This window comes from Pseudochaenichthys georgianus, chromosome 21 (assembly GCF_902827115.2).
Source record: "Pseudochaenichthys georgianus chromosome 21, fPseGeo1.2, whole genome shotgun sequence".
Classification (NCBI taxonomy): domain Eukaryota; kingdom Metazoa; phylum Chordata; class Actinopteri; order Perciformes; family Channichthyidae; genus Pseudochaenichthys; species Pseudochaenichthys georgianus.
In genome coordinates, this window is record NC_047523.1 from 2481364 (window position 1) to 2553452 (window position 72089).

At 42.7% G+C, this 72089-nt stretch overlaps 2 protein-coding genes across 2 annotated transcripts; one reads left to right on the plus strand and one right to left on the minus strand.

Moving 5' to 3' along the window:
• Positions 1-236: 236 nt before the first annotated feature.
• slc40a1 (solute carrier family 40 member 1) lies at positions 237-11733 on the plus strand. The gene is made up of 8 exons (XM_034109376.2): positions 237-541; positions 636-703; positions 1038-1197; positions 1543-1658; positions 5412-5538; positions 5828-6073; positions 7774-8400; positions 9165-11733. The coding sequence occupies exons 1-8, from the start codon at positions 508-510 to the stop codon at positions 9479-9481; spliced, it is 1695 nt and encodes a 564-aa protein (XP_033965267.1). The 5' UTR covers positions 237-507; the 3' UTR covers positions 9482-11733.
• Positions 11734-19897: 8164 nt separating this feature from the next.
• Positions 19898-56820, minus strand: wdr75 (WD repeat domain 75). The gene is made up of 21 exons (XM_034110046.2): positions 56669-56820; positions 56287-56416; positions 55702-55767; positions 53279-53378; positions 50669-50793; positions 50277-50347; positions 49657-49773; positions 49395-49483; positions 48964-49122; positions 47995-48054; positions 42484-42599; positions 41907-42082; positions 41574-41731; positions 40803-40983; positions 30575-30669; positions 30353-30448; positions 28210-28379; positions 24947-25006; positions 21380-21517; positions 21178-21269; positions 19898-20846 (listed from the first exon to the last, which is right to left on the minus strand). Exons 1-21 carry the CDS (start codon positions 56752-56754, stop codon positions 20657-20659), a joined length of 2475 nt encoding a protein of 824 aa, XP_033965937.1. The 5' UTR covers positions 56755-56820; the 3' UTR covers positions 19898-20656.
• Between the last annotated feature and the right edge of the window lie 15269 nt (positions 56821-72089).

Consider the following 72089-nt stretch of genomic DNA (forward strand, 5'->3'; position numbering starts at 1 on the left):
TGTTAGCTGATTATTTTTGTAGAATTCTGTTGAACAATGCTTCAATTGCAATTAAACAATTGCGTGAGTGTGAAGGTATTCAAATAAATTGGTCAGTAAGTCAGAGAAGTGCAACTATATTTAACTTTTTGTTTTAAAACATTTTTCTTTAATGATTATGGGAAGTGCCCTTTTTCTCACTTGAGCTCCCGCCCCCCAACATGTCGCGTGAGTATAAGCGGGAGGTAAACAGAGAGAGCACCACTCACCTAACCGTCGGCGGAGCGGGGCTCTTCAGATGTTAATCGTGTGCTCGAGCGATCAACCGGCCGTTTAGCCTATACAACTATTTATTTCCGACTTCAGCTACAGTGATAGCTAAGTTTGGAAAGGAGGAAAAGGGAGAAACGCCGTGTCTTTTTGTCGCTGACAGTGAGACCCAGCTGTAGCCGCGGTCCACCACTAATCACAAAGAGAAGACAGCGTCCATATTCACTCGGTCATTTCTGCCATTCATACAGCTTTACCATGGATAACTCTGGACCCAAGAAGACATGCTGTGGTAGGTTATGTTTCATTGCACTCTTTATGACAACATATTCCCTCACACCTTACATGCCTGGAGAGGATGGATAACGTCTTTATTCTATCCTCAGAGTCTGTCCGGGACTTCTTCACTTCAGCCAAATTCCTTATTTACATGGGACATGCCCTGTCTACATGGGTAAGAGAGACACACAATATGACAATTCACATCACATTATTGTCTATTTAAAAGACACTCCATCATATGTTTATTCTCATGATGACAGGTATATGTAGCGTTTCTGTGTCCAACCCAATGTAATCCAACATGAATGTGTAATTGTTGTATTGTGCCATTATACCTGTCATTACAAAATGACATGTTTTCCCTGTTTCGCTCACAACACAATACAAATCGCTGCACAAGAAGGTGAAGAGGCTGTTGAAAACAGAGAGGATTATTATCAGCCCGAACCTGCATCTCTTATTAAAAATCAGCATCGACTTAAAATAACCAGGATCTAACTTTCCAGGGGGACCGAATGTGGAACTTTGCCGTGGCGGTGTTCCTGGTGGAGCTGTACGGGAACAGCCTGCTGCTCACGGCCGTGTACGGGCTGGTGGTGGCCGGCTCCGTGCTGCTGCTGGGGGCCATCATTGGGGACTGGGTTGACAAAAATCCCAGACTTAAAGGTAAGACGGCACAAATCAAAGGGAAGATTTAGGGGGTGTTGTAACATAAGGGTGCAGGAGAAAATGCCAAAAGTCTTTTCAGGTCTTATCCTGATACAGCACTTTCAAAGGGACTGGCATTACAGTGTTGTATACAGTGTGAACATGAGCTATTACCCCCCTTACCCATGTTCACAGTTAAATGCACCTCTTGTCCCATGTTTATTCAGAGAAATGTGCCACTATTAGATTAGATAAGGGAGTGTGAAATGCAGCCAAGCATCTTGCTGAAGCGCAACATCAGACAGACATCTGTTGTCTTCGATCAGGTTTCTGTCCCTAATGTCCGTCGTGGTGTTTCCACAGTGGCCCAGACTTCGCTGCTCGTCCAGAACAGTTGTGTTATCGTGTGTGGGATCCTCCTCATGGTTGTTTTCCAGTTCAAAGAACAGCTTGTGGAGCTTTACAATGGATGGATTCTGGTAAGGTCCCGCCTGTGCTGTTTCTAACACTCACACTGTTTCAGTCACATCTGATCGGGCTTTCAACCGAAAGCTTTTTGAACCTTTTTACCTCAAGTACAACACTCTGACCCTGGGATTGAACGTTGCTTTCTTTTACTGATATGGCTCCATGTGATTTTATGAGCACCTGAAGAGCTTTGACTGATGAGCAAATGATTGTAGGTAACTTCCAGAAGACCTTTAACTGTTCCACTCAAAAAGTCGTCCTTTTAATGACTGTTGTTATTGCTGTATCAAAGAACTTAGATCAGGGTGTACAGGATACTCTTGCAGTTCCACAATTTCGTTGGCAATACAAATCTGATGAATGTACGTAAAAAAGGGAAATTCAAGCACAAAAAAACAAATTAATTTCTACGTCTTAAATATTGCTTGTATTGAATTCATTTAATTCACAAACAGTTTAAAAGTGAAATTGTTGACATAATGGAGATGTGTGAAATGGGGCACGCAAAAAACGATCTGAAGCTTTAGTATAGGGTCCCAGACACTGAATAGTAACTAAATACAATAGATATTATTAACACATATTACTAACACTTCTAGAATTAGAAAGAGTTCATATATTAGACAAAAAAACATATTCATCTAAAACACGAACCAAATCATTCATTAAACTAATCTAACCGTAGTGGTCCCAGAACATCCATGTCATCAGTTTAAACACTAAACAAACTTTGTAGTCATTATTTTATACTGTAACTGTATAATTGACAGTATTGCAAATAAATAAACTGAATGTAAAAGCAATGTTGGAAATGTAAAAACATCATTTTATTCAATCATTGCTGAACCTGAACTTTTTTTTAACCAAAAACAGAGCTTTGTAAAGAATCCTAAATAATGAGGTAATGTTACAGACATGTGATGCCTGGGAGGTCATCTTCTGAAGTGTGTGTGTGTGTGTGTGTGTGTGTGTGTGTGTGTGTGTGTGTGTGTGTGTGTGTGTGTGTGTGTGTGTGTGTGTGTGTGTGTGTGTGTGTGTGTGTGTGTGTGTGTGTGTGTGTGTGTGTGTGTGTGTGTGTGTGTGTGTGTGTGTGTGTGTGTGTGTGGATAAGGACGGTCTTGTTTACACTTGTTGAACTATGTGTCCTGAGATCTGCCTCCACACAAAGACCTGACTGCAGAGCTGTCGCGGTGTCCGGTCGAAACAAACGCCTTTCTGTTGCCCAGAATGTCTTCGGTGCGGCCCTCTTTCTGTAGGACTTCCCGGAGAAAGAAGGGATTTCAGCCATGTGAGAGCGTTCAGAGGGATGTGTGTGTGTGGAGGAGTGTGAAACAGGAGATTGAGTGTGCAGTTGAAGGCTGTGTGTAGTCAGCAGGTTCTTCAAGACCCGTCACATGACGGAGGGAGAAATGTGGCCCGGCCTGTTGAAACATTTCTGCTGTTTCTGACCCGAGCAGCTTGCTCACAATGTTGTCACAGTTTCTTTAATACTGCAGCGGTGGAGGTCAAATATTCAATTAGCTGTTGTGCTCCTTTTTTATCAGCAGCTATTGTTCACAGTGGGTTATATAGATAGTTATTGATTCCTCTTTACATTACAGATGACATGTGATAGTAGTAGCGCTCAAGAAGTACAGCATTAAAGAGTGTACTTAGAGACCGAGCGCTCAAGAAGTACAGCATTACAGAGTCTACTTAGAGACCGAGCGCTCAAGAAGTACAGCATTACAGAGTGTACTTAGAGACCGAGCGCTCAAGAAGTACAGCATTAAAGAGTGTACTTAGAGATCGAGCGCTCAAGAAGTACAGCATTAAAGAGTGTACTTAGAGACCGAGCGCTCAAGAAGTACAGCATTACAGAGTCTACTTAGAGACCGAGCGCTCAAGAAGTACAGCATCAAAGAGTCTACTTAGAGACCGAGCGCTCAAGAAGTACAGCATTAAAGAGTGTACTTAGAGACCAAGCGCTCAAGAAGTACAGCATTACAGAGTGTACTTAGAGACCGAGCGCTCAAGAAGTACAGCATTAAAGAGTCTACTTAGAGACCGAGCGCTCAAGAAGTACAGCATTAAAGAGTGTACTTAGAGACCGAGCGCTCAAGAAGTACAGCATTACAGAGTGTACTTAGAGACCGAGCGCTCAAGAAGTACAGCATTACAGAGTCTACTTAGAGACCGAGCGCTCAAGAAGTACAGCATTACAGAGTCTACTTAGAGACCGAGCGCTCAAGAAGTACAGCATTACAGAGTCTACTTAGAGACCAAGCGCTCAAGAAGTACAGCATTACAGAGTCTACTTAGAGACCGAGCGCTCAATAAGTACAGCATTACAGAGTGTACTTAGAGACCGAGCGCTCAAGAAGTACAGCATTAAAGAGTCTACTTAGAGACCAAGCGCTCAAGAAGTACAGCATTACCGAGTCTACTTAGAGACCAAGCGCTCAAGAAGTACAGCATTACAGAGTGTACTTAGAGACAGAGCGCTCAAGAAGTACAGCATTAAAGAGTGTACTTAGAGACCGAGCGCTCAAGAAGTACAGCATTAAAGAGTGTACTTAGAGACCGAGCGCTCAAGAAGTACAGCATTACAGAGTCTACTTAGAGACCAAGCGCTCAAGAAGTACAGCATTACAGAGTCTACTTAGAGACCAAGCGCTCAAGAAGTACAGCATTACAGAGTGTACTTAGAGACCGAGCGCTCAAGAAGTACAGCATTACAGAGTCTACTTAGAGACCGAGCGCTCAAGAAGTACAGCATTACAGAGTCTACTTAGAGACCAAGCGCTCAAGAAGTACAGCATTAAAGAGTGTACTTAGAGACCGAGCGCTCAAGAAGTACAGCATTACAGAGTCTACTTAGAGACCAAGCGCTCAAGAAGTACAGCATTACAGAGTCTACTTAGAGACCGAGCGCTCAAGAAGTACAGCATTACAGAGTCTACTTAGAGACCAAGCGCTCAAGAAGTACAGCATTACAGAGTGTACTTAGAGACCGAGCGCTCAAGAAGTACAGCATTACAGAGTGTACTTAGAGACCGAGCGCTCAAGAAGTACAGCATTAAAGAGTCTACTTAGAGACCGAGCGCTCAAGAAGTACAGCATTACAGAGTCTACTTAGAGACCAAGCGCTCAAGAAGTACAGCATTACAGAGTGTACTTAGAGACCGAGCGCTCAAGAAGTACAGCATTAAAGAGTGTACTTAGAGATCGAGCGCTCAAGAAGTACAGCATTACAGAGTCTACTTAGAGACCAAGCGCTCAAGAAGTACAGCATTACAGAGTGTACTTAGAGACCGAGCGCTCAAGAAGTACAGCATTACAGAGTCTACTTAGAGACCGAGCGCTCAAGAAGTACAGCATTACAGAGTGTACTTAGAGACCGAGCGCTCAAGAAGTACAGCATTACAGAGTCTACTTAGAGACCAAGCGCTCAAGAAGTACAGCATTAAAGAGTGTACTTAGAGACCAAGCGCTCAAGAAGTACAGCATTACAGAGTGTACTTAGAGACCGAGCGCTCAAGAAGTACAGCATTACAGAGTCTACTTAGAGAGCAGGAGAGTGTGTGTGGAATTGAGTCAAAAGGAGAACTAGTGTTTCCATGGTAATGAAAGAATCCAGTGCAGCTCTCATGTGTTTTTAATAGTTTGTGGTATTAGCAATACAGACCATGCTGTATATATTAATGATATGTGTTTGTTTCATACTGACCAGATATTAATCAAATGTAATAGAAAACATAAAAATATCCTCTTTTTCTTTTTAGACCACGTGCTACATTCTGGTGATCAGCGTCGCCAACATTGCAAACCTAGCCAGCACGGCCACGGCCATCACCATCCAGAGGGACTGGGTGGTGGTGGTTGCGGGGCAGGACAGCAGCACGCTGGCAGGTCAGTGTTTCTGCCGGCTTATCACCCAACCTCATGTGACCGGTTATCAGATGACTTCAGTGAGCAGACTTTGACCCCAGATATCGGCTCACTGTCTGTTTTACCCTTTATGTCCCTGCAGTTTCTCCTGATTGTTATAAACTATTCCAAAGATTTGAATAACCTCCATGAACCTGATGACCTGTATCCTCTTGCTGTGCTATGACCATCAATCAAACCTGCTGTTATATGAATGTCCAACTTGATGTGTGTTAAATCAGCTGTATGGAAACTCTCTTGTACTAAACAGACATGAATGCCACCGTACGGATTATCGACCAGCTGACCAACATCCTGGCCCCCATGCTGGTGGGTCAGATAATGGCCTTCGGCTCTCCTTTCATTGGCTGCGGCTTCATCGCAGGCTGGAACCTGTGCTCCATGTGTGTGGAGTACGCGCTGCTGTGGACGGTCTACCAGAAGACGCCGGCATTGTCCATGAAGGGCGGACAGAAAGAGCAGCAGCAGGAGCTCAAACCGCTCAGCCCCCCCAAAGGTAGCTGCAGGAACCTTGTGTGGTATTTGAACCATTGTAAAACCACTTAGGCTAAGGTAGCCCTTGCATTTTATTTAAAGGGGACCTGTCATGCAAAATGCACTCTTGTACGTCTTTTATATATGAACATGTGTCCCCGGTGTGTCAGGGAACTCACCAAGTGTCAGAAACACAACCCTCTCTCTTTTCCTCCGTAACCAAATCTCTAAAAAAGGGGCTGCAACGGATCTGAGACAGACTGATCCAGATTTGAACACTTTACTGACATCAGTAAAGTGGTGCTCCGCTTAGTGGTCAATTCTCCACCTATCAGGGGAATGAGAGGTTGGGCCACGGCCGGCCATTGCTGCTCGAAAGCGCTGGAGACGCTGTAGTACATATGCCAGGCCTGTAAGTGGCGCTGTAGTCTGCCACAAAAGCAGCGAAGAAGACTTCCCTTGCATGGTTGCCATGGTTGCCCTTCTGTTTATTCTCCGCTGTGGCTCTTTTTCTCCCCCCGAGGCAAGCCTTTGCGCCTCCTGCTTTAAAACAAATGAATAATGACTCTATATAATCACATGTAAGGGATAATGTGCAGCGACGGGTCATTATGGGGAAAAGAGCACCGACAGCTGATCAGGAGCCCGACGCGAGGCGGAGGGATCTGGATCGGCATGAAGGCACATTATACAATGTGCACATTATCCCGCTTATTACACGGCCACATTCTCGACACAGTAACGACATGACTCTCAATATTAATTTAAATGCTTTTATGGATTTAGAAAATTATTTTATTGATTTAAAAAATAGTTGTATTGATTTAAATTGACATGCATCCGCTAAGAAAAATAGTCCGTTGTTACTGTTTGAACTGACGTAACAACGGCAGGAACTGCTTCTATAGTGTTTTTGAGGAGCTTTTTGATTACAGATTTGAAAACATCATTGCTTGCTTTAACAGTAGCACAATTCATTATGTCAGACCTTGGAGAGTATCTATATCCCTGCCCTAATGCCAAAGTAACTGCACACTGAATACGTGTCGCCGGTTGATGTCTATGTCTGGACCGCTGCGTAAAACGGAGGGTTTCTGCCCTGTTACTTCTCTTCTTACTTCTATAAGAATAAAACACGGAGGACGGAGATCTCTTTTTCTCCCCCTCTTCTCCCCGCTGCAGCCTAGCAGCTGATCTCAGAGCACCTCCCCTCTCCTGCAGGGAGGCGTGGTCAGCTGCAGGGGGGCGTGGTCAGCAGCAGGGGGCGTGGTCAGCTGCAGCTCACAGAATCAGCCCCCTGCAAAAACAGCGCTGGAAAGAGCAAATAGAGCGAAATGAGGCATGGCTAAAATGCAGGATCTGTTTGGTATTTAGAAAAAAAAACTATATTTACTTACAATATATATATATATATAGACCTACAATATATGTTTCAAATATAGCATGATATATTATGTCCCCTTTAAGGATGTCTTAGATTTTTTTTTTATAAAAACAAACATCTTAAAGCCCTTAGGATGTTTTCAGGGAAAACCCTTTGATTTCCTAGTGTTTGCCCTTAAGTAAGCTACTTAAGTATTCCCTTATGCGTAGCTGGAAGTCTTTACCTCTGAGGTAGTTTGTGCAGCCTTGCACTGGTATTTATTTTCCGTACCAAGTATCTCAAGAGAGTGTTGTCCTGTGTGGTGATTCAGCTGCAGCTCTCCTGTGTCCTCTCCTCAGAACTGGAGAATGGCCAGAGTCCGGAGGAGTCCTCCCAGCCGCTGATGATTGAAGCCTCCATGGTGAAGCCCGGGGCCCCAAAGCAGCGCAGCTGCTGCTACCAGGTGAGCGAGCCGCTGCGCACCCTGAGGGCCGGCTGGGTGTCCTACTACAACCAGAACATCTTCCTCGCCGGCATGTCCCTGTCCTTCCTCTACATGACGGTGCTCGGCTTCGACTGCATCACCACGGGCTACGCCTACACGCAGGGCCTCAACGGCTCCGTGCTCAGCCTGCTGATGGGGGCCTCGGCTGTAGCGGGCATCTGCGGCACCGTCGCCTTCACCTGGGTCCGCAAGAAGTGCGGCCTTATCCGCACAGGCTTCATCTCCGGCACGGCCCAGCTGTCCTGCCTCATACTGTGTGTGGTCTCCGTCTTTGCTCCCGGGAGCCCCCTCGACCTCAGCGTTTCGCCTTTCGAGGACATATACTCCCACCTGATGGGGGAGACGGTGCTGCCTGAGGCCGAGCACTCCCTCACCAGCCTCCTCACTGCAGTCAACGCCACCACTGCTGCCCCCGCTGAAGAGCTGCAGTCCTACATATCTGTCAGCCTTCTGTTTGCTGGAGTCATCGCTGCTAGAATTGGTGAGTATAACAGCTCCCCTTTTATTTGTCATTGAAATTCAATTATATATTTTCAAATACACAAATAAAGACATAGAAAATGCACAAACAAACAATAGAAGAATGGTGGGGAGGGGTGAAAGTGCTCATTCATTGAATGAACGTGTTGTAGTGTAAGAACACGTGCACGCACATGGTCTTGCATCAGTAGAGTTACTCCACATCATAAATATACTTTAATTGTAGTTTATTTATTTGTGTCCTTGCACCTGAAGGATTCTCCGTATCAGACTGGTAGTACTCAAACAGTGAACATTATAGGTCCAATTGTGTTCTTTATTACAAAACCATAGATGATTTGATTTGTGTTTCTCATAAACTGATCTCTCATATCCCGATATGACAGGAAGGAGGCAGCTTTACAGATGTTCCCTTGCAGTGATTATGATCCCCAGTGATCATCGCTACCTGTGTAGTACATGGTGCATATTATTGCTTTTATTGTTTTATTCGAAAGGAAATTGTGTGTAGGTATTTCAGTGTCCATGAAAACTTTGTAGTGTTCACTTCCTGTTTCCTAAATGATGACTTCTTAACGGTGAGTCATGCTGGTCCGCAGGTTGGACTTCTTCACACAAAGCTACAGATGTGTCAGAGCAATATGGGCGACCTTTGCTTCCAATGGTTGTGTGGTAATTGCTGCAGCAGCAGCTTCTGCGCTGCTAAAGTGCTGACAGGGGGCTGTAAAGAGCTTAGCCCTGCTGACTGTCGCTCTGTCCCCACAGGCCTGTGGTCTTTTGACCTGACCGTGACCCAGCTCATCCAGGAGAATGTGATGGAGTCGGAGCGCGGCGTGATCAACGGCGTCCAGAACTCCATGAACTACCTCTTAGACCTGCTGCACTTCATCATGGTGATTCTGGCCCCCAACCCAGAGGCTTTCGGCCTGCTCGTCATCATCTCTGTGTCCTTCGTGGCCATGGGTCACGTCATGTACTTTGGATTTGCCTTCAAGAGCCTGGGCAGCCGCCTCTTCCTCTGCTGCTCCCCGGAGCAGAAGGTGGAGGAGGTGGAGAGCGCCTCCCTTCCCACCACCGTCTAACCCCACTGAAGACACTCTGTCCTGGGTACATATCTCTCAAACCTAACCGTACCTCTGCTGCATCGTACCAAACTAACATCTTAGCTTGGAGCTAGCACAATGCTAACCATAGAAAGGTAACTTAACATGCTATGCATACTGTAGCCATTAATCATTAGTAGAAGGAGGTGAGTAGAAAGCTAACAGTCATAGAAAAGTATTCTTTAGTAAACCTTTGGATTATGTGGGGTCCCTGCTCGTGGATACACACGTGTACTGTCAAACAGGGATCCATCACTTCGAGGCTCGCGACCCAAAAGTGGGTGCTGTTAACAAATCAGAGGACTGTAAAGCAGTGTCCTTGCCAGCTTGCATCGCCCTGCACAGGTGCTAACTGCTGGAACGCAGAAGGAAGGAGTGTTGCAGGGAAGAGCTTTCACTCATGCCATCATACACTTTGCCTCTCAGATTAAAGGGGGCCATATCGGCATGAGACCCCTGAGGGGAGAAGGCCCCCCCCTCGTTGTCTGACACTTTGCTTCTCAGTGACTTCATTGGTGCTGTAGCTGTGTCTTCGATAGCCTAGCTTCCATGTTCTTGGATGACGAGCAGGCTGTGGATCTTGTCTCTTTAATACTTCTGTGTACTTCTGCAGTCAGCTGTATTTATTCAGGACATGCAGATGGTGTTTTTTTATAATTATCGTGTCATCAGTATTTTGTTGTGCCATAAGTAATAATAATAATCCTATGCATCCTTGTCAACAGCTCTCTCAGTTACCAAAGTCAAAATGTGGCATAGAAGGAAGTGAGGGAAAGCAGATCTGTCTGCAGCATTCCAACACATGCTTTACTTCAGGGGAGAGGAGAGGTGTGGCCTCTTGAACGCTTCCATACACCCTGGATATGTCTGACCTGCTCTGAGATTGTAATTACATTTCAGATAGTTTACATTAATAGTGTCACCTTTTTAATTGTTATTTTCTCTCGAGTAATCTTTCAATCGTGATTGTTGTTACACAGGCACTTTAAGTGATTGACATCTGTCGTTACCCCGAGAGCGTGATCAGGCATTTGATCAATATTTTTGCACAAGGCTGAAGTCCTGACCCATTAACCCCCGCACGATCTGTTTGAATCACCTATGTCTCCCTGTCAGTGTGCTCAGACACCCCCACACAGTCAGCCAACGCTCAGCCGCCGTATCGCTGCCAGCTTCATGCTTGAGTTCGGACAGTTAACATCGTTGGCCTAACTCGAACATTCACTTCAGTAGTTCTTCTGAAGGTGTGTGGCGCTGTGCATACCTCTTCTCTGGTGAGGGGATTTTGTAAAAGAACAACTGAAAATCTGAAATCTCAGACATGTGGAAAGTAGCTTTCAAGAGAGACTACTGTTGTAGCGTTTACTAACCGGCTGGCCTCAGTAGATACCTATGACCAATACAGGATAGTGATAATACAGTCATACTGACAGCAATATCGAGCTGAGCTTTCCAACACTAGCCGAGCACTGGACTGCTTTTGAATTCAACGTTTCTTTAATAGGTGAATTGACCTGAGCTGACACTAGTTCCTCTCCACCTCTGATTCCCGCTGCCTTATTGTAAATGAGCCTTGACAGCTGTTAAACGCACACGAGTGGCGTCTTCCAGACCGGCCGCACCCTACCAGTGAAAAGTCTAGGCAGGATTTGGGTAATGATGTGGAGAAATATTGGTGTTGGAACCAGAGGCAGCGAGCAGGAGAACAGAAGGCCTCTTCAGCTGCAGATGCTGAGTCAGCGCGTCTGCAGGTGCATGGAACCAGCTCTATCAACACAGCTTGCTGCGGCTGATTCAGGAATATCTCGCATTGACATTGTTCTCAAGTTTTTATGTAAATAACTATATTGGTCAGTCAATATAAATATACATTAGAAAATGCTAAATATATATATATATATATATATATATTGTGTTTACTGTTGTCTGGAAATGCTGACCTTTTTTTACATGTTTTTATACACCTCTGCAAGATTTTTTTTTTAAAGATTTATAAAATGTGTGCATAAAGCATTTACTTTCTTTCATTTGAATGCATCTGTAAAATACTGCTTTAATGTGATTATATACATATATTTCTCTTTTTTATATATACAGTATTTCAGTGTTATTGTAGTTGAATAGAATAGCATGAAATCAGTAAGAATCATTTTTATGTAATGATCGCACTCCAAGGTCGTTGGTACTGCTTGTAATGCATCAGATCTCCTAAATAAAGAAAACCTTCACAACTGTGTGTGGGTGTGTGTGTATGTGAGAGTGAGGTCACATACCACAGCAGTTAACTGCTAATTCTTCCCCAGAATGCCTTTCTTCCAGGGGCCCGACTAAGCTGAGCTGGATGATCTGGACTTCCTGAACGACAAACAGTGCTTTTAAGAGTCAGAAGACTCAGCATGTTGTGTTCATTTCTGTGTGTATATCTGAACCGTGAGCATTTTGGGAGTTTCTACCACTGAAAGGTTTATGGAACACCAAAGCACTGCTAATCAGTCCAGAAGCTCATCAATATAATAGTCTGTTTGAGTCTTAAATGTCCCAGCATCAGATATTTGATACCCAAACATCTCAGCTTTCAACAGCCTTTAAAGAACAAAAAAAGCGAGAGCACAAAGCAAATGAGGAATGATGTCTGTAGGAGCTTCAAGAAAATACAACTTTGTACTAACAATTCATATCGTGATCTGTCCAGCAGCACCTTACTGCTTTACATGCATATATCCAGTGGCGGTTCTAGACCAATTTGACTGGGGGGGGCAGTTATTTTCTGAGGGGGGCACAATAAATGCAGGACGAAAAAGAGAACTAGACAGTATGAAGTAATTGCGCATAAGAAGACAATGTTATACAGTTATTGGTATTTGTTTCAGTACACTTATTTATTTCAGATATATCTTATAGTTATTACTGTTAGCTTCAGCTTAAGTTATAGTGCAATGTTTGCACTAACACCATATTTATATAAAAATAAAGGCAATGAACAGTTACATCTCTACTTTACATAAGGGTGTCTGCACAATCTCACATTACAGCAACAAAATCCTGCGTTTTTTGGCAAACCGAGTGCCAGAAAATATACATTAAAAAAAAAAAAATGTCATTGTTAGGGGGGCAACAGGGGGGGTCAGAGGTCAGTGTTAGGGGGGCACTTGGCCCCCCCCTTGTGCATATCCTGTTTTGTTTTAAATAATTTAGACTCTAAATGTACTTTGACTGACTAGATTTAAGAGCATAATCTGCAGTAGGTATGAAATGCACTGTGTTGTAGACTTAGCATGTTTTGTTTTAAAGACTGCAGGGTTAGTCAGTTTCAACCTTCAACACCTTACAGAAGCCATTTTGGCCCCCGTTGGTTTTTGAAGAACCGCATGTTTGAGAGGGAAAAGAAAGCTGACTAGTCCATTGGCTACAGACAGGAACTCGACAAGTGCGCACAGTGGAAATATCTTCCATGTGCCACATCTCTAGTAAACTCTGATCTTTGATCATTCACAGGAAGGAAGATTCTCATGTGCATGTTTGGTCAGAACTTTATGTCAAGGCCTCGTGTTCACTTGTTTCTTTGAATCCGGAACTCCCATGAAAAGCTTTTAACTGTAATGTCAAAGGTGATATCAGAAATAATGTTTAACTGACACAATTGCTGATAGGGAGTCAGGTGTTAGAAGCTCAGGCATTGCTCAACATCACAAGTCAGTCATGTAACATAGGCTATACGGCACATTTAACACACAAGTTAACCACGTTTAGATTGCTGACTCACTTCCAGGAGTCTGATTGCCTGATTATCTCACCATGACAAGACACCTGGAAGTCACTACACCCAGCCAAGAAATAGTGCAGTAAATCACTGATACCGCAGTTTCATGAGTGGCCATGCTAGCTAACCTGCGGATTTTACATGTCAATGTATCTCAAAGGTGTTGGGTAGAACTATATGAAACAGCATATGAAACCTTTTTGTGGCTTCAAGGGAAGGATGTCACTTGAGTCTGTGTCAGTTGGGTCTTGGAGACAGAAAAATATGTATGGGTTTATAATAAAAAAAACAAGACAGTCAGCCTGTTACCGCTCCTCATCTCTGCCTTAAACTAGCCATTTCAGGCTACATTGGCTGATGCTAGTATAGGAATAAAGTGGAGCCAATAAAAAAAACTGCCACAGAAATTCTAGCTTTAATCCCAGAACCTGGGATAATCTGTTATTTATTCATATTTCAGTTGATCTGTTGCCGAGTGTGGTGCCTTGCTCAGTGGAAAATGTAAGTAGGTAGTGAATAAAGAAGTTGTAGGGTTTGGTTATTAGGTTTCTTTTTCACCCTAAGGCACATTTCAGGACAAGTAAAGTGTACTATGACAAATTAGATCAATAAACTCAAGTTAAAAGTGACAGATGAACATTTTAGGACTTGATAAGCATATAAAGTGACCTAGTTTGACCACCAAAGCTCAAAGCTTGTCAAACGCAGAGATGGTGACGGGGCACGATGGATCCGTCCTCGTGGTGGGAAGCTTAGCGTCGGAGCGCCTGATACAGAGGAACTGAAACATGCTGAGATGAAAGTGCGCATTCTTATCCAATCATGGACACTAAACGTGACCTTCTCCTCTGGTACAGCTTACTCAGGACTTTAAGATGTTACTCAAGAGTCCGACCTGACTTTATAGCACAATAGCTTATGTGGAAGATTTCCAAGAACCCAACAGAAGCTGCAATACCATGGAATGAATTTCAGGGCGTCAATTCAAACAATATGTAATAATTATGCATTGTTTTTTTTTATTAAATTCATTTAACGTCAATACCTGATCCTAATTGTTTTGAGAGCAGCAGTCCGACTGTGTGTCACAGCTAACTTATAAAACAGGCTGTGAATTGTCATTAAAGAGCACCCTTCCCTCTGAATGACATCACATACACGAGGGTGGAAAGTCATGGACGAGAAAGAAAGCTTTATGAATGCATCTTTTTATTACATTTATAGAAAATGTGTTTGAATACAAACAGTGCTAATAGAAAGTGATCACCTTTCTCTGATTTGGTCAAAGAATCACAGTGGACATGATATGTTTACAAAACCCACAGAAAACATCCCAGTGAAAGAAGAAAAAAAAAGTTCTAAATAAATAATTACATAAGTATTCAACCCTTTACAGCGACACATGTATACTGGTGCAGCCAGTAGTTTGAATACGCATGAGGGGAAATGGGGTTTAATTAAGGCACGGCATTAAAAAGTTATGTTTTTGTTAAGTAAGCAAGTGCCTGGGAGCTGATTACAAAAGCGATGTTTGCAAGCATCACAACTGTGAATAGTCCGAGACTATATGGGTGACAAGTCCAACAGTCAAAGCTGCACCGCTGTCAACATTGTGAGAGGCAGGGATGGGAATTTGAAAGCAATTTTATATTCGAATATTCGACCCCCCAAAAAACGGTTAACCGGTTAACCGAAATGTACATATCCTATAAAAAAGAAAATGGTAAAAAAAAATTACCCAATTTTTTTTCAATCATTTTTTAGAAATACATACATCACAGTTTGACAGCTATAGGCCTACAGCTTTCATGTGTGGAGGCGATTCACAATCAGGCCAGCTGTAGAGAAGACCCTCTCAGCTGGAACGGAGGTTGCGGGGATAGCAAGGTATAGCATGTACCGGTATATACAAGTTTAATTTGGCATAGTGTGACCTCTACACCGCACTCACTAACCTGGTCAAAATATTTCCACACATTACTCCTTTTCCTCCATGTCTGTGTAGGACTCTTCTTGGAGTGTAAATAATTACCGGACTATGACTGGTAAAATATGTTGAATACCAGCAAAACTAAATCTCTCCTGTCAAAATGTCTATGTACTTTGCCGCCACACACGGTTGCCAAGCAGCGCTTATTGTTGTTTAGGCTGGCCACTCATGTGTCGCGAGTGTTGACAGGGGGCGGGGGAGCACGCTCATGAACTGTTAGCGCCGGAACCTCGCAACGACCCATTTGCGCCACATTTGGGCCTAAGATGAGGGTTGAGTCTGCGTGATCTGCGTGTAGGGAGGGGCAGCAGCCATGTCATTGGCTAGAACCAGCTAGATCTGATGGATCTGGACATAAACGCGAGTGAAGTATAACCGGACACGAGAGAGAGAGATCAGCACCTGCAGCTCTGCCCGCTGTGAGGGGCCGTGAGCGGAGCAAAACACACCTTTAGACGTCACACATTTAGCTATGGCACCGTCGTATATATTGAATTGTTCAATTTGATAATATGTAATCAACTTAGGCATCCCTCACAAATAAATAAAAAAATATTCATAACTCGTATTTGAATTCCTGAATAATTTCGAATATTCGATTAATCGTTCCCATCCCTACTTTGTAGCATGCCTCATACCCAGAGATGGGGTCGTTACTCAAAACAAGTAATATATTACAAACGCGCTACTTTACTCGCAGGGCCACCCTCCCTACAGGCAGATCACCCAGACTGTGGAGGGGGCTTCATTTTGCGGAGGGAGCCTCATCTGAAGGGCAAATGCGGCGCACCTAAAGTACTAGTAAAAAGTTACTTTACTCGACATCCTCTCTCTGGATTCGGAGGTCCTCCTTAGCTATTAGCTTCACGTTAGCATGTTGTCTTTGCAAGTGCTTGTTGGGGTTTGACGTTGTGTTTGCAGCAGTGGATAAAAGCTTCTGGCCTGGACACAGTTTGCACCTCACCGTCACATTCCTGTCCTTTCTTCGGACAAACTCAATATAATGGGCAGACCTCCACCCCTCTCGAAAGTAATCGCTGTTGACTCAGCCATGTTGACGCACTGGACGTGCAAGTCGCGCTAATGTTACGTAAATATAAACCTGCGGCAGAAATCCCTCTCGTCTGTCAAAGGGAGAATCTAGTCATTCTTTATGTCAGTAGGCTAACTGTCGCGTGTCGGGCAATGTTAGTAACTGTAGTGGGATTACTGAATTATAAAAGTAACTACGCGGTTACCGACAAAAGTAATATTATTACAGTAACGCGTTAACCAACTCTGCTCATACACCTCTATTTCAGCCCTGTTACTAAAGTGCTGATTCTAGGTCTGGCCCTTTAAATGTAACCAAGCTGCTGCTGGCCACGCCCCTTTGGAGCGTCCCCATGCAAGCAGTGAGCTCTGTGAAGAGAAGGCTGTCTCCCAGCAGAAACTCAGCTAAACGCTGCCGTGATGAAACGCCATCAAGGATTATTTCTGAAACAGTATGGAGCTCAAATGCTTTCTCTCTCACAGGTGTACCACAAGGACACTACCTTTTATATACGGCTTCTTTACACATACTCTCTCCAGTACAGAGTTAGCTCTGAGTGTTAGCGATGCTTGCTAATGTAAACACAGACCCTATTACTTCCAAACACGTCGAGCATTGTTTCTGATAGGTTAGGTTGGGGCGGAACGTAGCCTGGAATTCAACGTAAAGCCAGCCCACATTTTAGTAATGTTGTCATGCATGGGCGTAGGAAGCATCCTCAATGTGGGTGGGACAATTTGACAGGGGGTGTGGGCAGAAGGTGGACCTCACCTCCTCTAGGGGGGGCCGGGAAGAAGATTTTTTAAATGTTGAAGTTAAATGCATCAATCTGCTGCACTTTGAGAGCAACATTAGGGACTACATCTATGGATACCTCTCTCAGCACCCAGATGAAACAGAACTGGAAACAGATTTACTTTTCCTTTATGCATATTTTACAAATCACTCCCCTTTTAACCTGTATTCTTGTGTTACTGTCCTATAGTATGAGTTGGAATTATTTCATACCTGTTATTCTCTTGTTTTTTTATAACGATCATATAAAAGTGTGATTTGGAAATACTTGTTTACATAAATGATTACCAAACCGTTTGAGACCCACTACTTAATCTAAAGGTAATCGAAACACAGAGTCCTTTAACTCACTGAGATGTAGTTATCAGAGAGGACTCTCCCTCCACCTCTTTAATAACAGCGCCTGACAGGAGCCTCGCAGCGTGGAAACTGTGGCGCGCATCATTTTACAACTAAAGACACAGCTACAAAAAAAACGCAGCATATGTGCACGGCTCCGTTGTACCTCCGTTTTTAGAGATGTGGGTAAGGAGAAAAGAGAGAGGGTTGTATTTTATTTTAAGTCTCCTGACGCACCGGGGACACATTTATGTATAAAAGACATCAAAAAGCGCTTTGAGCATCTGGAAAAGCGCTATAATAAATGTAAGGAATTATTATTATTATTATTAAAAAGTGCATTTTGCATAAAAGGTGCCCTTTAATATCTAAAAGATCCCTCAGTGATCTGGAGGCGTGTCTCTCAGGGGTCCCTCCAGGCTCCCTTACAGGTGTGGCACGTGGCATGAGGGTGTGGCCACACAGTTTAGAAAAGTCTCCATTGACCCACAGATAGCTCATTTATTGGACAGAGCCTGTAACTTTAGGAAAAAGAATGATCTGGCTTCTCACTCTTCCTCTTTGAAGAAGACTTGAAGTTACGCCTGAACAGGCATGAGTCCAGCTCTCAGATTCCATTGTTTAAGTTTTGTGATCTTCAGACTGTCAAGCCTGAGGAACTGAGTTCAGAGCAAAGAGCTAAACATGTAACATCCTGAGGAGTCCAATCATGATGTTTGTGCTCAGGTGTGTGTACCTGTCGACTGGAGGCCAGCAGGCGGTCTTCCTCCGCCTTGGTGGTGAATGTCATTAGGTCCTGCAGAGGAGAATCATCATCAGCCAACAGTTACAGCGCAGACACAGATTGGCAACAAGGTCGTTATAGAGAAACATCATTTTGACTGCAATGTTACTTTCCCCCATGGCACCCTGGAGCATCATCGACTTAACTATGATAGTTACGATATTCAGGTGAAATTAGGAGGTGAGAGAATTAGGGCCGTCAGTCGATTAAAATATTTAATCGCATGATTGTCCATAGTTAATCGCGATTAATCGCACATTTTTTATCTGTTCTAAATGTTCCTTAGAGGGATATTTTTCTAGTTTTGAATACTTTTATCAACATATGAGTGGACATATGTAATGTCAAAGGTGATATCAGAAATAATGTTTAACTGACACAATTGCTGATAGGGAGTCAGGTGTTAGAAGCTCAGGCATTGCTCAACATCACAAGTCAGTCATGTAACATAGGCTATACGGCACATTTAACACACAAGTTAACCACGTTTAGATTGCTGACTCACTTCCAGGAGTCTGATTGCCTGATTATCTCACCATGACAAGACACCTGGAAGTCACTACACCCAGCCAAGAAATAGTGCAGTAAATCACTGATACCGCAGTTTCATGAGTGGCCATGCTAGCTAACCTGCGGATTTTACATGTCAATGTATCTCAAAGGTGTTGGGTAGAACTATATGAAACAGCATATGAAACCTTTTTGTGGCTTCAAGGGAAGGATGTCACTTGAGTCTGTGTCAGTTGGGTCTTGGAGACAGAAAAATATGTATGGGTTTATAATAAAAAAAACAAGACAGTCAGCCTGTTACCGCTCCTCATCTCTGCCTTAAACTAGCCATTTCAGGCTACATTGGCTGATGCTAGTATAGGAATAAAGTGGAGCCAATAAAAAAAACTGCCACAGAAATTCTAGCTTTAATCCCAGAACCTGGGATAATCTGTTATTTATTCATATTTCAGTTGATCTGTTGCCGAGTGTGGTGCCTTGCTCAGTGGAAAATGTAAGTAGGTAGTGAATAAAGAAGTTGTAGGGTTTGGTTATTAGGTTTCTTTTTCACCCTAAGGCACATTTCAGGACAAGTAAAGTGTACTATGACAAATTAGATCAATAAACTCAAGTTAAAAGTGACAGATGAACATTTTAGGACTTGATAAGCATATAAAGTGACCTAGTTTGACCACCAAAGCTCAAAGCTTGTCAAACGCAGAGATGGTGACGGGGCACGATGGATCCGTCCTCGTGGTGGGAAGCTTAGCGTCGGAGCGCCTGATACAGAGGAACTGAAACATGCTGAGATGAAAGTGCGCATTCTTATCCAATCATGGACACTAAACGTGACCTTCTCCTCTGGTACAGCTTACTCAGGACTTTAAGATGTTACTCAAGAGTCCGACCTGACTTTATAGCACAATAGCTTATGTGGAAGATTTCCAAGAACCCAACAGAAGCTGCAATACCATGGAATGAATTTCAGGGCGTCAATTCAAACAATATGTAATAATTATGCATTGTTTTTTTTTATTAAATTCATTTAACGTCAATACCTGATCCTAATTGTTTTGAGAGCAGCAGTCCGACTGTGTGTCACAGCTAACTTATAAAACAGGCTGTGAATTGTCATTAAAGAGCACCCTTCCCTCTGAATGACATCACATACACGAGGGTGGAAAGTCATGGACGAGAAAGAAAGCTTTATGAATGCATCTTTTTATTACATTTATAGAAAATGTGTTTGAATACAAACAGTGCTAATAGAAAGTGATCACCTTTCTCTGATTTGGTCAAAGAATCACAGTGGACATGATATGTTTACAAAACCCACAGAAAACATCCCAGTGAAAGAAGAAAAAAAAAGTTCTAAATAAATAATTACATAAGTATTCAACCCTTTACAGCGACACATGTATACTGGTGCAGCCAGTAGTTTGAATACGCATGAGGGGAAATGGGGTTTAATTAAGGCACGGCATTAAAAAGTTATGTTTTTGTTAAGTAAGCAAGTGCCTGGGAGCTGATTACAAAAGCGATGTTTGCAAGCATCACAACTGTGAATAGTCCGAGACTATATGGGTGACAAGTCCAACAGTCAAAGCTGCACCGCTGTCAACATTGTGAGAGGCAGAGTCCAGACCTCGATGCAGTCCACAGTCCACCCATGATCCCCACCTCTTCTCCATCTCATAGGATTGTATTTGTGATGTTACCTAGTTATTGACCGATTCATTTTGTTAAACTAATGTTTTCTTAATACAAATATGAAACCAAAAACCTGTTGAACAGAACACCTGTTAATGCTTCTAAAGGAGTGAATACTTATGCAATCAGATATTTCGGTTTTGTTCTTGCCAAAATATGTCCTACTGCCTGGATGCATTCGGATTTAATGGAGTAACAATAAAACGTTCTACAGGCAGCGTGTCTGCGAGTGTCTCTGAGCAGGCTCGTGCTCATTACAGGAAGCCGGCACTCCAGCTGTGGTCCTGTTTCCTGACCCTCCTCAGCTCCCTGAGCTGGGCTTTGGTCAGAGAACAGGCGTCGGAGGCCTGTTGTGGTCTCGGGTCGCTGGGTTCCATTTCCTCCTCTGAATCCTCTTCCTCCCTCTCGCTATCCATTTTCTCCTCTGCATGTTTATTTTCCTCCCTGGGACCAAAAGTTCACAAATTAAACGTCAACACGACTACATATCTTCAGAGATAAACAAGAGTCCACATTTACCCAAGTACAACATTTTAGAAAGACCCTGGAGTTGCTGAATCGTGCCAAGCATGAATTCAAGCAGCGTTTTGTCAACTCGTGCCGACATTAGATCCACGGTGCTGAGGTCAGGGACAAACAAATCCTCTTTGCTCAAAGAGGATTTGTTTTTCAATCAATATTCTCAATCAACATTAACATCCTAAAAATACCCAAATAATCATTCAGTGCTTCAGTTGTGTTTAATTATTTAGGAATATTTAAGTGGATCTCTGACCTGGTGTCTGTGACGGAGATGAGCAGGGACTGCACAAACATGGAGCAGAGGTAAGAGGTGGAGGGCATGACGTGAGCCGGGGTCTGCAGCAGCTGAAAACAAAGAAAGCTCTCTTTAGTGCGCTTCAAAAAAACAAAGACCTGCAATCATAGAAGGTGAAGTTGCAGGACACCGAGTGGACACGCGGCGCTGAACTGCAGACCTGTTTGATGGCAGCAGAGCTCTGAGGCACAGTGTCAGAGGACAGGCTGCTGCTCACTGCGTCTTCAGTCTCCTGTCGGCGATGTTTCCCCAGCAACAGGTAGAAGGGCGTCATGGCAACACTGTCATCCACCACAAGCTAGAAGACAGAAAATGTTGGTATTAAAGCTCACCTATTATGCTTTATTTGAACACTACATTATAGGGCTGCATCTATACAAAACATGTCTCTGAAGTGTTTTGCTCAAAGTACCAAACAGATCCCGCTTTGTAGTAGGGATGGGAATTTGAAAGCAATTTTATATTCGAATATTCGACCCCCCAAAAAACGGTTAACCGGTTAACCGAAATGTACATATCCTATAAAAAAGAAAATGGTAAAAAAAAATTACCCAATTTTTTTTCAATCATTTTTTAGAAATACATACATCACAGTTTGACAGCTATAGGCCTACAGCTTTCATGTGTGGAGGCGATTCACAATCAGGCCAGCTGTAGAGAAGACCCTCTCAGCTGGAACGGAGGTTGCGGGGATAGCAAGGTATAGCATGTACCGGTATATACAAGTTTAATTTGGCATAGTGTGACCTCTACACCGCACTCACTAACCTGGTCAAAATATTTCCACACATTACTCCTTTTCCTCCATGTCTGTGTAGGACTCTTCTTGGAGTGTAAATAATTACCGGACTATGACTGGTAAAATATGTTGAATACCAGCAAAACTAAATCTCTCCTGTCAAAATGTCTATGTACTTTGCCGCCACACACGGTTGCCAAGCAGCGCTTATTGTTGTTTAGGCTGGCCACTCATGTGTCGCGAGTGTTGACAGGGGGCGGGGGAGCACGCTCATGAACTGTTAGCGCCGGAACCTCGCAACGACCCATTTGCGCCACATTTGGGCCTAAGATGAGGGTTGAGTCTGCGTGATCTGCGTGTAGGGAGGGGCAGCAGCCATGTCATTGGCTAGAACCAGCTAGATCTGATGGATCTGGACATAAACGCGAGTGAAGTATAACCGGACACGAGAGAGAGAGATCAGCACCTGCAGCTCTGCCCGCTGTGAAGGGCCGGTGAGCGGAGCAAAAGACACCTTTAGACGTCACCTAACACATTTAGCTATGGCACTGTCGTATATATATATACATTGAATTATTCAATTTGATAATATGTAATCAACTTAGGCATCACTCCCAAAAAAAATGTGATAAAAAAAAAATTAATAACTCATATTGGAATACCTGAATAATTTCGAATATTCGATTAATCGTTCCCATCCCTACTTTGTAGCATGCCTCATACCCAGAGATGGGGTCGTTACTCAAAACAAGTAATATATTACAAACGCGCTACTTTACTCGCAGGGCCACCCTCCCTACAGGCAGATCACCCAGACTGTGGAGGGGGCTTCATTTTGCGGAGGGAGCCTCATCTGAAGGGCAAATGCGGCGCACCTAAAGTACTAGTAAAAAGTTACTTTACTCGACATCCTCTCTCTGGATTCGGAGGTCCTCCTTAGCTATTAGCTTCACGTTAGCATGTTGTCTTTGCAAGTGCTTGTTGGGGTTTGACGTTGTGTTTGCAGCAGTGGATAAAAGCTTCTGGCCTGGACACAGTTTGCACCTCACCGTCACATTCCTGTCCTTTCTTCGGACAAACTCAATATAATGGGCAGACCTCCACCCCTCTCGAAAGTAATCGCTGTTGACTCAGCCATGTTGACGCACTGGACGTGCAAGTCGCGCTAATGTTACGTAAATATAAACCTGCGGCAGAAATCCCTCTCGTCTGTCAAAGGGAGAATCTAGTCATTCTTTATGTCAGTAGGCTAACTGTCGCGTGTCGGGCAATGTTAGTAACTGTAGTGGGATTACTGAATTATAAAAGTAACTACGCGGTTACCGACAAAAGTAATATTATTACAGTAACGCGTTAACCAACTCTGCTCATACACCTCTATTTCAGCCCTGTTACTAAAGTGCTGATTCTAGGTCTGGCCCTTTAAATGTAACCAAGCTGCTGCTGGCCACGCCCCTTTGGAGCGTCCCCATGCAAGCAGTGAGCTCTGTGAAGAGAAGGCTGTCTCCCAGCAGAAACTCAGCTAAACGCTGCCGTGATGAAACGCCATCAAGGATTATTTCTGAAACAGTATGGAGCTCAAATGCTTTCTCTCTCACAGGTGTACCACAAGGACACTACCTTTTATATACGGCTTCTTTACACATACTCTCTCCAGTACAGAGTTAGCTCTGAGTGTTAGCGATGCTTGCTAATGTAAACACAGACCCTATTACTTCCAAACACGTCGAGCATTGTTTCTGATAGGTTAGGTTGGGGCGGAACGTAGCCTGGAATTCAACGTAAAGCCAGCCCACATTTTAGTAATGTTGTCATGCATGGGCGTAGGAAGCATCCTCAATGTGGGTGGGACAATTTGACAGGGGGTGTGGGCAGAAGGTGGACCTCACCTCCTCTAGGGGGGGCCGGGAAGAAGATTTTTTAAATGTTGAAGTTAAATGCATCAATCTGCTGCACTTTGAGAGCAACATTAGGGACTACATCTATGGATACCTCTCTCAGCACCCAGATGAAACAGAACTGGAAACAGATTTACTTTTCCTTTATGCATATTTTACAAATCACTCCCCTTTTAACCTGTATTCTTGTGTTACTGTCCTATAGTATGAGTTGGAATTATTTCATACCTGTTATTCTCTTGTTTTTTTATAACGATCATATAAAAGTGTGATTTGGAAATACTTGTTTACATAAATGATTACCAAACCGTTTGAGACCCACTACTTAATCTAAAGGTAATCGAAACACAGAGTCCTTTAACTCACTGAGATGTAGTTATCAGAGAGGACTCTCCCTCCACCTCTTTAATAACAGCGCCTGACAGGAGCCTCGCAGCGTGGAAACTGTGGCGCGCATCATTTTACAACTAAAGACACAGCTACAAAAAAAACGCAGCATATGTGCACGGCTCCGTTGTACCTCCGTTTTTAGAGATGTGGGTAAGGAGAAAAGAGAGAGGGTTGTATTTTATTTTAAGTCTCCTGACGCACCGGGGACACATTTATGTATAAAAGACATCAAAAAGCGCTTTGAGCATCTGGAAAAGCGCTATAATAAATGTAAGGAATTATTATTATTATTATTAAAAAGTGCATTTTGCATAAAAGGTGCCCTTTAATATCTAAAAGATCCCTCAGTGATCTGGAGGCGTGTCTCTCAGGGGTCCCTCCAGGCTCCCTTACAGGTGTGGCACGTGGCATGAGGGTGTGGCCACACAGTTTAGAAAAGTCTCCATTGACCCACAGATAGCTCATTTATTGGACAGAGCCTGTAACTTTAGGAAAAAGAATGATCTGGCTTCTCACTCTTCCTCTTTGAAGAAGACTTGAAGTTACGCCTGAACAGGCATGAGTCCAGCTCTCAGATTCCATTGTTTAAGTTTTGTGATCTTCAGACTGTCAAGCCTGAGGAACTGAGTTCAGAGCAAAGAGCTAAACATGTAACATCCTGAGGAGTCCAATCATGATGTTTGTGCTCAGGTGTGTGTACCTGTCGACTGGAGGCCAGCAGGCGGTCTTCCTCCGCCTTGGTGGTGAATGTCATTAGGTCCTGCAGAGGAGAATCATCATCAGCCAACAGTTACAGCGCAGACACAGATTGGCAACAAGGTCGTTATAGAGAAACATCATTTTGACTGCAATGTTACTTTCCCCCATGGCACCCTGGAGCATCATCGACTTAACTATGATAGTTACGATATTCAGGTGAAATTAGGAGGTGAGAGAATTAGGGCCGTCAGTCGATTAAAATATTTAATCGCATGATTGTCCATAGTTAATCGCGATTAATCGCACATTTTTTATCTGTTCTAAATGTTCCTTAGAGGGATATTTTTCTAGTTTTGAATACTTTTATCAACATATGAGTGGACAAATATGCTTCATGCAAATGTTTGTTTATTATCATTTGATCAATGACAAATATTCTCATGAATATTAAACACAACAACCTCTGAACATTACAAATATCCGCCTCAATTCAACCTGGAACCTCTCATACAATACAATGTGTGTGTGTGTGTGTGTGTGTGTGTGTGTGTGTGTGTGTGTGGAGAGACACTGTGATGGATCGTTGGAGCTATGTGCAGCTCAAGGCATATGCTCGAACGGGAGCTGTCTGGACGCTGCAATCATGTTGCGCACTATCCGTGCTGAGTGTGCTGACTTCTCGTATAATGTCCCACTGTCTGCTTCCTGCATAAAGTCAAGTGCTCGGCGAAATGTCGCTCCTCTGTTTTCATTGAAACGGCTCCTTATATCCGTTAGCGCAGCTAGCTAGCACCAGATCAGGGTTCATACACTTTTTCACCAATGACTTTTCAATGACCTCTCAATGACCTTTACCTCATTTTCCATGACCCAAAAAAAAATGACCACTGAAAATGGTTTATTTGAACATGGAACAGGAAAATAAGGTCTGCATATGAAACATGTGGTGCCTATCTAAAACAAATCAAATAGTAGGCTTACTAGCTTCTACTCGCTAAAGCAACTGCAGTCAGGGAGGCAAAGTCATCAGGTATGAAAAAGGTGACAAGGACCCGACCCCTGACCCCACGGAATATCGGTTTAGGAATAACAGAGGAGTTTAGCAGTCAGAACAACTAAAGCAGCAGGTAATAATAACAGAAGCGCCAAAGAGTCACATCTAATAGAAATATATAAAAGCTTTTATTTTAATTGTGTAACAGTCAGTTTATCATTCTGGCAGCACTGTTGAGTAAATGTATTTTCATGCCTCTGTGCAACGCTTAGTCTTTCTATCTGTATAGCCAGTGGTGTAAAGTAACTAAGTTCATAAACTCAAGTACTATACTTGGGTACAATTTTGAGATACTTGTACTTTAAGTATTTCAATGTGTTGCTACTTTGTTCTTCTTCTCCTCTACAGTTCAGAGGTACATGGTGTACTTTCCCTCCACTACATGTATTTAATACCTTTAGTTACGTCACAGATAAGGATTAATGATGTGAAATATAACCAAGTGTTGAATCAGACTTTAGTTCCACCTGGAGTAAATCTACCAGCTACCCTGCAGTCTACAAAGTCCTTCAGACTAGCTGCATCTTCACCAGCTTTGAGAACACTTTCATGATCAATCATTATAAAACATATCATATATATTATTCTGAAATGGACCAATCTGCACAACGACTACTTTTACTGTCTTTCACTATATTTTGATGAGAATACTTTTCCATTTTCACTTGAGGAACATTTTGAATGCAGGACTTTTACTGTAACAGAGTATTCCTGCACTCTGGTACTTCTACTTTTACTCAAGTACAAGATCTGAGTACTTCTACTTTTACTCAAGTACAAGATCTGGGTACTTCTACTTTTACTCAAGTACAAGATCTGAGTACTTCTAATTGTACTCAAGAACAAGACCTGAGTACTTCTACTTTTATTAAGTACAATATCTGAGTACTTCTACTTTTATTAAGTACAAGATCTGAGTACTTCTACTAAAATACAAGATCTGAGTACTTCTACTTTTACTCTAGTAAATATCTATACTTATACCACCTGTTTATAGCCTATGAAAAAAACTATTACAAAACGAGGGCTAAAGCTAACGTTAGCCGATAGTGACAATGTATGCTAGCTAGCTAGCTAGCTAGCTAGCTCAACGATTCCTTAAATGATATTGCGACAGAAAAACGTTTCAGTTCACATCACGCTCTGCTCTGAACACCTGAACGGCCCGTTTGAACAGCTGTTCACCAGCAAAAAATACACATGTGTTAATCGCGTTAAAATAATTAGTGGCGTTCATTTTTTTTGCGTTAACGCGTTATTAACTTGTCAAGTTTGATTCATTTCCACTGTCAAAAATTGTTATCAGAAACACTAACAAATGTAAGGCTGCAGCCACACGAGGACGATAGCGGTCATATCCGCTACAGTTCTCTATCAGACAGACGGTTCGGCCACACGAGGCCGACATGGAAACGCAGAAACCGATAATGATAACGGGTCCCAAGGTGGGTCGATCTGTGGACGACACGCTCTGGGGGCCCATACGGCGCCGTGATTACGCCCTATAACGATAATTTCCTGCTAACGATGACGCAATAGCCCCAGTGTTTCGAGCCAGGTCCCGGTATCTCGCAGGGCAGTGCACCCAGCAGGAGCTTCCAGCTAGATTTGATCGATATGGACATAAATGCGAGTGAAGTCTAATCGGACAGGAGACACGCAGCTCGGCATGACAACCTGCAGCTCTGCCCGCTGTGATGGAGCGATGAGTGGAGCAAAACACCCACTTCAAGTTAGATCATCACCCTTAGCTATTTTAATGACCTCTCAAACTACCTAAACTAGTTATAACTATGTTTATTTTGACTGTCGGGTCACTCATTACTGGATCAGCTGCTGCATGAGACCACGGATACTGACGGGCTGTCAGGAGAGGAAAAGAGAGGCTCCGTCCTCCGTCTATTATTCTTATATTTAGATTTTTTAACAACGATTGTGGTGCCTTTCCGTTATCGTGCTCGTGTGGCTGCAGCCTAAGTGTAGCGCCCCCTTTGGACCAACTCAACAGCATAGTGACCAAATAGATCATTATCCAACAAACAAAATGTCATCAGTTGTGTTCAAGCTGAATATAACTATTCTAATGTTTGAAAACGGCCTCTGAAAGCCTACCCGTAACTCTAAGGGTGAACACAAGTATATGAGTATTCCTTTATTCTGCTCTTTGTTGTTAGGTAAACATTCAGTATGGAGAGATGTGATGGCCTTACCATGTACTGAGTGAGGAAGTGGAGCTGGGAGCGGTTGAGCCACTGGCTGCTCTCCTCACAGCTCTCCAGCATCTCCTCCCGCGGGGAGAAGATGGCACGAGTCACCTTCCCTGAGCACACGGCCTTGTGGGAAAACAAGGGCCGAGGCTCGCTGGGCTGAAACACAAACACTGGAAATAAAAAAAGGGGGGGGGGGAAGTGTTATTAAAAAGAAAGTATTATAAAAAATAAAAAAAACTTCTTTCTCCCCTTCCTTAGCCCTGAGCCTGTTTTTCGGGCCTCAGGCTAGAAAATGACATGCCCAGAATGAATGACTATATCTTCACAACTAAAAGGGGTATATGAATAATCTTGTTATCAAAGCAATGATACAACTGTGAATTGGCTGTAGAAGTGTCAGAATCAATATAGATGTTGCTGTGTCAGAGTAAATTCAGATGGAACATAGTAAAACTATTTAAATTCTAATCCGCCTAAAAAAACACATTATTTATAGTGACAACCACACTTGAATGATGGAATACTAGCCCAGAACCTTTAGGGATCCAAACTATAGTATATCATAAGTATACCCTGTGTCAGGATAGATGCTAATTTAGTGAAACTTGACTTATGAGAGGTTTAGCAGGTAGGTCCAGGCGGACTCATATGTGGGTACATTTGGGTACCATCAGTACCATTTGACCTTTCTCAGGTACCAGACTGTAAAACTCATTTTATTTCATTGACAGATCACTATAGGCGTCACTGTTTTTGACCTTTTTGGAAAATTCACCATGACCTCTATACCTTTTTTCACCACAAAGCGTAATGGTGCGCCAGCTGCCAGTCAGACCTATGCATTACGTATGGCCGCATCTCTGGAACCCATTGGTAACATTGGGTGATTGACACCTCTTTGTAACCGTTAGAGCAAATATAATCGAGGGGCAGTTCGTAAATCCATGTAAACATTACCATTGGTCAGTTAAAATGACGCACACACATGCCCTAAAGCAGATGCTAAACATTATACGCCGTTTATTACAATACATGTAATGATGGATTATCTGTAATCATTTCAAAGTGACACGGAGACATTGGATTAACCTTCAGCAGCGTTTGTATGCCCTTGAACACAACTTTTGATCACAAAACAGCAAAGGCAAGACATATTTATAAATATTGCTCTTTCCTGGCTGCTAGTTCAGTGAGTTTTTGGTCGTACAGGGATGAGACTTAAACCAATAGAATGTGTGGAATCTCAGCTTTCATATGATATGTCGTTTGTGCAGAAAGCATGAAGTAGAAAAGATTGCTCTCGCCAAATATGTGCTAATGTAGCTCAAGCTCGTTTAAGACGATTTAGACGCTTGGTGTTGGAATTGTGTTTTGTTTAGGTAAAAGTTGTTAATATCGTCTGTTAGCGGAGTTGCTTCCTGTTAAGTGGGTATGCATCATTAATAGGTTGTTAAATGTTAATGCTGTTTCTTAAGAGATGCTGCGTCTGCCCTCGGTACCGGGGGCAATCGGACCTCCTTTAAAGAGCTGGTGGCTTGCCAGCGAAGAAATTGGCAAAGCACACTAACAGACAGTCCGCTCACTCTCAAAATAAAAACATTTATCCACAACAAGGCAAATATCTGCCTGGGTTGTGTTTCTGGATAACTTTTTATTTAGTTTTGTGAACAGGTGCAGCAACTGTATCTCGGATCAACAAGCATTTTGGATTTGTTTCTTGGAAGAAATGTAGTATTTTTAGATAGCTGCATGATTCCAGGAATGGAAATGTTGGTGGGTCCTTTTGATCCATCTCTCAAAGACTATCGGATCGGATATTAATGTCCTTTATAACTTTGGTGATTCCGAGACAATTCCTCTAGCGCCAGCATTAGGTCAATATTTTGTATTTACCCACAATTTGGTTATGACCTGCTAAACGTATGACCTTCTCATTGAGCAGCTAGCATAACAGTAGGCTAGAATACATTTCTCAGATCTAATCTTTAGGACTTTGATACTATTACTTTCAAGTCATTTCAGATTTGTGTTAAGGTTGTCGTTAACATATTACTTGCTTTGTTTTCAAATTTGTTTTTTATAAACTGTTTTTGTGCCTTGGGATGTGAAACTTAGCAAAGCTAAAACCCAGATTAAAGCTTACAGTCGGTGCCTCCAGCATGAAAGCAGAAGGCGGCCATGTTCTCAGTGAGGGGGTCAGCCAGCAGCAGACTGACGTCCATCGCGGTGCTCCACTCCACTGCCGGGGACACAGCACAGAGAGGTATAATTATACAGGAACAAAACCTACAAAAATATACATACATTTCAACAAATGCTTTGAGCAGCAAAAGTGTTGCCAGGTCCTCTGAAGGTGCAGCCTCACATGAGCAGGTGAGCAGGTTCCAGCAGCAGAGCAGCTTGCTGGCCGTGGTTCCCAGCAGATACTTGGAACAGCTTAGGCGCCCAAAACAAAGATCCCTGTTGAAGGAAAAAAATCCTTTTTATCCCTGGTGCTATAAAGAATCCCAAGTACACCCCCGACAAACCAGCTCCTCACACCACACATATTTCACAGGATTAGCTTTTTAGGTGTTTTCCGCTTAAAAGGGCTTCAAAATGAAACACGCAAGCAGTCTGAACTCCCACCAAGAATTAGCATTCAGAAAATGCTTGTCTCGCACAAAAATAAAAAAAGGAGGCCAACATTGTCTGCATATTATTTAAAGTAATTGGTGACTAATAATAATAATTACTTTTCTTGGTAAAGAATGTTTAGTTTTTTATTTCCCTAGTTACACGTGATAGTGTGGAGTTGGTGAGGTTGGAGGTCAGCACATATCCATAGGTGGTAGTTATGTGAGGGTTACCAGGCAGCTGTCAAAACAGCTGGCCATTAACATTTCCCTCCCTCCAAACTTATTATCTTCAGCAGCCAAACGACACAGGAAGTGGCTTTCTGGACTTTTAGAACAGTTATGCATTTTTTAATGCGGACAGGTTACATTTGTGGAAAGTCAACATAACTAAACCAAAAGTCTGCCTGCAGCCACGCATCACAGAGTTGTTCTCTTTTATGCCTTTCAAATTATATTTAATGGTTTTTCTCACTATTTGATACATCGCAAGTCGTCTCTCTTTGATGGTTTTGGAAAAATGCGTGGGCTGACTCAGAGCTTATTCCAGAAAGTGGAACAGAAACTAGCAACAGGACTTTTGTCCTCAGTGACCCGAGGGCCCCTTTTCGAGAGCAGGGAAGGGGGGGGGGGGGGTCTGCAGAACATTTCAGCGACTGGAGCAACGTTGTGAAGCTGCAGCCTGTCCCCGTGTTCCTCTGGCAGACAGGCGGTAACGTCCCCTGTCCGGTGAGAAACAGCTCTGGACCACTGCCAGGGAGCTAACAAGCTCATTTAACTGTTCTTAGACATCCACTGCTAAGGGGCCAAACTCTCAAACAGCTGGTTGCTTAGTGAATCCGTGTGTGCAGTGATACTTTTCTCCCTGAATGTGTACCCCAGTGTGTCTGTTCTGTGCTTACTTGGGATGTACAAATCAACAAACCAGCATTTCTTTAGTGAAGCTACAGTGCATTTAATTGCAATCTATGATCAGTTTGAGACCAACATTTGATCCATATTAAGTTTAACTTCTAGCAGCAGTCTCTCTATAACCCTATCTTTGCTAAATCACTTACTTTGTGTTTGTCTTGTTTTTTTTATACATCCGTTTAAGACCCTAAATAAGATTCTTGCTTAAAAAATAATTATTCTTTGCATTAGAGTGTTGTGTTGGAAGGGAATAAAACCAGCCATATCCTTTAAAAATATAATGTTAACTGAATGTTTTACTGGGTCAATTATCCTCTTATAGTTATAGTCTTTGATATTTCTGTTACGTTTGTAATAAGCACAGGGTTTCCCACTCAGACTTTACTTGGGCGGGCCGCCCAGGTATATTAACGGCCACCCATTTAGGTTTTTTTCATCCGCGACCACGACGCCAACTTGTGGACAATGTTCCCTCGCTCTACGCCTCCTGTACCCAGTCCCGGACTGGCCATCGGGAGGACCGGGGGGTTCCCCGATGACCTGGCCTGTTAAGTGGCCTGCCTCACACAGGGAGACTGGCTCTCTGCATGATGTGGCCTGCCGACATGGCCACTGACATACAGATCATAAATCAAAGCCCTTGATTGGTCTCTGTGTGCCATTCAAGCTCGGGATAAACTCAGCTCAGGTGAGGTGAAGGACTGAGTGTTTAGATCAGGGACGCCCACACTTTTTTGGCTGGTGAGCTACTTTTGAAATGACCAGCTCACCGAGGTCTACCAACCAAAAATAAAATCCCAAATTGCAAGGGTTGCTGAATAACACGTTTTATTTATACATGGGACAACTACAATAGGGCTGCAACAAACGACTCATTTGATAATCGATTAATCTATCGATTAATGAAACGATTAATCGACTATTCGGACTATTACTGTCTGCCTTGCACAATTTCTCAAACGCTCTGATTTAGCCATCAACTTTTAGATTTAGCTTGAGGTTGTTTTAGGCATGTGGAAACTAACAATGAAGACAATAAAGATTAATACTTGATTCAAAAATACATATATTATTAAATTAACTTAACAAATTGTGAACAAAATTAAAATTGCTTTTTATTTAAATTAAATAAATAATATTTCACATCAAAAGAAACAACAATGTTTTAACAAACCGTATTAAATAATGTGATGACAGAACTGTAAACAGAATAGCTGAAACTTTAACAAACTAAATAACTCAGTTTCCTCTAATCATTAACCCATGTTTGAATAATGGAGTTAACTCCGTGTGTTGCTGCTAGCATACAGAACACCTGACGTGGAGACGTTCCTCGTGGACGGGGCTACAGAGCTGCTAGAAAGACAGTCCAACCCGGTGCATTCCTCCGTCTGGATGTGGAGCACTTTTGATAAATGTTTAGACTAGGGCTGTCAAACGATTAAAAATTTTAATCAGATTAATCACAGCTTAAAAATTAATTAATCATGATTAATCACCATTCGAACTATGTCCAAAATATGCCATTTCTTTATGTATATTGTTGTGGGAATGGAAAGATAAATGAAAGCAGGCGGATATATCAATTTAACATACAGTATCTATGTTTATTATAACATTTTTCTGCATGTCAAAATGAAAGACAACCCACACACCTATCAATCATCAAACCGTGGGGTCTTAATTCATTACGTGTTGATTTCTATCAACGGGGGAGTACTTCAGGAAAGTCGACAGAGGGGGGGGGGGCTAGTGGAGTACTTCGTGACCACAGTGTGTGAACGTTGTGATCAGCTGTTTTAGCGCAGTTCTCCAGTGAAGGGGGCAGTCTCCCTCCGCAGCCGGTTGGCGTAGTTTTGGCACAAAACGACGTTAACAGCAGCCCTGTCTGTGCACACGGAGACCGACTCTGTCGTCCGGTGATCTAACCGCCTTCTGGAAAAGCTTCACAAGTACGTCGGTACGCAAATGCGCTTTGTGACACAAGTGACGGTACGCATTTCAGATTACGCCATAACCTGCGTACCAGTTATGTGCACCCCTGTACCAGAGCCATATTATTACTATTATATGGCTCTGCCCTGAACTACAGCAAAAGTATTCTCCGTCGGGACTTCCTGCAACAACACCACGCCGTTATCAAAGATGTTCTATTGAGAAGACGATCACTACGTGACAAAAGTTTTCAAAACCGTGGCGACTGAAATCAATCTTACTAACTGCTGTCTGTGCAATTTACTCCGCTCGAGTTGGCAGACTTTATTTTGCTTACTTTAACATCATTTTTCATGGTGGGGCTAAGCCATTTCTTGGTATGGGTGTAGCCTACCCCAGCCATACCCTGGCGCTGCCACTGGTGGCACGTATGGGGCGGGCCATTCTGCACATGCGTTAAATGCGTTATTAAAATGCATATTTTAACGCAATTAATTCAAAAAATTAATTACCGCCGTTAACGCGATCATTTTGACAGCACTAGTTTAGACACATTGCTCGTGTTACCGCTGAACTCTCTTGGTAACGAGCATCGTCCACCTCGAGACGGGTAACATTTAACCACACCTTGGAGCGCTTCTCTCCGCCATCCCCGCCGTGTGTTGCTGCATGTAGCAGCTGCGTGTGTGTAAACTGCCCCGCCCCCTCGCACACAGACGGGGGAGAGAGATCTCGCCTGGATTGGAAAGATCAAAAATACATCTACCATAGACGCATTTGTTTGTTAGAAACGAGTTGGCGACAATAAGACTGCGAGATAATGTTTGTGTAGCAATAATACATGACCTTTCTCAACTCGCTACTCGGAGGGAAGTCGCTGCTATGCCTTGTGAACACTCCGATAACGCCTCTCCACGTTACCTTTCTTTGGCAGAGCGACGCTTGCTTTTCAAATAATAACCTTTGAATGTGACATCACAACAAAATATTCTTCCTCTCATTCCGGGTGGAAGTGGTCTTTAGCTTCTTGCTCGGTCCCGCACTCATTTTGTTGTTTGTCTCTTTAACTTCATTTGAGTTTTCCCGGCACTTGACTGATTTTGTATCGCTTTGCATTCTGGGTTAACAGACTGGAAAGTGATAGGTCGCTTTTTCTGTCAATCAAGTAAACTCCTGAATTAAGTGTCAAGGAGGCCAAGGGAGGAGGGATCAAAACCGGTTTTGTCTATTTTAATGGAGCTGGATTTTTTTTTTTTATGAATGACTCGCGATCTACCAGCTTGGTCGGCCGCGGTCGACGTACTGGGCACCTCTGGTTTAGATAGTTAACTTAGTCTAAGTTTTCAGTGGGTCTCAAACGGTTTGGTCACCATTTATGTAAACACATCTCCATTTGAGGGGGAGTCATTGGTAAAATATGGATGAATAAATGAATAAAAAGTTAACTAGGGGAAAAAAGGCAAGATAAACTATTAAAACTTGTTGAGAGCTAAAACTAGTCTTTGCTTCTGCCTCAAAGAGGAGCAGGGGGAGAGGAGGGAGGCTGGTTCAGGAGCTCAGACACAATCACAACTATAAATGAACCAAAAATAAATAAATAAACAAGTTTCAGTGTTTTTTTCATGTTGGAAATGGTATGTTATTGGTTATGGCCATGATTTTTATGATTATTGAAATGTATACAGTTCTGTTTCATATAGGTGTTTCCATAGATCTAGTCTCTTTAATTTCCCCTCAATGTGCACCAGATTGATGCATTTAGCTCCAATTTTTAAAAATCGTACCGGGGGGCATGCCCCCGGACCCCCCTAGAGGATTTGAGGTCCACCCCCAATCACATGGATAGGTTCCTAAATACATTTACCATTTTTTTAAATAGTAACCCATGTCCACATGTTTATTTGTGGGTAGTAGATTTAAACTATAGGGCTATCACTAAGGGCCCTGCCTGTACCTGTTCGCTCTGCCATCGCGTGAAGGGCCGGCCAACAAGCGACCAACAGAAAGGTTAATGTTGTTGCACGTCACAAAGGCAAGTCACCTCAACCCCCCCCACCTGCTACCAGCACCCCCCCAAATATATTTCAGATCTGTGGGAAACACTGAAGCATACATTTTGTTGTCTTGTATTCATTTGCTGTCTCTTGTTTGGGATGAGTTAGCCATACAAATTATAAATACAACTGTAACCATACTGTGTAATATCATCATAGATTTTTGGACAATTCTATTAAAAAAGTGGCACAATAGTAGTACAAAGTAACAACAGCTGCCGGTTAACTAAAATAGAATGTAAAGAATCTGAGCAATCACAGCTGCACGATGAAAAAGTTACTAATCGAGCTGTTTTGATTGCTATTGCAACAGCAATATGATTTACAGTAGAGGGATTGAACGTTTTGCATCATTATTCTTATTAGTACTGATGGTGGATTTTTGTAAAGAGGATCTGACCAAACAAGTATTTTTTAGTCAGTCAGAATATAACCTGTAGGTCCCATGTCATGCCGGTTATTACCCGTCCCCTTGTGTGTTATGAAGCTTTTAATGCATGTAAACGGTCTGCAGAGTCAAACCCCTCAAAGTACACCCTGTAGGGCAGGGCTATTCAATTACACATTCAATTGGGCCAGATTTTATAACTACAAAATTCAGCTGGGCCAGACATTCAGCGGCCTGTAAAAAGCGGGTAATGACACATTTTAAACCAACACATATTACTGCGATAAAAAACATGCCATTTGTATTCATTGTTCATCTAACAAAAGTGCATAAAAACACAACAAATTAGCATTAATTTAACAGAATCTGAGGCATCAGTGCATAAAAAAAAAGTGCACAGTTGTAGCATTACATGTGTTCGCTTTAGAAGTAAAATATTCAGGTAATTTTTTTCGACCCAGACACATTACAAAGTGCATTTAAATACAAAAATAACTGTCAAACCCTTCAGTGCACAAACCCATAACAAGGGATAAGGGTAACTAACATGAATGAATACTACACTACACGTCTACTATGGTAAACTAGGTGCTTACTATCACCGCATGTGTGATTTGTCATCGCTGACTTTCTCAATGGGAGAAGTGACATTTTTAGTTTTGAACAAGAGCAGTGATTTTTGGCTCATAGGATGTCAATGCAATCCTAAGACATTGGTGAAGAGTGCTGTCAGTCAGGGAGCAGCGAGTGCTACTTTTGATTGAGTTCATGTGTGAAAAGCTTGACTCACATTTGTATGTTGATCCAAACATACTGAGCACACAAATCGCTACTTTCTGAACGAAGGGAACTGCCGTTTGTTGACGTCACTCCAAAACTTCGCTGGCCCGTTAGTGCGCTGCGCTTGGGGCATCCGGTTACGGATGAATGCATGTCAATAAGTTTCAGTGTACATTTCCCCTCGTCGATGGAGGGGACCACTTCCTTTGCTCTGGTGGATACGCCCCCCTCCATTGCAACAGTGGAGGGGTCTCTGACAAAGCCCATCACCTCTGTGGGCAGAGCAAGTCCATCCAATTGACCAAAGTTCTCTTTCAACCTCGCAATGAAATCTGTCATCACATCCGTGATTTGTGCCGGGGATGTGATGTGTTTGTGGAGCGTCGGAAAATGCAGCATCCGACCCGTACTCAAGTCGGTCGCGAAAAGGTCCAGCTTGACTTGGGCAATGACTCGCGCATCTGCTCCACAAGATCAATGACCGTTTTGTCTCTGTTTACACTTCAGAGTTGAGAGAGACATGTTTTAGAGTTGCTATCATAGGACCATCGTTACTAGCACCACTAGATGCACTTTCAAAAAACGTGCTGCGTTGTGGTTTGGTGGTTTCTAGCAACGCGGAGTGTTGCGTTCATGGTCTGTACTAGTGTAGGAATTTGGCCACAAGAGGCTGGGCCACTCGGGAGTTGGTTCTGGGCCGCATCTGGCCCGCGGGCCGCCATTTGAATAGGCCTGCTGTAGGGAGTAAAACTCTAACACAGAGAAGACCTCCCCAAAACGCCTCGTTGGAGATTTCTCATTTACTTCCTGGGTATCGCTACGTAGGGATACCCAGTAGCCACGCCCAGAGCTATGGCCGCACCCTCTGCCAGCCTTTCACGAAACAAAGCTTCCCAAACCTTTCAGCAATTCATGCCGGATATGTACAGCGTAGGGCACTGAAGAACGATACGTCATATTTATTATGCTACAAACATTATATTGCAGTTTTGGCGTCGTCAACTCCGTTATCTAATATGCAAAAAGACTGCAAAAATGCATCTATGATTGTTTTTAGTATTTTCGATCTTTCCAATCCTGACCCGTCTGTGTGCGAGGGGGCGGGGCCACACACACACACACACACACACACACACACACACACACACACACACACACACACACACACACACACACACACACACACACACACACACACACACACACACACACACACACACACACACACACACACACACACACACACACACACACACACACACACACACACACACACACACACACACACACAATTAACAAATTCAAAACAAACTCAAGTTGCTAGCTAGTTAGCAAGATTGCACTGCTTACTAACTAACGTTGATAAACCCAAGTTTACCACAGTTAAACACAGCTACTTACATTTGAGGATAAACTTGCATAAGAAGTTTCACTGTAGATGTCAAGGCTCCCGTGTTGGCTGGGAAATGCATGTATTTGACCCTTCTATTGAGATCGCAAGTAACGTTATTATTCCTGAAGTCCACCAATCCGAAACTATACTTCTAAAGTCCATATCACCAAGTTGCCTGCATTAAATTCCAACATCCAATATACCATATAGGATGCCAAGAGCATGCTCTACAACATGGGATCGTCCATTTCTATCTACAGTAAAAGCTGTTTACATGTAAAGTGTTTTTATAAACTCATCTTAATTCTGTGCTCAATAGTTTCATTTTATTACTATTTTACACCTCATCCAATAACAATTTCCAGGACAACTGTTTCTATTTCCATGTAAGTATTCACTTTTGCTCAGTTTCCATGACTTCTCCATACCTGGAAAATGAAAAAATTAATTCCATGTTTTCCAGGTACCGTGGGAACCCTGACATGGTGTACTTCTACTCACTACAGCGTCACACAGATGCCTATCTTTATTTATTTATTTAATTGTGAATTTTGAATGTCCATGTTTGTACTAGTGTTTTCCTTCTTACATTTTTTTTTTAAATATTTTGAGATTTGGTTCAGCAGGGTATACTTGTACTTTTACTAGTACTTTATTAGAGATGTGTCTGTTGTTTGTGTTTGTTTTTAGTGTCAGGATGGAACCCTTGTCTTTTTCTCTGCAAAAAGAATCTACCTACGGGTACAAATAAATAACCTGAACCTGAAGGTACATGGTGTACTTCTACTCACTACAGTTCAGAGGTACATGGTGTACTTCGACTCCACTACAGTTCAGAGGTACATGGTGTGCTTCGACTCCACTACATGTATTTAATACATTTAGTTACTTCACAGATCTGGATGAATGATGTGAAATCTAATCAAGTGTTGAATCAGACTTTAGCTCCACCTGGAGTAAATCCACCAGCTACCCTGCAGTCTACAAAGTACTTCAGACTAGCTGCACCTTCACCAGCTTTGAGAACACTTTCATGATCAATCATTATAAAACATATCATATATATTATTCTGAAATGGACCAATCTGCACAACGACTACTTTTACTGTCTTTCACTATATTTTGATGAGAATACTTTTCTACTTTTACTTGAGGAACATTTTGAATGCAGGACATTTACTGAAACAGAGTATTCCTGCACTCTGGTACTTCTACTTTTACTCAAGTACAAGATCTGAGTACTTCTACTTTTATTAAGTACTTCTACTTTTATTAAGTACAAGATCTGAGTAGCCTACTTCTACTAAAGTACACGATCTGAGTACTTCTACTTTTAATCAAGTACAAGATCTATACTTATACCACCTCTGTTTATAGCCTATGAAAAAAAAAATTAGAAAACGAAGGCTAAAGCTAACGTTAGCAGATAGTGACAATGTATGCTAGCTAGCTAGCTCAACGATTCCTTAAATGATATTGCGACAGAAAAACGTTTCAGTTCACATCACGCTGTGCCGCTCTGCTCTGAACACCTGAACGGCCCGTTCTAACAGCTGTTCACCAGTGGTGCAGTCTGTGCCACAGTGACTCCGCACAGTTAACGAACACACCGTAGATAATGTAGCTGACCCTCATCCCGGAGCAGCAGAGTTCAGCCGACAGGCAGGAAGACTCGAGCGCTTCATATATTAAAAAATAATACCATGCGCGTCATGATGGCACATAACAGCTCGCGACCGCAGATTATTTCAGCGATTAGATTAAATGTAAATTATATTTGACGCAACTTTAGTTACATTTCCATGACTTTTCCAAAACTTTGGGAAAAATATTGTTTTCCAGAACATTTCCAGGGCCTGGAATTTGCATTTTCCATGACTTTTCCAGGTTTTCAATGACCGTACGAACCCTGTGTTTAAAACAAACAAGGTATCTACCACGACTGTTTAAATGGGTAAACGTTTTTCGGACTACTACGTTGGGATCGCGGAGAAATGCTCTCCGCAGACCCATGCTCACAGCGTTATAAACCTTTTTCTTACTCAATATTAAGCCACAATTATTGTTTTTACTTCGGCTGTGAGTGTTTGTGTGCTCCGGATGAGTTTCGCTTGTTCTCGCTGTATCTATCTCCGACACAGAAGCCCTGTCTGCTCCTCACAGCAGCTCCTCACAGACTATACAGAGATGCTGTGAGAAACCAATGTGAGTTTGGAACATTGCACAATATAAATGTATTCTAGTCGACCTCAACAATGGAATTATGATCAGTGGAAATGGCCGTGACATGGGACCTTTAACACATGTTGTGCTTCTTGTGATTTGAACATTGCACGGTTCCATACTGCAGTTTCATAATAATTTGGATTCATTGTGCAGTCCTACGAGCAATACTTTTTTCAATACTTAACAACGCTTCAAACATAATCAATTCATCACAATCAACACACAAGTATTGAGGTTCCACAGGCAGCCCTGGAGATGTGTGGGAGGCGAGTACATGTGTGTGCTCTGACCTGATCGCTTGAGGAGGCTGAGACAGAGTGGTGAGGAGCTCCCAGGAAGCCGGGCTCCACACCGTCACCACCTCCTGAAAGCTGACTGCCAGCAGCGAGCCATCGGCCGAGAAACAGCAGCGCTCAGGCACCAGGCTGTGATAGGCTCCGACAAAATCACACGACCAGGAAGGACCTTCATCTGAAAGGGGGGTTAGAAGGAGACAGGCACCGGGGTGTTAGATTAGTGACAAATGTACTCCCCAATTTGGCTCCAAGCCAACAATCAAACTGATGCATTGTAAAGCCATCATAAAAGAATAGTGAAAAAAGTGTATTTGCAAAGTGCTGCGTTCACTGGTTCAACCTCGACTGCGCCACGAAGCCAAGAAGGTGTTTGATTGCACCAAGTGTTGAGTGCTCCACTCTCAACTAATTAAGACACAGCAATAGTTCTTGGAGATGCACATCAACAACTAGAAGTCTAACCCTCTACAATATCAGTCAATCAATGTTTATTTATATAGCCCAATATCATGTTACATTTGTCTCAGTGGTCTTCACAGTGTGTACAGAATATCAGTATGACAATACAAGGAAACACTTCCAGAGAAAACCCACAGTCTAAAGGGAACATGGGAGAAACCTCAGGGAGAGCAGCAGAGGAGGGATCCTTCTCCCAGGACGGACAGACGTGCAATAGATGCCGTGTGTAAATCCAAGAGATAATACATTACACTAGAGAAGGTAGATATGACCACAGTCGAACAGAGCAGAACCAGGACTGCTCACCCTCTGTGTGGGCCGCTGCACTCAGCTGCCAGGCTTTGAAGTGTCCGTCCTTGCTGGTGGAGACCAGCATGGTGGTCTGGCTGTCGGCAGCGTGGCAAAAGCACATGTCTGTAATCCGGGCCTCGTGGGGGGTCGAGATGGTCGTGTTCAGCACAAAACTGCAGGTGATACCATAAGCATTAGCATTCATACTAAACACTGACCTTTCCTCAACAGTGTGATTCACAAAACTACAATCTTGAAGACACTTTTGAAAAGTCTACAATTGAATTGCATCTGTTTAAATGAAACGCCAGAATATAGAAATGTCAGATGTAGTTTCGCTGTCTGTACCTCTGTGTTTGTTCATCAAATGCCCACAGTTTCAAGTTAAGCTCCAGCTCAGCAGCTTTCTCATTTCTTTCTTCTACTGTTGCCATCCAGCTGCCAGAGGCATCAAAAGCTGCCTTGACCACCTCAAACTGCTCCAGCCCCGACTCATGGATGTACTCCTGCTGCACTATATCCAGCTGTGGGAAACAAGCAGATGACAAACCTCAGGATTATGTTATTGAAACAGTAAACTGGACTACTGGACTCGGTAGACTGTACACATGTGGCGTAAAACTGAAAAAAAGACAATTTATGACTGGCAGACAACAAAAATACTGATTCACAACAATCAGAGACATTTCATCATAAAGCAGATCAAATAAAACTGAGTGTTAACTTGATTATAATTAAAGACCTATTTGAAAATTCAAAATATATAACCTAGGTCTAGTTTAAATGCTCAAATGTTACATACATGTTTATAAATTCAAAGATAATTCACAATGAGGATCAGCATATATATATATCTTTATGTTTAACTCTGTCTGTAATCCAAATATGTTACAGCAAGTCCCCTGGACCCTCTTTGAGTGCTTACGTTGTACAGCAGTTTGTCTCTCTGGAGGGAGTAGAACTGCAGTTGGCCTGGTTTCCCGTTCAGCACCAGGGATTTGCTGCGAGGGTCCACCATCAAGTCCGTCCTGACACTTTCTCCTGTACCAGGACAAAAAAAGGAGTGAATATCAACTGCTTCTAGTTTATTCTAGGTTGATAAAGTGGTTTTACAGGATAAAACATTTGTACCTTGCAGACTGGCACAAACGTATGCAACTACAAAAGAATACTTGTTTTACACCATGTCAATCTGCTTGAACAAAGACACAAAATATAAAACAAGACAAGATATATCTGGTGATAAAAGACACAAGAAACCCACTGACCACCAGCACAGGAGTCGAATGACCTGTTAAGCCCCGAGCCTGTTTTTCAGGTCTCAGGCTCGAAAATGACATTCCCAGAACACATGTGAGCCGCTCTTTCGGAATCAGTCGGAAGTCGCAACGGCTCATTTCAAAATAAACGTGGATTTGCGTAAAAAACTATTTTTTCCGTGTTCGGGCGTTTTGTTTGATTTTAAAGAAACAAAGTCTTGGCTTTCAGAATATGAAACTTTTATTTCCAAAATCACACGATAAATACATGTTTGAAGCTTGAAAAGGACGAAGACACCTCTCACTCGCAATCTACTCTTCCGGCTGACATTATGAATGTAAGCGTAGAGTAATCATAGATAACACGGCAGGGTCCGTTACAGTTTGTTTTCATCTGATTTCAAATCAACAAAGTCTTGGCTTTCAGAATATTAAACTTGTTTCGGCAAATTCAGATGATAAATACAACGTTGAAGCTTCAGCATAATTACAAGCAGAGAACGGAGTAACTTGACGTCACAGCAGGCAGAACAACAGCCGGTGTTTCTCGTGAGGACGGACGGACGGACGCAGACACACACACACACACACACACACACACACACACACACACACACACACACACACACACACACACACACACACACACACACACACACACACACACACACACACACACACACACACACACCACACACACACACACACACACACACACACACACACACACACACACACACACACACACACACACACACACACACACACACACACACCACACACACACACACACACACACACACACACACACACACACACACACACACACACACACACACACACACACACACACACACACACACACACACACACACACACACACACACGCTAGTGGAGTACTTCATGACCACAGAGCTTGAACGTTGTGATCAGCTGTTTTAGCGCAGTTCTCCAGTGAAGGAGGGAGTCTCTCTCCGCAGCCGGTTGGCGTAGTTTTGGCACAGTTCCGTTGTACAGACCGACGTTAACAGCAGCCCCGTCTGTGCACACGGAGACCGACTCTGTCGTCCGGTGATCGAACCGCCTTCTGGAAAAGCTTCACAAGGACGTCGGTACGCAAATGCGCTTTGTGACACAAGTGACGGTACGCATTTCAGATTGTTGCACATAACCTGCGTACCAGTTATGTGTTACTGTACTACAGCAAAAGTATTCTCCGTCGGGACTGCAACAACACTAGGGATCGCCCGATATGGCTTTTTCAAGGCCGATACAGATTATTAGTAATCAAGACCGATAACCGATATTTGGGACCGATATACATTTGCAGTAAAAAAAAAAAAATCTTGGTGTCAAAATGTAGAATAACACAAACTCCAACACAACTTCTTTGAAATGCATTTAAGAATATATTATGTTTAATGAACTTTTAAACATCTTACAACTTGTTTCCTCTCTGTGCCCTTTTCTTTAGTGCAGCCATCTGCTATGAGTTAGAGAGACAAGAAGTGGGGTTGCAGGCTGACATGCTTAACTAACAATAATGCTGAATTTATTATATCTGTCTATCTAGCATAAAATCCCAATAAGCTGCTAGCAACTGCAAAACACTAGTGCTAGCTAATGTTTTGCAAACTATTAAAAGTGAGGCTATTACAGACAGTAGACCTAACGTTAGTCTAGTAGCCTCACTTCTAATATTTTGCTAAACATTTGCTAGATACATGTTGGCTAGCTAATGAGCTTCACATATCAACCTGAAAAACTGCGAGGCTCCACTCGCAGCCCCTCCCCCCCCCCACCACAGTTACTCCGCTGCGAGACGCTGCACGCACCCCCAACTCTGACTGACTTCCCGCGTCCCTGTGTAACTGGGAAACTGATAGAATTGGATCATAAGATCGTGGTGTTTTTGAAACTTCAGCTGAGGGGATAGGGATGTTTATTGAACTTCGGTTTAACACATGTATGGCTCTGCCGCTCAGCGCTGCTTGCCTCTGTCTGTGTCTGCGTTCTTTCGCACCTGCCTGTAATCTGAGAAGGTCCCGCCTCTCTGTCTGGCTCCCGCCCGGAAAATCTTCAGTAATAGCCTATCAGATAGCGCTGTGGGCGCAGAGTGGTGACTGCAGCCAGAGAAACGGCCGCATCAGAGGCAAAGTTGTATCGGCAATTTGATTAAAAAAAAGGCCTATACCGATAATCGGTCAAATGCGGAATGTCGACCCCTAAACAACACCACGTCGTTATCTTGATTCTGATTGGCCAGAAGACATTATCAAAGATGTTCTATTGAGAAGACGACCACTACGTGACAAAAGTTTTCAAAACCGTTTCTGGTCTTCGGTATTTCCAGACAAGTGGCTACTGAAATCAATCTTACTAACTGCTGCCTGTGCAATTTACTCCGCGCGAGTTGGCAGATTTTATTTTGCTTACTTTAACATCATTTTTCATGGTGGGGCTAAGCCATTTCTTGGTATGGCTGTAGCCTACCCCAGCCATACCCTGGCGCTGCCACTGGTGGCACGTATGGGGCGGGCCATTCTGCACATGCGTTAAATGCGCTAAATATTTTTAACGCAATTAATTCAATTAATTACCGCCGTTAACGCGATAATTTTGACAGCATTAGTACAAATTAGAGCCGGGACTCGATTAAAAAAATTAATCTAATTAATTGGAGGCTTTGTAATTAATTAATCGAAATTAATCGCATTTTTAATCAAATATACATATTTGACCTGAAAACAGTGAGAAGCAATTTTCACATGGATTTTACTCCAAGTGGTCTACAGTCCAAGTGCATGACATTAAGGATTTTGGCCCTGTGGGCCATCTAAGCTAATTTACAGATGGCCCTGAGCCCAATAGAGATTGCCCTGAAAAATGCACGCGGACAAAATGGCACGAAGGGTTTGGGGGGCCTCCGTCCCCCTAGAACATTTTGATGTTTGCAGGTCTTAGATGCTGTCTGGTGCATTCTCTAGACTGAATTATAAGATGAACCACCACAATATTATATTGTACAATTTCAATTTTATTCTTCATTTCACTTGTTTGTTTGTTCTTGTTTGCTCGCTTGCATGCCCTGCATAGCTTTAAGAAATACTTAAGTTGTTGGTCAAAACACTTTCCATCTGATGAAGGCAAATGCCTTCCCAGATGGAAAAAAGTAGAAAACATTACATTCAGTTATAACTGCAAAAACAAACATTATTTACACTATTATGGCCCCCGTTAAAAATGTTTGTAATGTTAACTACTGTAAGTTGGTCGAACGAATGCCTCCTCATCCGGAAGCTGACCGAGCAGACCCGAGCAGCAGTCGAGAGGAGCCGAGCGCATCCGCGAAGCACACGTCAGAGTTCCCGTTAGCCGGCAAATCTAAATATCTTCGGTCAAAATAATTTCCCTTTAGAGCAATACCGCTTCAGTTGCGCCACTTATGTGACAGACAAGAAGAGTATGTGACAGACAAGAATAGTCAACTCTAATGTCGAACACGTAATGTGGAGAAAGAGATGTCCTGGATGGGTTGATTGTGCGTTGATCTGTCGGTAATGCCTCGGGGTTCCGGTGGGCATGTAAACAAATGCATAATGCTGCGCTATACTTTGTGGCCTCACCCAGTTGCATAGCGACACTTATTGTGTAGTTGTCTTTTAATAAGCAGGTAGTCATATCATTAGCTAGAACTAGCTGGATCTGATCGATATGGACATAAACGCGAGTGAAGTCTAATCTGACGGGAGAGTCAGCTGCTGCTGACGAGTCGAGACTCGACACGCAGCTCTGCATAACCACATGCAGCGGTGAGCGGAACAAAACACACACTTCAGGTTAGAATATCACACGTAGCTATTTTAATTACCTCTCAAACTACCTAAACTAGTTATAGATATGTTTAGTTTTACTGTCGGGTCACTCATTACTGGATCCGCGAGCTGCATGATACTGGCATAATAGATTGTCCGATCGGGCAACCAGCAGGTGAGGCTTCATTGCTCGAGCTAAATACTAGATGGCCCCGAGCCATCGGGCAGTCCTTAATGTCGAGCCCTGCTTGAGCCTCAGTGCAATCCAGTGAGCCAGGGAGTTGGTTATTTTCTCAGACGTGAACTGACTTATCCTGGCCCTGAAACCAGTCGTCTGGTTGAGTGTGGGTTGGGTCAGGGTGTGGTTCCTTGCACTCGGAGTCGGGCTAACGTCCACGCTAGCTGCTACATGCTTTGCATTTAGGTGATACTTTAGGCTTGATGTGCTGCGGTGATATGCACATTCTTTTTTGCATAATTTGCACACAACCGTGCTCTTATCGACGCTTCCATCCGTCCGTTTTTTAAAACTAAATGTCCCATCCACGGGGCCGACCAAAGCGGTCTCATCAGCTTGTTCGTTCATGTTTGACTATTGTTCACCGTGGTTTGTTGTTGTTTGAAGTCCCATGCTGAAGTCATGAACGTTAGTTGGTGCTCCAGTATAATCGGTACGCCTGAAACTCATCCAGTGAGAAACGTTCCGCTGTGCAAAAATAAGTGCGATTAAAGTGCGATTAAAATGCGTTAATTTTTTTAACGCGTTAATTTTTGTGTAATTAATTCATCTTAATTAACGCGTTAAAGTCCCGGCCCTAATAAAAATATATCTGTTTCCTCCGTGAAGCTACATGTTGTGATGTCCGTTTTCGCTTCCCCTGTCGCAAGTTCGGATCGCTCAGTGATGATACTAATAGTTCTGGAATCTGTGGAATCTCAGCTTGCCAATTGATATCTTGTTTGTGCAGATACAATAAGTAATAAGGGTATTTATACCTAGAGTTCTGTGCTAAGTGCGATAGAATCTTTTCGCTCGGGGCTCATTTAGACGCTTCTTGTGAGACTTGTGTTTTGTTTTGGTAAAATTTTTTTCGCATCGTCAGTTAGCTGAGTTTCTTCCCGTTAAGTGAGTTTGGAAAATTAATAGTTTCATAAATGTTAAGAAGCCCTGAGACACAGTTTCTTAAAAAAGCCCTGAGCACTCTTGTTTGATTTATTGGTAATGTTTATGCCAAAGTCATGCCAGGGCTTTGTTATTCTCTTTTGGTAATCAAAGATTGTTTTCCAAGAACTGTAATGAAGATATGTATCATTTATGAGCGAATACAGCATATTTATGATCGACCTCCAGTGTGTACTCACCTTTGACCAGGCCCTGGATGACAGCCGACACTTTAACACTACTCTGGATGATCGTAATCTCTAAAAGAGGAAAAACAGAAATCAGTTACCATGGCCTGTATTTTATACTGAAATCTCTTAAACCGTTCTATCTTAACATTTTAGCGCTGCAGCCATTTGCCTTTCTTAACTCCATCAGCAAACTGCAAGGGTCAAAGTGACTAGGAGCAAAGTGTACTGTCAAATGTAAAGCTGTCAGGGTTCAAACCAGGTGGCAACCAGAGCATTTGAGATGTAGTACCACGACTGGCCACTAGATGACGGATTCAAACACTATACAACTGTATGTGCAATAGGGTTTCCGTTATCTGGTCAAAAAAAAAGACGTGTATTTTTATAAAAAAAATTTAAAGGAAAAAGTGTTGACATTTCGTCATATTTAAATATCTCTGATCACAACGTTCTCTTAGGAAGATGTAACGTAGACCCCTGCAGTGCACATAGGTGGTGTTTATCATAGGTCAACTAAGACTGTCAGCTTTGGTTTTGGACCCAGCACCAAGTACTACAACACTTTATCAAGGAGTTTGTGTAATATGGGAAAGTAAATCTACAGGCTATGTAGAGGATGAAGTTGATAAGAAACCACCAGCTGGTAATAGTTTCAGTGATTACAACGAAGTGTAGAGTTGAATAAGCCACTTAGTGAGCGTTACGTGTTCAGTTGGCCTGGATTTGGAATTTCATGTATAAGCAGCATAAGCCAACTTTTCAATACAGTTTATTCTAACTCTACATGCTTTGACGATTTCATTCTTTATATAGCCTGCCTACCAGTTGTTTTTAAGCTCAGTAAACACAGACATTAGACCGGTATTTATCACATTTGTTTGTGACACAAAACCCTGGTGTCCACCGTCAAAACATTCCCAACAGCTTGTTGCGAATTGTGTTTTATCCAAGTGAATAATACAGGTTATAGCTCCTTACTATTGTCACTGTGTGAGGTACAGAACAGTGCTCCATCCGGTGAGACGGCGATGTGTGTGATGGCAGAACCCAAGCGGGGCAGGAAATCCCGCTGACTCTCTTGGTTGTACCGCCACTGGACGAGCACTGACTCCAAGCCTCCACTCAGTAGGTTAGTGCCTAAGAAAGCAAAGACCAAATGGATACAGAGGCAGGACCACCCGGAACTATTTAAGTCATTCAAGCACAACATTATTTTCAAAACCGGACAAAAACTCTAGTTGCCTGTCCAAGATCTTAAAACAGCTGTAAAAGAATAATCCTGTCTGAAATAGATGAAGAAAGAAAGGATAAAACAGGTGATGTGTGTGTGTGTGTGTGTGTGTGTGTGTGTGTGTGTGTGTGTGTGTGTGTGTGTGTGTGTGTGTGTGTGTGTGTGTGTGTGTGTGTACCTTCTGGTGTGAAGCACAGTGAGCTGACCGCACTGTGGTGCCAGTGCAGGGTGGAGTAAGTGTACTCCTTCTTGTGGCTGAAGTTCCTCCTGAAAGACAAAAGGGTAATGTAAGAAAAGCGTGCATCTTCTAGAGTCATACACGTCATACACATCACTACAGAGACCTAATGTGCCTAATCTGTTAAGAATATCAATTTGGAATCAACAAAAGCACTGGATGTGAGGAATATGCTCCAAGGCTATGTTGCTGCTGCACTCACCACAAGCGAATCTTGCCGTCCTCATGTCCGGTGGCAATGCAGTCCTCTTTCTGGTGACAGGCAACGCACATGAATGTGTTCTTGCCTCCCTTCTTGTTGTCTTCTTTGAGGGGAAACCTATTAACAGGCCGCACAAGGACAGACATGCAGTATTATTGATCGTCCTTGTGGCTTAGCTGGCAGATGTGAAGTGTTATGATCTTTACCCTTGAGTTCTACATAACTTTGTGTCTGGAACTAAATAAATGGTGTTTTTGGCCATAACTTCACTTCTAATGACCATAACTTCACTTCTAAAAAGGGATAAATTCTTAATCTTTGTTCTCAAAGCAATGATAAACCTGTGAGTTGGATGTAGAAAAGTCAGAATCAATATAGATTTTTTTTAATTTTAAAGTAAATTCAGATTGAACATAGTAAAAAAACGTAAATTATAGTGTCCGTTAAAAAACAAAAAAAAAACATAACTTATAGTGAAAACCACCCTTGGATGGTGGGTTAGTAGGGCTGTCCCGAATACCATTTTTCGGGCTCCGGATATTCGGTAGTAATCAGCAGCGGATATTCGGCCGGTGGGGGGCAATGGGGCTTAACAGGTCAACTGAAGCAGTGTGGCTCACCTGTATGTCTTCTGCTTCTTGAAAAAGAAGACCTCCAGATGCAAACCTTTAGCTGAAGCAATAAATTCCCCCTGTGACAGATAACATGTTTGTTTAAATGACATACATGGTGGAAGAAACCAAGCAACAACAGAAAACTTTACTCAAGTGGTAATAATGCTAAAGCTGTATATCTTATTGTTTAAAAGGGTAACAATTGCGATTAATATATATATCTAGATCTCATTGCCAAGAAATGTAATCTCGCACAAAAATGTTTTCTGCCACAGCAGAAAAGTCAGATAAAGTTTTGTCTAATATCCCTCTGATACGTTGGCAAGTATGGGACATCACTTTTGGGAATGGAACAGTTCCAGATGGTGTGCAGATCACAGTAGTGGTGCTGTATTTACCCCTTTGCCAAAGCCCATGGCTGCTGGGTTGGAGCTGACGTCGCTGATCACAGCAGAAAGCTCTAGGGCCTCCACCAGCTGATCTCCGCTCTGAGGAAGATGCACTGCAACCAGCTGGAACACCTCTGCAAACAGTGTTGAACACATCCTCACCCAGTGAACTCTCACCCAAATTCTACTACACACATGTTAGGTGTAGTGTAGTCCGTGAGTGCCCCCTAGTGGTCCCTGAGTATATTGGTAACATTTCACATTTTAAATAAATACATTTAAGTTTTCCGCACTCTCGCGGGAATATCTCCGCAATGGAGCGAGCTTGAGTTTCAATGTCATGATATAGCCCAGCGCAACACCATCACGCATGTTGCCACTTGTCTGTACCATTTGCAGGCGATTTGTAATCCGTTCTAGAAAAACGATGTGATTTTGGATATTTGTGGAGTTAGGTGGTCCGCGAGTGTTTTTTTATTGGTTAAGTCCTTCGTATGAAAACGTTTGAGAAACACTGATCTAGATGATCTAACTTTGCTATTTAGAAAACTTCTACTACACGCACATAAGTATTCCACAGAGAAAAGTTTTAACACATCTCAGTATGAAATATTCGTGTGAGATGTATGTATGTAATACATATTTATTTATGCCACTCCAAGAATGAAAACACCTCTTCCCAACTGAATAATAGGGTGCGGTAAGTAGTGGTGTGCACCTTTTTGGTTACATTTTCTATTAGGGCTGCTCGATAATGGCAAAAATCATAATCACAATTATTAAATACAATTATTCATTGACTTTGAAAACATCCGTTTATTGAACTTTTAAAAAATAATAATAATAATTTGAACAGTATGTTTTTAACAGTTGATTACTCCGAACTTTAAGTATAATTCCACTGAAAAACCAATACAAAATTAAAATAAAAAAAAAGTATACATTTATATCTACATTTAAATAAATAATATCAAAAATAATAAATACCAATAAAGATCAACAAATATCTTGGAGCGCACTTCCATAACCTACTAAACATATATAAATATGATAACTAATGCCACTCACAAACTGTAATGTTTAATTATACTGCTAACCGCAGTACTCTTATTTTAGTAACCCCTTATCCGGAAACCGGAAGTAGCGAGCTAAGAGGCTCCGTCATGACGACTTAGTAAAATGTGACTGTACGCTAGAGACCGGAGAATAAAGACACGGCAACGTAATATATGGATTTATTAAACAGACTGCAAGTCACAACCTTTATATATACACAGTCTATGGTCACAACACAACCTGGCCGAGAGGGCTTTTAGAGAGGGGCGAAAGCGCACGCAGGATGTATAATACAAGACAAATTGAGAGCATTATTGCAAAATGGAATGCAGCAAAAATAATCGTTTTATTTCGATGACGCTGTTTTCGTAATCGTTGCCAGCCAAAATCGAGATTAAAATACGATTAATTGCACAGCCCTATTTTCTATTATATTATTGTGGCCGTCTCCAAAGTGATCTTCTTTTTACATGCAGTGCTTCTATTGTTTTTTTTTTATAAATCTGTTGTTATTTTATGACATTGCCACCCTAAAATAATGTTTTTCCTATTGTGGTTAGAATAGGAGATTCATTGTGCCGTTAGATTAGAGTTTGACCAGCCAGTTAAAGCAGTTTGCACCCCTTGTTTTTTGTTTTGTTGGATTTTTTGTGAATGGTTCAATGTCAACAAATATGGATTGAAACAGAACGTTACGTAATGTACAAAACATAAATGAGTAACTGCATAGCAGTACTTTTATTGTTGGTTTACACTAGTAAAGTAAAATAGTCAAAATAAGTCAAATTTGCCAAAGCACACAGGTTGTTTAAAGGCTGCTGAGACGGCTTGGTCATCATATCCTTTTCACAGCAGACCTTTTTGCCCCTTTCACACCAACGCGGTTCCAGGGCCGGTTCAGAGCTAGAGCCTGATAAGCACCATTTTTTCCTGTCCACACCGCAGCAGAGCCGGCTCTTTTCCCCGAAAACTGGTTCTTACCAAGCTCCTAAAAATTGTCGGCCTAGAAGCAAGAACCGCATAGGCAGGGCCGGGATCAACCCGAGCAACAGTTTATGGCGAGAACGGCAAATTAAAGTTGAAACAAGCAGTAGCGCTGAGCAAAGTGACTAGAACGCAACCACACACTTTATAAAGTCAGGCAACACTAACCAGGCTTCGTGTGATTCTGTTTATTTGTGCCTTACTTTGACCATCTGTTCACTGTTATCGATCATTGTGGAGAGAGGCAGACGTTTTGTTTTGTATTATTGCAGCTATCGGATGGAATCAATACATGGGCTGCACAGGTTGTCGTGTCCGACTATCACAAGTTGAATCATAATGAAAAATACGCCGGTAAAATGTGCCTCAAGAAAACGGCTTATGGCACAATAGGATAGCAACAAGTAGTCAATATATAGTCAGTTTAGCTTCGGTTGCTATGCTAACATCACGAGCAGAGAAACTTTCATAACAGCCATCATTAAATGTTAAATAAACTGTAATTTTCCTACACTGGCCAGTCTAAGTTTCTGCTGTGACAAAGGTCTAGACCACGAAGAAAAAAGGTGTCAAACCTACCAGATCTTTTGTCATTTAGCATGGGGGTAACAACGAAGATAACTCCTTCATGGTGTGCAGATGCATAGATGGAGTAGACCGGGTATCCAATGACGTAAGTCTGGAGGAGATCAAGCAATAGTCATACATGGCTGCCAGACATCAGAGAAAACATAACAAGCTCTTTCCCTATTGCTTTGTTGTGCCTCAAGTCACATTATGTGGGGCTCACTATACTAAGGTATAAATATATAGGAAAAACTGTGACAGGGTACCCACTCCACAATATGAACAACTTGCTTACGCTGCTGTTAGATTTCAAAGTGTGAGAGGGTTTTTGATCAGTGGGGTTTCAGCGGAATGGATATATTACATTACATTTTTACATAGAATAGCTTAAAGAGCCTGTGACACGAGTTTCCCCCATCATCCAAACCCATCAATTTGAGTACATATTGTCCCCTTGAAAACCGTTACTGAACTGATTTTGGATATTTGTACTTTGATAACCATTAGTCTGCCTTCAATGTTGACAATTTTCTGGATCTTCTCGCGGATTCTTCAAGTCCCGCCAAATGATGGGTGACGTCATTGCGGGCACAGCGCTCCAGCTGCACCGTCCAGGATCCCAGCATCTGCATGTAAACCTTTATATATATACAGTCAGATGTAAACGCACGACGGCGCACACAGCAGCAAGCTCAGACAGCGATGACAGGTTAATGTTGAACGTGTCTGAGAGCTCATATGAGGCTGAGGGATCGGTTTATGTTGCATCTGTTAGAAGTTTAGGAATGAGGTGCGTCAATATGGGCGATAATACGGTCATGTAGCCAGTGGTGGACTGGGACTACAAATCATCCGGGACTCTCGACCGGCCCACTTCGGTACCGCTAGTAAATTGTCAACTGGGGGAGTGGGGGATGTCAGGGGCGACGGGTGCTGTAGATAGTAAATGTAAATATGTAAATATTTGTGTCACTGCATCCTGGTAAAATACAAATATAATGTATAATGTCTGTGTCTTTGACCTCAGCGCTGCGAGCCACCTGTGCCCTGTACTACGAAGCCAGTTCAACAGACCCTGGATATGTTTGAGTAACAAACAAACAACAACAAACTAACAAACGAGATCTCGCTAAGCGGTCCTACGACGCTGGTTATCAACTCGGTAAATCAAGCCAGGGTTTCTCTCTCCAGCTGAGAGCGCGTTCACGTCTAAGACACGAGTGGATCTGACTTTAATTACATTTGTCTCGAGTGTTTCGTCAACATAATGTGTTAAATAATACTTCTGCATCCAGTCTGTGACACTGTGAGTGTTGCACGGCCAGATGAGGCTGGAGAAGCTGACTCAGATCAGGAAATATATGATATATTATGATATTATATGATCGATGATCTGATTGATGATGTAATATGAATGATAAGTGCGACACGTCGGCGTCTTCTCTGCATACGGCAGTTTAAACTGTATTTCCTTTATCCTGTAATATGACTTGAGAGATTTAAACTCCGCACACTGAGTGGATCTCTTTTCTCTAGACGCCGGAGGCGGGCAGCGTCAGGTAAAAATGGGCAGTCCGCCACTGCACCCAGCCCACGTAAACTGTCAACGGGGGGAGCCTCGCTGCGGGGAAACGGTGGACCTAGTGTCCCGATCGGAGTGGGAACAATAATAATAATAATCCGTGCATTTTATCCATTAATTTCCCCAACATTGTGGTAAAAAAAACACACGTTTAATCCACGTTGGTGTACTACAACTACAAAAAGCATCGGTTTGTTTTCTCATCAGGAAATGCAGACCGGCTCAAACAAACGATTGTTAATCATCATCCTCACGATCATTTAATGTATCATATGTTCGCCGAATTGACATGAAAGCACTGACACATATAAATATACTGTAGTCAACTTCATTAAAACGTTATTAACGAGCCTACACTCAGTAATTCACCATTTCTACGCATGACAACACGCTTGGTCCGTGTTTGGCTCTCTCGCCGCACAGTGAAGCGTTCCCGCATTGACGTCACTTCCGGCTTCCCCCAAAACTTCAAAATGAGTCGAAGGAATTTCCCCGCGATGTTAAAAATTATTGATATTTAACGGTATCGCTTTTTCTTTTTTAAACTGACGTTTCGAGATTACTAGTAGCCCAATATTTCATTGCACAACAGTTGTTGGGAGGCTGTCACAGGCTCTTTAAATGTGTGTGAAAGAGGTGGTTTAGAGATGCAGTTTTTTTATTTTTAAGGAACATTTTTCTTTTACCTTCTAAACTAATACAGGTTTTTGGACAGTCCTGTTTATAAACTTGGTAGTTTAAAATCATGTCAATCAAATGTGTTTTTTCTATGGTGGCTCATTTTTTAAATGTCGGGATGATCCACACTGATTCTAAAGCATGGCGCGTAAACAAGACAATAATCAAGCTGTACCTTGATGTGGATGCCCTCTGTGAAGTCCCAAAGTCTGACAGTGCCATCTGCTGAGCAAGAGTACGCCTGCAACAAAATATAACAATAAAATCATTATACAAGCTTAAAATAACAATGTTAGTCCTATGAAGCAAGTAATGTCTGAACCAACAAAATAGTGTAACCAAGTCTTTCAAATTTGAATAAATAAAAAAAAAGTATAACAGCTTAAAAAGGTGGACGACCATACAATCATACTTACAATACTAGAGATAACGCAAAAAAACAAAACGATATCGTTTTAATGCATTTTAAAATGATTTGTTAATGATTTTAAAACGTGTATTCACAAATATTGTGCTAGTTTGGTCATCATCACTCGGGAGAGAAACTATATGGTGACTTGAATTTATATTTAACATGTTAAGGAAACCCCCTTTTCCATTATCAATTACGTAAACTAAAATCAACCTTACAGTAAATGTTTTACTTTTATGGTTGTTCTGAAGTCGGTTTCAACCACGTAAGAATTCTTCTTTTTTTAAGGCAAGTAAACAGTCTAAGATGGATCTTCGTTCACAGGGAGGTGCATGCCGGATGATGTACCTGTAGGTGGTTGGAGGGTTTGAGCAGTACACCGGTCACCGCGTCGGTGTGTCCCCGCAGGTCGTGGACACACTCTTCAGTGGAGGTGCTGAACACCTTCACACACTCTCCTGAGGCGCACAGCAGGAACCTGCACACACACACAATTATGTCTGATAATATAATCATTTTAACGACATTTTAAAAACATTGCTAAAGTGTCAGAGAGATTAGCTGGTGATACTTTGTATCAGCAGCAGCTTCAACAGTTAGCTAGCAGCTTGTGTTGCTAATGCTAACGGCCAGCACCGGCTTCAGGACGCTGGATAACTACCACTGGTAGAGCCGCGGGAAAACCTTCCACCGAATATTAAACATTACCGGGATGAAAACACACCCTCACCTTGAGTCCTGGGTTATGACAGGCTGCCTGGAGTTAATTTTAGAGCCACCTCGATGAACCACGCGGATATCCCCGTGTCCAACCATGTTTTCATTAAATTCAACTTTCACCTCTGAACGCGTCACTGCGACCTGATCGCGACACTGTGTGTGAGTGTTGCACTGCTCCCTGCTGCACGGGAGGGGCGCAGCTACTGGTAATATAATGAGCCATCATGCCTTTTAAAACACTTATTATATCTTTCCTTTTTTAATCCATTATGTTGCATTTATTCTTAAGTAAGCAAGTAAGTAATCACTACTACAAGTACTATTACTATTTGAGTGGTTAGTCCAGGGGTGGTGTCCCTGAAAATGAAAAAAATAAATAAAAAAGTTTATGATTAAACGATTTCTTGGCTGACGGAATAGGTGGAACCAGAGCTATTTAATAGAAGAGTTACGACATCTCCGTTCACTCCAATGGACCACTTTTTTACAGCAATGGCGGATCGTGGAGCCTCTCAATCGTTCCCCGGAAGTTAGCGCCAAGGCTGGCAGAGCTGTGGAGTTGCAGCATAATAGACCGTTCGTGACGGACTTTTAAAGGTAAGAAGAAGTTTAAAGATTTATATTGCGGATATTATCAGTACATCTGATTCAAATGAATATGTGTATTAAAGGATGTCAGTGGATTATCCATAAATTAGTAGATTTAGGGAACGTTTACAGATAACAGATTAAGCTAGCATACCGAAGCAAGTTAGCAACACACGTTGAACAGCCTTTTAATTGTACATTCCGTTCTCTTAATGTCATTTCGTCCAACATGTTGAATTAGAGAAGAGGGGCTTCTAAACGGGATTGTATGCGGGGGTGGAGGGAGTTAAATATTAGATCAATATAACTTTGGTGCGTGTAAGAGTGAGTGTTTTTAGCAGAGCCATATTGTGTCCTTGTGATTCTGTTGATTATTACCTGTCTGTATAATGTTGCAGCTCAGCTGATTCTGGATTGATGGCAAAGGGAGAGGGACTTAAGTGAGAGTGAAAACACAAGGTACGTTTAATACTACTGTTTTATATAAGTAAACACCTTATCTCCCCAAGGCATTTCCCATCCAATAGGTGTGCTCTATAGGTGTGTATAACCCTTTCTCCTGTCTGTTACTCCCTCTTTCAGCACAAGAACCAGAGGGGGATTCAATGGAGCCTGAATACCTGCACTGAGACCCTCACCCTGCACCCTGAGTCTCAACTCTCAGTGTTTTTCAAGCCTTTCCCTGTTTTTTTGTATTAAACAAAACATTAAGCTTTCCCAATGGTGTGGTTTTCGTTTGGTGAAAAAGTGCAAATGCAGTGTTTGTATATAATTACATCACATATTGTGTTGCTGTTGGTCGTGAGATTGCTCCTGCTGACTTGAGCCAGCCATTTTTTCCTCCGCTCTGTGTCAGTGGGGAAGCCGTACATTCGTACTCCTTTCTCTGAGCGATTGGAGCATCCCCAGGCAGCACAGCAAACCATGGCGGCGACTAGGAGGCAGCACAGCAAACCAGGACAACACGGAGGAAAAGGCACAGACAAACTGCATGATATGCTATTCAATGTTTATTGAACTCCATGTATTTGCAATGGATGTTCCTAAAACAACACATTTAACATCATCATGCTGCTGCTGCTGCTAGTCCTTTGATAGTCACCTGTCGGTCTCCTGTCCTTTCTGAAAGCCATAAAGATGACATTAGTCATTTAGATAACTTGTGTCCTCAATTACCATGGGATTACTGAAACTACCATGAATTTAAGAAAATGGTAGAAATGAATCCAATCTGAATTTTAAAGCATTACTTTAGATCCCCTCCCTCTAAATGTATCAATAAACATTAGAAAGTGATGCTCCTGACTACCATACAAGTTTAAGAAGATACTATTGGTTTGAAAGAATTCAAAGCTATAAATAAACAGCAACAGGCTCTTTAACCAAGGCACTGTTAGTAACATGTAAACTAGCTGTTCACACTAATCCTAATATTATCACTTAATATTAGCAAATTCGATTTTATTTTTTAAAACATATTGATGTAAATACATACACATATCGATTTGTTGTATAAATATTGCAAATCAAAGCTTTTATTCGTCCTAATACTAGATAGTAGTAGTAATACTGCCCATAATGGGCACAAGCAATTTTCACCCATTTATTAATTATATGTTTTAAATGGGAGTGTTTCCTTTCCCCTAAACCTCCAGGGATGTACACAGTTTAATACTGGCAACTTCTTATTATGGGAAATACGAAAACGTCTTTTAAAACTACAACTCCCAGTAGAGACGTGCCATAGTGGTGTCACCATAGATATATATAAACACTAGATGGCTCACACGCGCTGCTGGCCAATGGAGACCGACGTTGCCACTTGGCCGCCATCTCGCTACAGGCAGTGCTCTCATTCATAACATTATGGTTTATTATTTAAATAACCATAGCTTGCTCAATTTTCAACCGATTTTCAAACGGTTTGGTTTTTTATAAACATCAAAGATGTAGTTATGATACTGCATACTTATAATCATGGACTTTCATATGAAAATAACATTAATCAGATAAAGCAATAGCTATACACACACACAAGGTATTTATATTAAATATTTGCCGGTGTATATATTTCCATTTATTTTATTATATTGTCAATATTTAAAATAAATTATAAAATTAAAATACATTTATATTTTATATATAAAAATCGGTCTCATGTTACCACTCTGTAAGCCAAGAGTTGTTAATTGAGCAATGCCTTAGCTTGAAGAACAGGGACACAACTAATGACAATAGCATATGTTGGTATATTATTTAGATATTCACACCTTTATCAGAAGAACCAAACCAACATAAAATGTGCTCACAGACAGGCCAGTTCTGTCTAATTTATCACAATTATTTTTGACATGAGATCTTCATATCATCCTAGTTTTATATTTAGTTTCTAGATTTGTAAACAAATCCAGAACCTTTGAAATATGTTATTGAAAAAAGACCAAGAATAATATAAACTGTACCATATGTCCTTCTGTAGTCCATTTGTGGTTTGTCTTGACTCACCCCGGCTGATATATCACAAAATCCACTGTTTAAATGGTTCCCTATATTGCCCTATGCCCCTGTAAGGTGTCCTTGGGTGTTATGAAAGGCGGCCCCCCAACATAAATGTATTATTATTATTATTAAGAAGAACAACTTGGTGTGGTGTGGAGGGGATGTAGGAAGCAGGAGCAGGTGGGGAGAGATGGGGCTTCAAGGTTCAAGGTTATTTGTTTTAAATGTGTCTTGCACACAATAAAATAAAATACAGTATACCACAAAACCAATAAGACACACAGTGACACATGGCACACTAACAATCAATCATCGTCCAGCCTCAGCTTTGGTATTCTTTCACAACCATGTTATGGGTTTATTAGACTGAGCAAACATAAACATATGTGGTGATCCCACGGGTTCTTGTTTGCAGACAGCGGCGATTGGAGCATCCGTAGGCTGCACAAAAGTCCGGCATAGTCAGGTACTTCTGTAAACACAAAGCCAGCAAATTCCTGTATCATAATGCAAGATGTTTTTAACAAGCCAAACCACTTGGAAGAAATCATGTGTAACTTAAGTTATGGTGAAAAGAAAGAGCAGTTCTGCCTCTCCCACTGGTGTAAAGTTGCTGGGTGAACTTTGTAATAATAGGTCTCACTGACAGCCTCTTGTTATTAGCCAGCTAATAAATACAACCACATACACAAAGAAAAGCTGCAATTTCAACATGTCCAAGCATCCTGTATCATAGCCATGCTAATAATGTTTATAATAAACCAAACCGTTTGTAAATCAGTCAAGATTTCAGCGAGTTAAGAGTATTTTTGTGCAGATCACTCACCTTACAACAGCTACCATAACGCGAATCAGAGTAACTGTTGACTGTAGCAAGATGGCGGCCAGTCAGCTACGCTGGAAAATCTCCCATGAGCCATCTAGTGTTTATAAAAAAAAAAACTAAAAAAAAAACTTTCAAGATGGCTGAGTGAGAAGCAGCAACGTTGCAGGCTCGTAAAAAAAGTTTAGGGCTGCAGTCGGATAGTTTAAAAATCAGCTCCTAAGTTCTAACCCTATCGTCTATTCCTTGACCTCTGAGTGAAACGTCACGGGGTTAAGGGATAGTGGATAGGAGAATTCAAAAGGACTTAGGAGAAGAGACTGCGGTACTTTAGAGAATCCGAATGCACTTTCACTATCCGACGTGTTTATGATGCGCCAGCGGACGTCATTGTGTGCGTCTGCTGCTGTGGGTAACTATGGAAACCACAGTTTTCTATACAGCGGACTACAACATGGATGTTTAATAAGAACGAGGGACTGCTGTAAACTCATCGAGAGACTCTGCACCGTGCTCTGATGCTGCTGCTTTGCTTTATGAACGTGGACAACAGAGAAACATATTCTTCATGATCAAAGTTGGAATTGAAATAAAAAAGGAAAGTGAAACTTATGCTCATCACCCTCTCCCTCCGGTCCACATTAATACAAATGATCCCAATACGTATGATTGTATGAACTAAAGATCTTAAAATCAATACAGATGTATTTATTATAAACGTTAGTCCTTAACATCTATCACTGTGTATATCACCATTCAAACATCTTTTAAAAGTTGAACAAACCCCACACAGCTCAGTAAAGACTGTGAGATGTTGACTTTATTTGATAATTTCAGTGAAAACTAACGTTCATATTTCTCTTTTTGATTATAATACTGATGAACGTTCAAAACAAAGCACTTTGGCAACTTACCACCTACGTTTTAAAATGCTTAATAAGCACCGTAACTTTCATGATATAATTTCTCCGTCATAATCGGTTGTTTCCGTGAACGGCCGACTGTTGAGTGACGGCAAATGCTGCGGCTGCAAGGCATTGTGGGGCAGAATTTTCGCTTCTCCTGTCGGTTAGGGAGGTCCAGTGGTTCCTAAGCTAAAGGAGGTTATAAAGGAAGTTTGAAACCTCCTTTCCTATCATTCTCATCATTCGAGAGAATTCGAACGGCACTTATCATGGCTGCCACTGAGGGACTTCCGGGTCATTTCACTCCTTTAGGAAGGTTCCTAAGCTAAATGGACTATTGTGGTGACACGTTATGGGACATAATTCACCTCTCTTATTGTGTTGCCACACGGACCCTTTAGTGGGAACACCTGGAGAGTTAGCCTCCATTCCTGCTAGCTCGTTAAGCAGAGCAGACGATGTGTTGACCTCTCTATATTTAATGGATAATAAAGAGTGGAACTCCGTTCTGAATACACCGCCTCCGACTCCCTTTTCCTGGCGCTACACTGGTGACCCTGACGTTTCCGAGAAAGTTTCCGGAAAATTAACGAGCATGGCTGAACGCGATGTGTTCGTAAAGCTGCCGGAATTCTGGGAGCACGCCGCGGAGGCATGGTTCGCACATGTGGAGGCGCACTTCGCCTGCCGACAGGTCCGTGACGGGGACCTGAAATACTACCATGTGGTAGCAGCGCTGGGCTGCTCTACGTCGTCCAGGTTGGTGGGATTCATCGCAGCCCCCCCACATCATGGCAAATATGAGGCGATTAAGGCCCTTCTCCTTAAGACATTTAGCTTATCTGCTAAGGAGAGGGCCCGCCAGTTACTTGACATTCAAGGCCTGGGAGACAGCAAGCCATCTCAGCTAATGGAGAAAATGCTAAATCTGCTAGGGGGGGAAGATCCCCGGATTTTATTCACGGAGATGTTCCTGCGTCACTTGCCTCCCCGGGTCCAGACGGCGCTGGCCAACACGCCTGTCACGGAGCCGCGTGCCTTGGCTGAGGAAGCGGATCGTTTTTTCCTGGCTACACAACAGCCCGGTGCAGAGACGTTAGCCGCGACGCGCAGCAGCCCATCGGCAGTCAAGACAGCATGGCGGGGGCCGGACACGGCTGTGGCAAGCCGGCGTGGAGACACCGGAGAGTGCTCTTACCACGCATGTTTCGGGACAAGGGCGAAGAGATGCATCGCTCCGTGCAGCTACAAACCCCCGGGAAACGGAGGGGCCGGCGCTCGGTAGTGGCTCTGAGCGTCGGCGGCACGTGCAGGCTCCTCTTCGTCAGCGACAGCGTTTCGGGGAGCCTGTTTCTGTGTGACACGGGCGCTCAACGGAGCGTAGTTCCCGCGTCGAGTGAAGACGTCACCCGGGGAGGGCACGGACCGCGATTGACTACGGCTAACGGCGGTCCCATTCGCACGTACGGCGTGAGGCCTATGTGTTTGTGCATCGGAGGACAGCGTTTCAGCTGGGATTTCGTGACAGCGGACATTTCTTTTCCCCTCCTCGGAGCGGATTTTTTGTGTGCTCATGGACTCTTAGTGGACGTTAAGAATAGGCGTTTGATTGATGCCTTGACGTTTTCTTCCTTCGTGTGCACACTTGGCAGCGCAGCGTACGACGGGCTGTCGGGCTCGCTGTCAGGGGCAGACACGTTTCTCAGACTGTTGGCCGAGTTTCCAGACCTGTCGCTGCCCACCTTCTCTGCGCTTACCACTAAGCATGGCGTGGAGCACCACGTCACTACCGAGGGGCATCCTGTCTACGCCAGGGCCCGGCGGTTGAACCCTTCTAAGCTGGCTGTGGCGAGGGCGGAGTTTGCAACCATGGAGCGCCTGGGCATTGTCCGCCGCTCTGACAGTCCTTGGGCTTCCCCCCTGCACGTCGTCCCCAAACCGAACGGCGGGTTCCGCCCGTGCGGGGATTACCGCCGACTCAACGACGCCACTACGCCTGACCGCTATCCAGTGCCGCACATTCAGGACTTTTCGGCGCATCTGGCCGGTACAGGGGTGTTTTCCAAGGTGGACCTGGTGCGTGGATACCACCAGGTGCCCATGCACCCCCTGGACATTCCCAAGACGGCAGTGATAACACCTTTTGGACTTTTTGAGTTCCTGCGGATGCCTTTTGGACTCAAGAATGCCGCTCAGACGTTTCAGCGCCTGATGGATTCGGTACTGCGGGACCTGCCGTTTGTGTTTGTCTACCTCGACGACATACTCGTCGCCAGCGCTTCAGTGCAGGAGCACCTGTCCCACCTCCGAGCCCTTTTCACACGGCTCAACGAACACGGATTAATCATCAATCCGGCAAAGTGCCAGTTCGGGGTGTCTGACATTGATTTCCTGGGGCACCGCGTCACCAAGGGCGGTGCGACACCTCTGCCAGCGAAGGTGGAGGCTGTTGCGGCTTTTCCTCGCCCGCTCACAGCCCGGTCGCTCCGTGAGTTTCTGGGGATGGTGACCTTCTACCACCGTTTCATCGCCCGGGCCGCACACATCATGCGGCCGCTGTATGAAGCGTTGAAAGGCAAGACCCCCGTCCAGGCGATCGACTGGACAGCAGAGGCGGACGTCGCTTTTGCTGAGGTCAAGACCGCGTTGGCTCAGGCGGCTTTGCTGGCACACCCATCATCTACGGCTCCCATTTCCATCACCACGGACGCGTCGGACTACGCGGTCGGCGCAGTGCACGAGCAGTGGGTGGAGGGCGCTTGGCAGCCGCTCGCCTTTTTCAGCCGCCAGCTGACGCCCAGAGAACGCAGGTACATCGCCTTTGACCGAGAGCTCCTTGGACTTTATTTGGCCGTGCGGCACTTCCGTTTCATGCTGGAAGGCCGTGAATTTACGGCGTTTGTCGACCACAAGCCGCTCACCTTCGCCATGTCAAAAGTGGCGGAGCCTTGGTCGGCACGTCAGCAGCGGCAGCTTTCCTACATATCAGAGTTCACTACGGACATTAAGCACGTGGCAGGCAAGTCGAACCTGGTTGCTGATTGCCTCTCCAGAGTCGTCATCGGTGCCGTCCAGTTGGGCCTGGACTATACTCGCATGGCGGCGGACCAGGTCACAGATCCCGGCGTCCAGGCTCTGAAGGTGGAGGGCGCGGGGCTGCGCTTGGAGGACGTAGTGTTCGGCGACGCGGGCATTACCCTCCTGTGTGACGTTTCCACGGGCCTGGCGCGGCCTGTCGTCCCTGCCAGCTGGAGGCGCTCTGTGTTCGAAGCGGTGCACGGCCTGTCACACCCCGGCGTTAAACCTTCGGTGCGCTTGGTGGCCGCGAAGTTCGTCTGGCATGGGCTGAAAAAGGATGTGAGGACTTGGGCCAGGGAGTGCGTGGCTTGTCAACGCGCTAAGGTGCACCGCCACACGAAGGCCCCGTTGGAGCGTTTCCTGGTGCCTGAGAGGAGGTTTGATCACGTCAACATTGACCTGGTTGGTCCGTTGCCTTCCTCTCAGGGGTTTTCCTACCTCCTCACCATGGTGGACAGAACGACCCGTTGGCCGGAGGCAGTTCCGCTCGTTTCGACATCAGCCGCAGACGTTGCCCGGGCCTTCATTGCAACGTGGGTGTGTCGTTTTGGCACCCCGTCAGACATTTCCTCAGACAGGGGCTCTCAGTTCACGTCCGAGCTCTGGAACGCTGTGGCAGGCGGTTTGGGGGTCAAGCTGCACAGGACTACCGCTTACCACCCTCAGGCTAACGGCCTCTGCGAGCGCTTTCATCGCTCCATGAAGGCGTCCCTCAAGGCCGGCCTTACGGACGGTAACTGGGTCGACAAGCTGCCCTGGGTGATGCTGGGCCTGAGGACCGCACCTAAGGAAGATCTGCAGTGTTCTACAGCGGAGATGGTCTACGGTCAGCCGCTGAGAGTTCCGGGGGATTTCCTCCCAAATGCTTCAGCTCCCTGGTCTGCCACGGCCCAGCGAGTTTTTCTGCGTGACGCGGCGGAGGCTTTCGCTCCAGTCCCGACTACTCAGGACGGTGCGCCAGGGTCTCAAGTTCCCGCGGAGCTACGCTCGGCTGGGCACGTCTTCATCCGTCACGACGCACACAGAGGCCCCCTGCAGCCCCCTTACGACGGACCTTTCCGGGTTTTGGAACACGGTGAAAAACACCTGGTGGTCGACATGGGCGGTAAGGCTGAGCACGTCTCGGTTGACCGGGTGAAGGCTGCTCACTTGGACGTGGACCGGCCGGTGGTGCTGGCTCGGCCGCCGAGACGGGGCCGACCCCCGGCTTTGATTCCTGTCAGGGAGTGTGGACCTGTTGTTCCGGTCCCTCCTCTGTCAGGGGCCGCACGGGCGGAGGTCGCTGTACCGACTCCGGTGCGCAGGTCTCGTGGGGGCAGGCGGATTGTTCCTCCCCGCCATACGGATTTTGTTTACACGTGAATTCTGGGGGGGCTTGTGTGGTGACACATTATGGGACATAATTCACCTCTCTTATTGTGTTGCCACACGGACCCTTTAGTGGGAACACCTGGAGAGTTAGCCTCCATTCCTGCTAGCTCGTTAAGCAGAGCAGACGATGTGTTGACCTCTCTATATTTAATGGATAATAAAGAGTGGAACTCCGTTCTGAATACACCGCCTCCGACTCCCTTTTCCTGGCGCTACACTATTCGACTTCAGCCTGTATTTGAGTCCTTGACTGCAAAACTGACAGGCAATAGCTTATTCATGATACACTTTAAGTTATTATAGAAGCTTAAATAATCACAATTTACTTTAACTCTTCAGTTACCAACACTTTTGACATAAAGTGCCTGCTAGCATGACCGACCACGATTACAACTTAAAAGTTCTCCATGAGGCGTGTGACGACTCGGATATTGAGGACATGGAAGCGGACAACTCTAAGGGACACAAAATAAATTGGGACCACACACCAACTAAAGGACCGAATCCAAAGAAATCAAAGGTTCATGGCGAAACACAAATGGCAGAGGATAGCAGCAGCACCATTCTCCAGGCAATAAAAGTCTTATCCGGAAAAATGGATGAACAGACAGAGCTGTTAAAAAAGTTTGAAAAACGCATTGAAGCAAACACTGAAGCAGCTAAAGAAAATAAGAAAGACATTTCTGCTCTTCAGAAAAAGTTTGATGATCTTCTGAAAGATAACACTTTACTACGTAAGTCTGGCGAGGAGCAAGCCCGCTACAAACGGAGGTGGAATCTGAGGATGAATGGTCTGCCTGAAAAAGAAGGAGAAAACACAAGAGAAGCTGTGATCGGGATGCTCACAAGAGTTGTTCCGCTGTCTGTGGAAAAGCTGCGTGACTCAGTAGACACTGTCCATCGGCTGGGTATGAAGGGAAATGCAGCTACTTCCAACAACACACCGAGGTCAATCACCATTCAGTTCGGGATGAGGACTGTTCGTGACGAGATCTGGAAAAAGTCCAAAGATGCGAGAGTCTGCAGCGAGATGCACATTCGTTTCAAAGAGGATTTCTCCAAGGAGGACCGGGAGGCTCGCTCCAAGCTTTGGCCACTGGTTCAAGAAGCCAGGAAAAAGGGGAAGAGAGCTTTTCTGAAGGAAGGCTTCGCGCTGATTGACAACAAAAGAGTGGACCCGGAATAACGTGAAAAACACCGCAGTAATTAACTGGAGGGACAGGGAGCAGGTTTTCGGTCCTCAGTAGGTATGCTGAAGTTTTCAGTTTGAGTGTTTATTTTTATGTTTTTAGGATTGGACATGTCTCAGGTTATATTCAAAATGTTGTGAGCTATTGCCAGAGATGGGGTCGTTACTAAAAAAAAGTTATATATTACATATTACATATTACTTTAAAAAAAAGTAATATATTACACTACTTCGTTACTATAAAGTAATTCGTTACTTTACTCGTTACTTTACTCGCAGGGCCGGCCCGCCCCTCCCTACAGGCAGATCACGCAGACTGCTAAAGTTTCAAATGTTCTCTTTAGTTCAGTTTCCATTGTCGCATAAGACTGATCCAGATAGCTCCTGAATGTTTTCCTATCTGACCATGGCTGTCCTCTGTCTCCTGCTATCTGACCGTGGCTGTCCTCTGTCTCCTGCTATCTGACCGTGGCTGTCCTCTGTCTCCTGCTATCTGACCGTGGCTGTCCTCTGTCTCCTGCTATCTGTATATTTTTGCGCAGTCTATCTCTGCTCACACTGTTGCGTCAGCGTGTTCTCCTGCGTGTTGGCCATGTGTTGCACTGGAGCCAGACTTCAGCCGAGCACGTACGAACTGCGCATGCGTGAGTGGCAATAACTCTCCTTACCAGCAGGCAGCGGTAGTGTGTATTCGTCATTCAAAACAAGCAACAACCGGAAAACAGAGAAGAAGAACGTGTGTGATATAAATAAACAACAGCTATGTGCGTTAGCTTCACCTAGCATGTGTTCTTTGCAGGTGTTTGTTGAGGTTTGATTATGACTGATTTTAGAAAGTAACGAAGTAACGCGTGTCGGGGCAATGTTAGTAACTGTAGTGTGATTACTGGATTATAAAAGTAGCGCGTTACACTACTCCGTTACCGACAAAGTAATATTATTACAGTAACGCGTTACAAAGTAACGCGTTACACCCAACTCTGGCTATTGCACTAAATATGTTTGTTAAGGGCTACGTTACTCACTCCTGCGCATCGATATAGCATTCCTTTGCGCATTTTCTTAAGGTTTCTATCTTTGCTCTTTCAATGTTATCGTTCATATCCTTAAATGCTAGGGGGCTAAAAAACAATGTGAAACGTAAGGCAATTTTTCTTTTTTGTAAGGAACAAAAGGCAAATTGTGTTTTTCTGCAAGAAACTCATTCTGCAGAGGCAGATACTAAGTTCTGGAAAGTACAATGGGGAGACAACATTTTTTTCAGCCATGGAACATCACATTCGGCTGGAGTGATGATTTTATTTAACAGGTTACCTGGAAATATAATTGACCACAGGAGTGATACAAACGGTCATTGGCTAATGGTTGTGACTGATGTTAATGGGACTAATTACATACTGGTGTGTGTTTATGGATATAACAGAAAGATTAAAAACAATAATTTTCTTTCAATCTTGTGCCAAAAATTAGAGGAATGGAAATTACTTTATATGACTGATAAGATTATAATCGGAGGGGATTTTAATGTAGTTCCTGATGAGTGGTTAGATCGTCTTCCTTTAAGGGGACATTGTCATAATCGTAATGATTCTATTATTCACTTGGCCTCTAAACTTAATTTAACTGATGTTTGGAGAATAAATAATCCCTCAAAGTCACAATATACCTGGTTTAACTCTTCTAACAATGGTCAGTGTTCTAGGCTCAATTATTGGTTAATCTCTACTAGTTTAACTGATAATGTCTCAAAGTGTGACATTTCAGCATCACCTCTGACTGATCACTGTGTCATCTCTTTGTCCTTTTTACAATGCAACTTCAGTCCCAATCTTAAACCTATATGGAAATTCAATAATAGTCTTTTGGAGAATGCAGATTTTTGTAAAAAGATCAAACAACTGATAAAAGAATCTCTGGCTTTGGATATGTCATCTCTCAGTAAATGGGAATGGTTTAAATTTAGTGTGAGACAGATTGCGATAAATTCCAGTAAATACTCCTCTAGATTAAAGAAACAAAAACAACAAGAGATGACAAGTTAAATTAATAATTTATGCCTTAAAGCTGAGTTATCATTGGATGAGCAAATTAAACTGAACAATTTACAAACTCAATTAGACAATATGTATTTGGAAAAAGCTAAGGGCGCTTTTATTCGTTCGTTCGGATTGAGCAAGGAGAGAAAAACACTTCTTATTTCTTCAATCTTGAAAAGCAAAGACAAGTGAAAAAGAAAATCCAAAAACTGAGTGTTAATGTCACTATTGAAAATCAAGACCAGATAAACGAAGAAATTAGACTTTTTTATAGCAATTTATATAACTCAAAGTTTTCTAAAGAAAACTGTGATAACTTTTTTAGTAAAATTACAGAATTCAAAAAGACAATAGATGATCCTTTTAAACAGTATATGGACGATCGACTAAAAATGGAAGAATTAGATTAGCAAACCACCAGGGCTGGACGGTATAACCATAGAGTTCTACAAATATTTTTGGGCAGATGTGCGAAAAATGCTTTATAAGGCTTTCACAGATTGCATTTCAGCAGGAAACCTTTCGCCAACCATGAAACATGGCCTTATTACCTTAATTCCAAAACCAAATAAAAATAATCTTTTGTTGGATAATTGGAGACCTATTACCCTACAATGTAATGATTACAAACTGTTAGCACATGTTTATGCTAACAGGTTAAACTCAGGTCTGAATCAACTAGTAGATGAATGTCAATCAGCCTTTATTAAGGGCAGAAGTATTCATAACCATACCAGACTGATACTGGATATGCTCGATTACCAGGAGTTTATTGATACTGAAGGTCTCGTATTATTTCTGGATTTTTATAAGGCTTTTGATACTGTTGAACATTCCTTTTTAATGGAAACTCTAACATTTCTGGGTTTTGGTGAACATTTCTGCAACATAATTAGGATGCTCTATTCGGACATAGATAGTTCTGTATCTTTGAACCCTGGAATGAGCCCTAGGTTTAAGGTTTTACGTGGTATTCCACAGGGTTGCCCTATTTCCCCAAAATTATTTATTCTGACCACCCAAGTTTTAACAACGCTTATTATAAAGAATCACAAAATATTAGGCATTACCCTCTTTGACAAAGAATTTAAAATTAGTCAATTCGCGGATGACACATCCATTTTCCTAAAGAATAAATCCATGGTAAAGGAAACTCTTAACACAATTTCAATTTTTTCAAAAGCATCAGGGTTATCTCTTAATCTTTCAAAATGTGAATTACTCCCTATCCATGCATGTGATGATTCCGTTATTGACTCTATTAGAGTGGTACCTGAAGTGAAATATTTAGGAATAACATTATCTAAAAATTATATCAGGAGAGAAGATCTTAATATTTGTAACCGTATCACAGATATGAAGAAATCTCTCAGTCGTTGGTTAACTAGAGATCTTACTATTTTTGGCAGAGTTCTTCTTACTAAAGCAGACGGTATATCTAAACTTATTTATCCAAGCCACTCGTGTTTTGTCTCTTCGGCCAATATTAAAAAAAAAAAACTCAATTATTTTCCAATTCTTGTGGAGAAATAAAACTCACTACATTAAAAAGTCACAGCTTGTTAAAGAATATGATAAAGGCGGAATTAAAGCTTTAGACTTTGAATCAATGATTGGAACAATTAAAATAAAATGGTTGAACGCTTTTTTGTCCCAGCCAGAATCCATGTGGTTCCATATTCCAAAGGCCATATTTAAACGTCTAGGAGGGTTTGATTTTCTTTTAAAATGTGATTTTGAGGTTAATAAGATTCCGACCAAATTGTCAAATTTTCATAAGCAGATACTTCATTATTGGAAAATGATATTTACCCACAATTTTTCTCCTCATGGATCTACTTTATGGAACAATAGAGTGATTATTATAAACAGAAAATCCTTGTTTAGGAGTGATTGGTATGAGAGGGGTATTTTGTTTGTTAGTGATTTACTAGATTGCAACGAAATACAATATAACGTGTACTGATAAAGATTATAACAAAATCTGTAAAGCAATTCCTCTACCACTTATTGAAATGATTCATAATACTTTACTGTACTCAAATGTTGTATCAGTTTTACCTAATTTGGAATTTATTGGCGATACTCTTAAGAATAACAAATCTATTAATGCTTCTTTGAAATCCCACTTTTTTCACAATTTGAACAGAGGCTTATTTCCACAAGGGACCGATTTAGACACTTTATCTGTAATGGAAAAAGCTCTCACTTATTTTATAAAATGGCCTATTTCTCCTAAAGCAAAAGAAACTCATTTTAAAATTGTTCATAAAATCTACCCGGTTTCTACTTTTTTAAATTCAAGATTTAAATTTGAAGTGAAACCATGTTCCTTTTGTAATCTATCTGATGAATCGTTGGAACATTTATTTTTCTCATGCCCTTTTTCCAAATTGTTTTGGTCGAATGTGAGAGATTGGTTGTTACTTAAATTAACAAACATTCCGGCCTTCAAAATATATCACATTTTATATTATATGGATAATTTGGATTCTCCCATATCTGATTTGGTAAATATAATTATTATTTTGGGTAAATATCATTTACATTGTAGTAAATGGAGAGGAGGCAAGCCCTCCTTTCACTGTTTCATGAATGAGTTCAAGTCCTTTTTTCTGTCCCTTAGGAAAATACAATCTTGTAACATGTCTATAAAGATTTGCAATGACATTTCCAAATGGTTATTATTTTAAGTAAGCTTAATGCCTCTCAAATGTTTTTGTGCCTTTATGCTTTTTTCTCTCCCCCTGGCTCTTATTGGATGTATTTTTTTTGTCTTATTGTGAATGGATGTCTTGCACTTATGTTGATAAGTTGATGATATCCTCACCGAGCTTTTGTATGTTTTAAAAATGTTCAATAAAAAAAAAAAAAAAAAAAAAATCTAGTGTTTATATATATCTATGGCAGGGTTTCCGCTAGGATTTTTCCTCGCCGGTCAA

Excerpts from the sequence above, each read along its gene's own strand:
- slc40a1 (XM_034109376.2), top strand. The coding sequence starts at position 508 with ATGGATAACTCTGGACCCAAGAAGACATGCTGTG. Across the intron at positions 704-1,037 it reads GACATGCCCTGTCTACATGG|GGGGACCGAATGTGGAACTT; the intron begins GTAAGAGAGACA and ends CTAACTTTCCAG. Across the intron at positions 1,659-5,411 it reads TTTACAATGGATGGATTCTG|ACCACGTGCTACATTCTGGT; the intron begins GTAAGGTCCCGC and ends TTTTCTTTTTAG.
- wdr75 (XM_034110046.2), bottom strand. The coding sequence starts at position 56,754 with ATGGTTGGACACGGGGATATCCGCGTGGTTCATCGAGGTGGCTCTAAA. Across the intron at positions 50,794-53,278 it reads GCTAAATGACAAAAGATCTG|AGGTGTTCCAGCTGGTTGCA; the intron begins GTAGGTTTGACA and ends CACTGTTTGCAG. Across the intron at positions 25,007-28,209 it reads ACTTCCTCACTCAGTACATG|GACCTAATGACATTCACCAC; the intron begins GTAAGGCCATCA and ends TCTCCTCTGCAG.